Genomic DNA, 72,089 nt, shown 5'->3' with positions numbered 1-72,089 from the left:
AATTCTATTTAATACTAATGGAACTTGCCTTGTTTAAAAATTTGTACCTGGCATATCTCACTAAAACTTTTACTTTTAACTTTTTATATAACATTTTATAGCTGTGACTTTTTATTACTTAAGCTCCTCCCCCCTCCTCCACATATACATAAAAGAGACACTTATTCTTAAATGGGAGGGATCTATTTTATTTACATTAAATTGTAATAATCTTATTTTTTTTACATTTGCCATTTTTAATATCTTTGTTCTTTTTATGTTCCCTTTTTGGTATTTTACTATTTAGTAAATAATTATCCTGCTTTTGTCTTTGAGATTCAATAAATTATTATAATTCCTCTTATAAATAACATTTAAAAATTTTTTAAATTTTTATTTATTTTTGTTCAAAATATTACAGATGTCCCTTTTTCTCCCCAATGACCCGTTCCACCCCCTCCCTTCACCCTTCCCAGTCCCTCTCCCCACCATTGTCCATGTCCTTGGGTTGTGCATATATGCATATAAGTTCTTTGGTAAATCTCTCCCTCCACTCGCCCGCCTCCCTCCATCCCCCTGAGATTCGTCAGTCTGATCCATGCTTCCATGTTATTGAATCATTTCTGTTCCTCAGTTTATTAAGTTCTTTAGATTCTACATATAAGTGAGATAATGTGATGTTTGTCTTTCTCTGCCTGGCTTATTTCACTTAGCATAATATTCTCCAGGTCCATCCATACTATTCCAAAGGGTACAAGAACCTTCTTCTTTACAGCTGCGTAGTATTCCATGGTGTAAATGTCCCACAGCTTTTTTATCCACTCATCTACTGATGGGCACTTGGGCTCTTTCCAGATCTTAGCTATTGTAAATTGTGCTACTATGAACATAGGGGTGCATATATTCTTTCTGATTTTTTGAGCCCTGTAAAAGTATACATATCTTTCAATGATTCTTATTATATAAAGAAATGATGTGGATTATAATAGAATTTTTCCAGAACAGATTATTGTATCATTTAACAGATGAGAAATATGAGTTCACTATAATTTTATAGATATTTTAAAAATATGCTCTATATACCATGTAGAAAAATAGTTGGGACATTATTTGGATTTCTGCCTGAATCTGTGCTCTCTGAACTGTTTTTTGTTGTTGCTTTTAAAATCTCAAATAAATACTCAATGTCTCTCATTTTGGCTTTTTATTTTTAAGTTAATGCCACATTTCTTACCAATCTATTAGGAATCACTGACTTCACTGTATATTATTTACTACCTGTCCAATTTTCCCAACACCCTTTATTAGATAGATTATCTTTATCCCATGTATGCACCCCTATGTTCACTGCAGCATTATCTACAATAGCTGAGATCTGGAAGCAGCCCAAGTGCCCATCAGTAGGTGAGTGGATAAAAAGCTGTGGTACATTTACACCATGGAATACTATTCAGTCATAAAAAAGAAGGAAATCTTATCTTTTGTGACAGCATGGAGGGACCTGGAGAGTATTATGATAAGCGAAATAAGCCAGCCAGAGAAAGATAAGTACTATATGTGGAATCTAATGAACAAAATAAACTAACAAACAAAATAGAAACAGATTCGTAAATACAGAGAACAGACTGAGAGCTGTCACAGGGGAAGGGGGTTGGGGGCTGGGCGAAAAAGGTGAAGGGATTAAGCAAAGAAAAAAACTTATGGTTATTACACGAGGGAAAGGAGCGGGGAGGGAGGTAGAAGAGGGTAAAAGGGGATAAATGGTGATGGAAGGAGACTTGACTTGAGATGGTGAACACACAATACAATATAGATCACGTATTATAGAATTATACACCTAAAACCTATATAATTTTATTAACCAATGTCACCCCAATAAATTAAATAAATAAAAATAAAAGTTTAAAAAATGTTTTCAACTCAGAGGCACATATAAACTGTTGGTTGGCCAGATTTGGTTAATGGACTCTATAGTTTACTTACTCTGGACTTAAATAGTTATATTTTAGAGAAATTTAAAATAATAAAATAAGATTTTATTTTACCTTCATTTATTCCATTTTGAAATTTTATTTTTTTTCTGTAGTTTCAATGGTCTAACCTGTATTACATTACTTCAGCCTGAAATACTTTCTAAAACATTTCTCAGTAGGAAATAAATTCTTTCAGTTTTTGTCTTAGTCTTTCTCCTTGATATTTTCACTGGACACAGTATTCTTGATCTTTAGTTGTTGTTTTTTCTTTTAGCAGTTTGAAATGTTACTCTATTGTTTTCTTGCTTGTCTGGTGTCTGAGAAGTCTTTTTAAATTCTTATTCTTCCCATCCTTATCACTTCTATTACTTCTCTGGCTGTCTTCATGATTTTCTCATTGTCTTTGGTTTTAAGTAGTTTGAATGTGATATTCCCATAGTGGTAATTTTTGTATTTATCCTTGTTGGTGTTCTCTGAACTCTGTGGATCTGTGGTTTGGTGTCTGCCACTAATGTTGAATTATTTTTAGTCATTATGTTTTCAAACTTTCCTGATGCCCCAATTGACTCTTTTCTCTCCTTCTATGATTCCAATTTGACATATGTTGTACTATTTGATATTGTACCACAGTTATTGGATGTTCTGCTCTCTCTTTTTATAATGTTTCATTTGGCCTTGACCGGGTAGCTCAGTTGGTTAGAGCATCTGGATACACCAAAGCTGTGGGTGAGATCCCTCATGAAGGTACATACAAGAATCAACCAATGAATACATAAAAAAAATGGAACAACAAACTAATGTTTCTCTCTCTCTCTCCCTTTTCTTTCTCTCTAAAATCAACAAATAAGAATTTAAAAAAGTTTCATTTGTTTGCATCTCATTTAGGATAATTAATATTGATTTATCTTCATGCTTATTAATTCTCAATTTTGGGGACCTGTGTAAAACTTACTAATGAGAATATCAAAGGCATCATTCATCAAAGTTATTATGTTGTTGATGTCTAGCATTTCCATTTTTTATAGTTCCTATCTTTATGCTGAAATTAAATTTATTATTTCATCTGATATAATCAGTCATAATAGAGTATTATAAGTCTATTATTTCCATTACAGACATTGATGTATTAATTGTAGTTATTTGAAATTCTTTAGCAGTAAGTTCCAGTAGGTTGAAAAATAGTGAAAAAGAGTTCTCTAAGAAGTCAGTGCTACCCATACTGCTAATCTTTTCTAGAACCATGGAAGAATTATCAAGAATAAAAAATTAAACAATATCTTCACTATACTTTATGGCTAAAGACAAAAGGATCATACTTAATTGATGTAATCTAGTAAGAAAAAGTGTTTTTCACAATTTTATTTTTAATTCAAAGTATTTTATTCATACTCTTTATTATTGTGAAGATCTAAACATGCTTAATAGTTTTTGACTGATGCTTTATTTGGTAATAAATGATAAATTTGGCAAATATGAGGGAACAGTTAGTGAACTTTTCTACTTGACTTTTTAAAAATATTTTTTTTATTGCTTTCAGGGAGAGGAAGGAAGAGGGAGAGAGAGAGAGAAACATCAATGATGAGAGAGAGTCATTGATCAGCTGCTTCCTGCATGCCCTCTACTGGAGATCGAACCCGCAACCTGGGCATGTGCCCTGACTAGGAATCAAACCACCACCTCAACCTCTGAGCCACACCAGCCGGGCTAGTTGTTGACTTTTTATTTACTTTCAGAGAAAGTTATCTGTATGCTATATATTTCCAATTATGATGATTCTAACTCAAATGTCTAATTTACAATAATTTGTTTTGTAATTATTCCTCATATACTAAAGAAAAACTATGTTTTATTTTGGGAATATGGACATACATATATATTATAAATGTGTGTATTTATATATGTTCTTGCCTGTGCCTATTATATCAAGCTTGTTAATTGAACTTCTTTACATTTTTCTGATTTCCTGTGTGCTTTATTTTTTAATATTTAGGTGAGATGTGACGATTTACTATGATGGTGGACTTGGTAATTTGTTTCTATAATATGCTTCCTATATATTGAAGCTATTTTATTAGTTAAGTACAATTTGAGAATGATTTTATTTTGCCTGAATATAATTTCCATCAAACTACTAGGCCATAAAAAGGAAGAAAATTTAACCCTTTGTGACAGCATGGATGGACCTGGAGAACATTATGCTAAATGAAATAATCCAGTCAGAGAAAGACAAGTACCATATGATTTCACTCATAACTAGAATTTAATGAAAAAACTGAACTAACAAGCAAAATAGAGAGAAGCTATAGATAGCAGGCAGACAGCTCTGGTGGGGGGTGGAGTGTTGGGGTAGGTTGAGGGATTGAGAAAAAAAAAAAGAGAAAAAACTCAAGGACATGGACAACAATGTGATGATTGTTGGGGGGAGAGAGGTGGGAGGAAGTGGAGGAAGGTATAGGGGGGATAAATGGTGATGGAAAAAATTAAAAATAAATTTAAAATATAGAATATTTATATTGTAAACATGTTTTTATAAAGTTGGTGTCTTTATATATACATTTTAACTAAATAAGAAGTTAACAAAATGTCTTATACAGCCACTACAGGTAGGAGAATTCCAATAGCTCTTCATCCTTGCCAATATTTGTCTTATTAATATTTAACAATCTAATCTATGTAAAGTGGTATTACATAGTGATTTTAGTTTCCATACTAATAATGTCAAGTAGTACATTTACACAAATTTATTGGCCATTAGTACTCAAATAATTTTTTTTACCCACTTTTAATGGTGATGTGTTTGTCTTTTCATTATTAAGTTATAGGAATTCTTATATATTCAGGATAAAAGTATTTTGTAAAGAAACCTGAATTGTGGACATTTTCTCTGAATCCATTTTTTTGCCTTTTCATATAAAAAATTATATTGTACATATTTTAAATTTTGATAAAGTCAAGTTTATCATATTTTCTTTTATGGTTAGTGCTTTCTGTGTCATTTCAAAGGAGAAGTAACTGGGATGAGACTGTAGATTTCAGTAAGTGTATATTTAACTTTAATGATACTGTAAATTGGTTTCCAAAGAAGCTGAACATTTTGCATTACCACCAACATTGTGTGAAAGTTCAAGTTGCTCCAAATCCTTATCTACACTTGGTATCCTCAGCGTTTTTCATTTTAATCATTTTAGTGGGTGTGTTTTATCTCACTGTGATTTGATAAAATTTTCCCTGATGCTTTTCCCTGAAGAATCTATTGTTTGATTACTTAACATTCATATATCTTGTCTGGTAATCTTTCTGTAAAATTTTTGCCTATTGGGTGGTTTTTGTGTGTGTGTGTGTTTTTGCCTTTTAATTGTTGAGCAGTAAACATTTTTTATATGCCACAGATAACTGTCTTTTTTTTAAAGCTAGATAAAGTGGGTTTTATTTAAACAGAAGAGGCAATCATAGGGTTCACTTTTCTTCTGTAGCTTCTAAATTAGCTTTGAAGGCTTTTGCAAAGGAAAGTTCCCTAAATATTATCTAACTATGATGGCTTCACAAAAATCATCTCTAGAGGAGACTAATTTGAAAGACAATATCTTTTTTTTTTAATTTTTAAAAAATATATCTTTAAAAAAAAAAATTATCTTTATTGTTGGGAGTATTACAGGTGTCCCATTTTTCCCCCCCAATTGACCCCCTCCACTTCACTCCCACCCCCTCCCCAGGCCTTCACCCCGTTATTGACTGTGTCCATGGGTTATGCATATATGCATAGAACTTCTTTGGTTAATTTCTTCCCACCCTCCACCCCCTTCCCTCTTTCCTCCGAAATATGATTGTCTGTTGCATGCGCCAGTGTCTCTGGATCTATTTAGTTCATCAGATTCTTTTGTTCATTAGCTTCTTCTTAAAGAAGACCCTTCAACTTTTCCTGTAGTGCTGGTCTGGTGGTGATGAACTCCTGTAGCTTTTCCTTGTCTGAGAAGCTCTTTATCTGCCCTTCAGTTCTAAATGATAGCTTTGCTGGGTAGAGCAATCTTGGCTGTAGTTCCATGTTTTTCATCACTTTGAATATTTCTTGCCACTCCCTTCTGGCCTGCAAAGTTTCTGTTGAGAAATCAGCTGACAGTCCTATGGGTGCTCCCTTGTAGGTAACTAATTGCTTTTCTCTTGCTGCTTTTAAGATTCTCTCTTGGTCTTAAACTTTGGCATTTTATTGATGATGTGTCTTGCTGTGGGCCTCTTTGGGTTCCTCTTGTTTGGGACCCTCTGTGCTTCCTGGACTTGTAAGTCAATTTCTTTCCCCGGGTAGGGGAAGTTTTCTGTAATTATTTTTTCAAATAGGTTTTCAATTCCTTGCTCTCTTTCTTCCCCTTCTGGCACCCCAATGATATAAGTGTTGGGCCTCTTGAAGTTGTCCCAGAGGCTCCTTATACTATTTTCATATTTCTGGATTCTTTTTTCTCTTTGCTCTTCTGGTTGGGTGTTTTTTGTTTCCTCATGTTCCAAATTGCTGATTTGATTCTCAGGTCCTCTACTCTACTGTTGATTCCATGTAAATTATTCTTCATTTTAGTTCATGTAGCCTTTATTTCAAATTGGTGCTTTATTATGTTATTGATTTTCTCAGTTATTTCCCTAATAGTCTGCTTAAACTCCTTATAAACAAAATTCTGAACTCTGTATCTGTTAGATTGCTTGGATCTATTTCATTTAGTTCCTCTTCTAGAGATTTCTTCTGTTCTGTCCTTTGTGACACGTTTCTATGCCTCCACATTTTGGCCGCTTCCAGGTGTTTGTTTCTATGTATTAGGCAGAGCTGCTATGTCTCCTGGGATTTGTAGAGTGGCTTTGTGTAGTAGGTGTCCTGTAGGGTCCAGTGGCTCAGCCTCCCCAGTCACCTGAGCTGGGCCTTCTAGATGCTCCCCTGTGTGGGCTGTGTGCACTGTCCTGCTGTAGTTGAGCCTTGGTTGCTGTTGGCGTCCCTGGGAGGAATTGATCCCCAGGCCAATCAGCTGTGAGGACCAGCTGCAACTATGGCCAGAGAGCTGCTATGCTGGAGACACCCCTATGGAGCAGGATTTACTTCAGTGGAGCTTTGGTGTTCACACCAAGTGTGCCCCTTGGGTGTCACTCATGGATTTGGTAGGGTTATAATCCAGTGTGGTTGAGTCTGACCACCAGTTGCACTGTCTCTGGGGCCTCCCGGGAGGTGCAAAGTCAGCCTCTGCTATTACCTTGCCCAGGGCCACCCAGCATGAGCTACACAGCAAACCGTAGTTGGCTGCTACTTGTGCTGGGCTTGGAGGTGTCCAGGAGAGGCCAAGTATGAGCCAATGCAGGCTGCCGCTAGTGCCAGGCCTGGGGCCACTTATCAAGCCGTATGGGGCAGCTGCTGCTTGTTTGAGAGATTTTAGGAAAGTCCTAAGCAGGAGGCTCCAGAGGCCACTTGCATAGAAAAGCCCCTGGAAATGGCCTGGATGAGCCTGCAGGTGGGGAGGGGCGGGGCCTCCAGGAATCACGGGGCGGGGCCAAAGGTGAGAGTCAGGTGCTGGCGATTCAAATATGGCGCCTGCCTGCCGGATATGTGTGGGGACTCGCCACAGGAGCCATGGCCTCCGCCAGCCCTTCTGCCTGGGAAGAAGCCGCCTCTCCACCTCTCACCCGGATTCCAGGCAGGTTAGTTCCTCCCCGAGTGTCCCGGGTCCTTTCAGGCTGCTGCCCGGCGCTGGGCTCAGAGGGAGCGTCCGGGTGAGTCCGTGCCGGGCCCTTTAGAGGAGCTGCTGGGGCTCCCACAGCCTCCATGACCCTCAGCGACAGTCCTCGCTGGTTTCACAGCCCAGAGTTGTGGGGACGGCTCTTCCTGGCCCTGGAGCCCTGGGCTGGGGGCCTGTTGTGGGGCTGGGACCCCTCACTCCTCCGGGAAACCCCCACTGCGGAGATTCCCTCCGGGGTTTAAACCGCGGCACCGGGTGTGGGCCTGCGGCCGCGTCTCTGCGTTTCAGCCCGGATCCGCCCGCGTCTCCGCCCCTCCTCCCGGTCTCGGTGTTTCTTCAGGTCCCTGGTTGTGGGGCTTCTGTTCAGCCAGGTTTCAGGAGGCTCTGAGTGATGGTGGTTCTGTATTTTAGTTGTAATTTTGATGTGGTTGCGGGAGGCGGCGGGTGCGGCTGTTACCTACGCCGCCATCTTGTTTCTCCTGAAAGACAATATCTATTTGAATATCGAACTGGTAGGATTGCTAATGATGTATCATTTAAAAAAATAGTAAAATGGATTCTAATGGCTTTTGATACAAAGCAATGATTGGTGACATAACTAAGTTAGCTGTGTTTGAAAAAGAATGAAATGCTTCAAGTTAGAAGTCACCAGGAAACTGTCTGAATAATCAGTGTCAGGATCATATGAAATTTTCTCTAATCTTTGTCTCTTAAATTTTGCCCAGAACATTGTCAGTGGTGGATTAATAACAGGTTTTTTTTTGCATATATAATTATTCTTAATCTTATTCCAAACATTATTTGAGGAAACTAACAATAAAAGATATAGTAGTATAACATTAATAAAGATCAATATATTAGGATAGGATAGGATAGGATAGGATAGGATAGGATAGGATAGGATAGGACAATAGGCCAAAATATAAATTGAAGCAAAGTGAAAATAAAGATAGAAGAGTAAAATGAATACAATACAAAGATAATAACCAAAAGAGTATATGAAAATGCTCTGGAAAATGTCAACTAAAGGTCAAAATTTCAATTTTTAGTTACCAAAGCAGAGAGGAAATTACCTGTTACAAGAATATATATGTGTGTATTTTCATTTTCTCTGTCTCTGTGTGTATGTGTGTAAGGAGAAGCAGTGGAGCTGGTTAATATAACTAAGTGAAAATCTAAGTCTGACTTTGCTGTTAACATAATTTCTCTGTGCTGCAGTAAATATGGGGATTTAAAATTTCTCTTTTCAGAATGTAGATTCTGACCTACTTCCAGTTTATGTCATTGAGAAAATAGAAACAGCTATCTTATTCGCAGGAGAGTCGAATGAAATAAAGGAGTACCACCTATGTCCCATTCACTTCATACATGCTGTGTCATTTAATTCATACACCTCTTATGAAGGAAGATTCCAGTTTTACAAATGAGGACTCTGGGTTCAAGGTTTACTTAAACAGAGGTAGCATTTTAACTGTGTCTGCTTAACCTAAAAACCAGAGTATATTTTCCACTGATGACACTGCTTATTAACCCTCTTGAAGACTTTACTGAAAAACTGCCATAAGTAGAATAATGAAAAAGCTTTTTAGTTTGATGTAGTCCCATTTGTTTATTTTTTCCTTTGTTACCCTTGCACCAAGAGATATACTGACAAAAATATTGCTATGAGAGATGTCTGAAATTTTACTGTCTATGTTTTCGTCTAGGATTTTTATGGTTTCATGTCTTACATTTAAGTCTTTTATCCATTTTGAATTTATTATTGTGTAAAGTGTAAGTTGGTGGTCTAGTTTTATTTTTTTCTTATGGTGCTGTCCAATTTTCCCAGCACCATTTATTGAAGACACTGTCTTTACCCCATTGTATGTTCTTGCCTCTTTTGTAAAATATTAATTGACCATAAGGGTGTGAGTTTATTTCTGGCCTCTCCATTCTGTTCTGTTGATTTATATGCCTGTGCTTATGCCAGTACCAGGCTGTTTTGATTACAATAGCTTTGTAGTATAGTTTGATATCAGTGAGGCAACAAGACAAATGGGGCTTTATCAAACTTAAAGGCTTTTGCACAGCAAAAGAAACCATCAACAAAATGAAAAGGGAATCCACTGAATGGGAGAACAGATTTTCCAGTGATACATCTGATAAGGGGTTAATCTCCAAAATATATAAAGAACTTATACAACTCAACACCAAAAAACCCAACAAGCCAATTAAAGAATGGGCAAAGGACCTGAATAAACAATTCTCCAAAGAGGGCATACAGATGGCCAGTAGATATATGAAAAAATGTTAAATGTCACTAATCATCAGAGAAATGCAAATTAAAACCACAATGAGATATCACCTCACACCTATTAGAATGGTTACGATCAATAAATCAACAAACAAGTGCTGGAGAGGATGTGGAGAAAAGGGAACCCTCATGCACTGTTGGTGGTAATTCAGACTAGTGGCAGCCTCTGTGGAAAACAGTTTGAAGTTTCCTAACAAAATTTAAAAATGAAACTGTCTTTTGACCCAGTAATCCCACTTCTGGTAATATATATTAAGAAACCCAAAACACTAATTCAAAAGAATATATGCACCCCTATGTTCATTACAGCCTTATTTAAAATAGCTAAAATCTGGAAACAGCCCAAGTGCCCATCAGTAGATGAGTGGATGAAAAAGATGTGGTACTTTTACACAACAGAATACACGGCCCTAAAAAAAGAAAATCTCACCTATTGCAACAACATGGATGGACTTGGAGATTATTATGTTGAGTATGAAATATTTATGATTTTCTACATAAAAATTCATGCCAACCATAATTGAAGATAATTTTTCCTCTCCTTTTCCAGTTTGGATGTCTTCAACCCCCCCCCCCCAAATTTCTCTTTCTAAGATTTTAGTACTATGTTGAATGGAACTGGCAAAAGTGGGCATTCTTGTCTTACTCCTGATCTTAAAGGAAAAGAGTTCAGTCTTTCTCTTCTTTAAGTAAAATTTCATCATTAAGCATGCTTGTTTTTCATATATTGCCTTTGTTATGATAAGATACTTTGCTTTTACTCATAGTTTATTGAGTGTTTTTTTTTTTTATCATGGGAGATATTAAATTTTGTCAAATGCTTATTCTGCATCAATTGAGATGATCATACTTTTCTCCCCTTTATTCTTTTAATATTGAGTGTTGCATTGATCCACTTTCATATGTAGAACCATCCTTGCATTCCAAGAATAAATCACACTTGATCATGGTATATAATCCTTTTAATATGCAGCTGAATTCCATTTGCTTGTCTCTCGTTGAGGATTTTTGCATCTATTTCTTTTTGAGCAAACTTGGGAGGTTTTTGTCTTTTAAGGAATTTAAAAATTTTATTTATGTCATTGAATTTTTGGCACGAATCTCTTCATAATATTCCTTAATAATTCTTAATATCTGTGAATTTGTACTGATGCCCTCTTATTCTTGATATTGGTTAATTTGTGTCCAATTTTTTCATTTAAAATTGGCTAGAGTTTTATTAATTTTTATTCATGTTTTCACATAAACACTTTTGTAGATACTATTTCTCCTTTGCTTTTTTCCTCTTTTTCTTTTAAATCACAGTGCTTTCTCCTCTTATCTTTATTATTTCCTTCCTACTGTTTATTTTGCATATTGGTTTTTCTTATTTTCCTAGTTTCTTAAGGTAGAATCTTAAATAATTGTTTCAGACTTTTTGTTATCTTATTCATACATTCATCACTATATGTTTTCCTTTAAGCCTTGCTTTAGCTTCATGTCAGTAATTTTGATTTTTTTTCACAACCATTCAGGGTAAGATTTACTCAGCTAGAATTTCTTTCTTTCTTTCTTTCTTTTTTTATTCTTGCTTTGACCTTGCTTTTAAAGATATTATTTAATTCCAGCTATTTGTGAATTTTCTAGATGCTTTATTATTATTTTCAATTTCTAATTAAATTATTATTTCCCTATTATGGATTGAAGAAGAAATAGTGTAAAGAAGAAAAACATGGTAATTTTTGAAGGCATACAATGATGACTTGTGTTGGACAGGCAGGATTGTAAAGTTAGTATATTAAAGATATTGAGAAATTTCATTTTAGATGTTTGTTTTATTTTTCTAAAATATGATAGTACTTGGTCTTTTGAGTTGAATGTGGCTCAGCCTGGGCAATAGAACACGAAATGGAGTATACATAAATTTGCATGTATTTAAAAATTTGGTCTTTAAAATATCTGTAGTATAAGACTGGCATTCTTAAGAATTTTAAAGGAGAAATCCCCCAAACATAAAATGATAGCCTATGTGCACACTTCTTATTGATACCAATTCACCACTAGAATCCAACTCTCCTTATTGCAAATTTCATATTTTTCACAATACTTCACCCATGTTTATATTAGATAAGAGAAAATTATATATTTTTGTATAATTGATGAGAATTTGTATAATTGATGAGGAAATTTTCTGATTAACTATTTCTTTGAGAAGCATAAAATTTTAATTATGTAAGAAGACAAAATCCCTTTAAGGTATCCTTTACATCTAAAGCATTTAATATGACTTCTGGAGTTTATAATCAAAAGAAATTTACATCTTTAATGCAGTAAACCCTGGGGAACCAATCAGAAACTCACATAGCACTCCTCTATTGCCACTAATCATCTTTTCCTTGGAGAATATTTATACAAATATTTTTAATTAAAAATGAAGTCATCCTCAGGGTAGCATGTTTGGAGCCAGTTCTATTCTGACAGTTTCCAAATAGCATGATTCCCACTGGATGCCTACAATAATACTTTGTTTTCAGAGTTAAGTGTGCCAGTTAAGGAGATACCCAAGAGAGATAAAATCATGCCTTTGATGAAGTTAATGAGAAGATGGGACCACATTGGTCTCAAGGTACAATTGGAATGTAGGGCAGCTAATTTCTTACACTTCCTTATAAAAATTGATCTGGTTTTGCCATAATTAGCTATAGGTTACACCAGGGCAACCAGGCAATTCCCACTGGTGGAATGAAACTTTTGTATCCTGCTGTGAATTATCTTAAAACCGTGTAAAATAACTCACAGCTTTAATCAGTTTCATTGGGCCCTATTAAAAAGTGAATTTAGTCAAAGAACAAAATTAGAAAGAACCTTAAGAAATCCCTGAATAGGAGATTATAGGGCAACTCAAGCTTGAAATAGTTTTAAATAGTACATTAATTGTAAAAAAATACAGATTCAGACGCAAATGTTTCCTTAAGGTTTCATACTTGTCCTATAAACACAGACACACAAGTATGCATTCACAAGAATCTCTAGGGTGAATGTCAACATTATTAGAGTGGTTTCCAGGGTCCATAAGTTAAAAGTAACTTTAATGTATATGCAAACACTATTCTCTGACTCCTTCAATGAGGAATTATATCTGTTTTTGACCACATCTTTTAAAAAAAATAAAAAAATCTATTTGAAAGAGTAACTTATAGCTTCCAGTTTAAATCTTATATTCCTTAAACACTGGAAGTTAGTTTAAATTTTATTTACATTTATTATTACTTCAGTAGAAATAGTGATCTTATATTATTAATGAGGTTTAATAAACATAACCTAGGATACAAGAAAAAAATGAAGAGCTCTTTTTCTAAACAGTTTCCCTCATGCACACACAAATTTCAACCAGTTTCTCTTACTTCTAGTACACACATGAAAAATGATATTTTATCCAACTTATTGGAATTTTAAGTATATATATATTTTAAAATTAGTTTGGATGGCAAAATACAATTAAACAATTTATTTGAGATGCTCCAAATTTTTATTGGGAGATCTGAAAGAATATATTTCCATTAGTCAATCAGATAAATATGTTACAATCTTTACTTCACCCAATTAATATACTCATCACTTGTATTCCTTTTAAGACTCTCTCTCTTTCTCTCTCATATATGCATATATATGTATATATTTATATGTATATTTATACACACACAAACACACACACCTATAACCTCAAGGCTATTGTTTAGATTGAATAGTTGTTTTGAACTATATTAGAAACTATGTTGTATGATACACTATTCTTAGCCAGTCTTTTAACAACAATAGCCACACAATATATTAATGATTTAACTTCATCATTAATGCTCCTAGGACTGATATCAATTAAATATAAAAATCATATCACAAGGAAACTGTAATAACAATGAAGTATACACAGAATTTGAGTAATGGCTACCAAAAAACCCAAAAAAATCCTTGTCCAAGTCTTCCCAAAGACATCTATTATACTCAGTTATCTTTAAAGAGTTTTCCTCTTTTCACCCACCAAGAGTTAGGAATAGATCTGGGAAGATAATTTGGAGAGAAATTCTCTGATTGTGATGACTAAGATTGGTAAATATGAAAGAAGAGAGTGAAATGGTGAGAATAATGAATGTCTGTAAGCTACCTAAAACAATGCAATAGAGTCTTTATACGTATATCTTCAAAAAAGGAAAACTAGGCACTATGTGAGCTCTTGATCAAAAATATATCATTGTACACCTTCTAATTGAGGCTAATTCCAGACATGAAATAATTAAAATGTTTCTTTTACATTTTCCAGAATCTCATATCATTAGACATGGGAGATTTCTTATTTTAAGTAAGAGAGGTAGTGTTTTAAAATTTAAGGATTTTCCCTAAAGTAGATAGATATTCTTGTTAATAAGAGAATTTTAGTTTTGATGATAGTTTGATGACTATGAGACAGAAATTATTCTTAAAGAAATGTTCAATTTTAGTTGTGTATCTTATATTATTCATGCATATGAATAATCCCTTAAAGATTGAAAATGTTCTACCTAAAGATAGAAGGTGGGAATAGGAAGGAGGAAGACAATGGAGATTTAATTAGTAGATACCTTCTTTTAGTGTTTAATACTTTCACATGCAAAATATATTTTTATTTATGTCATAAATGTCTTAAATAATTTAATGCAAGAAATAATTCAAAGTGAATCCTATCTATATACTTCTTTAATCAATAACCAGTTAGGATACACTTAAATAGTTTCATTGATTGATAATTTCATGTTTTTGAAAGCAATCCATTTTATTCTCAAAAAGCTCTGCTTCTTCTAGAGGTTTTCTTCATACTGAACAGGAAAGTGCTTTGCTGTAACTTCCTCCCATTGTTTTAGTTCTACCCTTTTCATCTTTGAGAACAAACCTCTTTTATAAGTCCTTTTAATATGTAATGATAATAACTTCAATATCCTTGCACAATATTCATCTTCCCTAATGACTAACCCTAAGTGTCATGGCCAAACATAGCAATCTTATCCGCCCTTATGAACTTGCTCTACTGTTTTAAACCTGGAAACACTTAGAACTGAGAAAATGACTCATTCATTTGTTTATTTAAAAATATTTATTTAGTGCTATCTAGATCCTCTTTGAAGGATGGAGATACAGTTTGTGGACCTCTTGGATTGAATATTATGGAAATTATTGATGCATGACATCAATGTAGAGTGGAAAGTAGCCATCTCACCCTAGCCAGCTTGGCTCAGAGGTAGAGCATCAGCCTGAGGACTGAAGGCTCCTAGGTTGGATTCTGGCCAAGGCACATTCCTAGGTTGCAGGCTCAATCCCCAGCTGGAGGGATTGAGCTGGAGGCAACCAATCAATGTGTCTTTCTTGCATTGATGTTTCTCTCTCTCTTCCTTCCACTCTCTCTGAAAAGCAAAGGAAAGAATATTCTCAGGGGAGGATTTTTTTAAAAAAGTGGCCATCTCTCCTTCCAAGCAGCTTATAAATTATTGTGGAAAGATATTCCAGGAGTTATAAATGCTATAGAGAATAATAGAATTAGGTGGCAAAAATCAGTCGTGTGTGACATGTTCTTCATTTGGTGTACACATAAAACAGAGTGAAAGAACAATGGAGGGGATGATTCTGTTTCTTTGGGTAAATTTTAAGTAACTTTAATAAATGTAATAACGTTAATGAAATTGCATATATCACATTATCTTGAAAGCTAAAAAGCCTCAGATATTTTTTCCTTTTCCTTTTTATTGAATTTATTGAGGTCACATAGGTCAATAAAATTATATAGGCTTCTGGTGTGCAATTCCGTAATCATTATCTGTATATTGTATTGTGTGTTCACCACCCCAAGTCAAGTCTCCTTCCATCACCATTTATTTTCTCTATACTCTCTCCCACCTACCCCCACCCCCTTTTCCCTCTGGTAATCCCCATACTGTTTTGGGGCTGGATGAAAAGGGTGAAGAGATAAAGCAAACAAAACAAAACAATACAAAACAAAAAACAGAAACAAAAAGAAAAAAAGCCTCGTAGACTCATATTTTTTTTAAAAGGTAAAAATGTCCAAATAAGACATTCACATACAATCACTACAAATTCTGTCCACCAGATGGCACTGCTATGGAGCATTTCAAATAGCCAGTCAACATCCATTCTAACTCTATACAGTAAAATAAACAGCCTCAGAATAAATTTCTTTAACTGGTAGGATATGAATATAGTATATGTGACTGCCTTTCTTATAAGGCTTTTAATCAGCCATTAGTAACTTGAGTTGACTGTATTGTTTATATTGAAAACATGCATAATTTGGTAAAAACTTATAAATATACAAAATTCTATTCTGGGTTATTATCTTTGTTGCCAGATTAATCAATGTTGCTAGATAAATCAATAATTATTAACAAATATTTAGCATCTACTTTCCCCTAGTAACAATTGTATATAGCAACTGAGAAAACATTATTTTTTGTTTTATTTAAACATTATTTTTTAAAAATTCAAATATTAAAACATAATGATAGTGCATGTATGTCTTTCTTGAAAGGAGTCTGGAGACTAACCATATACTTTGGCTCATGTATTTGGGAAACTTCTCTTGAGTCAGGTGATCTGGTTACAAAGATTATTTTGCATTGCATAATTTGTCCAGGCCCTTCCTTTTGAGGACAATAGAAAAACCTCATAATATTAAAATCCTTGGGAATCCTGTCAAACAAATGAATCACTCTCAATTATTTTATAATATAAGAATAATATTTGTTGAAATTTATTCTTGAACTGCTCTTAAAGGATACATATGTACTAGATTTATTTGATTAAATATGGCATTGTCAAAATCTATTTGAATCTATGAAATATAGAGGGAAAAACCACTGAACATATAAACCATGTAAGGATTTGTCAGACTAAAAGAAGAATCTATGGCAATAACTAATCTTTTCCAGAAGAGAAGCCATGTCTAAATCTCTAGAACTTCAGTTAAAATGGCTTTTGAATTATTGAGGATTTTTCCATTACTGGTAGGGAGCACCTCATGTCAGGATGATGTAAGAAAATGATAGAAGGGGGAAGGCATTATCATCTCATGCAATAGAAAATCACAGTGTATTACTGGATTCATCAGCCTATATGTCATCATGACTCAAGATTTATGCAGCTCTAGGTAATGTTTTCCTCCCATTGACTTTATATTTAATTCACTCATTCTTCGTGATATAGCCCTCAGGAGCTCCAGAGTTACATATCCCCAAGTTCAAATTTAATGGAAAAGATGTCACCTTTTTCTTGTTTGCTTAAGGGAAAATACAAGAGTTAGTTTGATTGGGCTTTACTGAGTCATGTATCAAACTTTGAGCCAATCTTTTCTGTGAGGCCTTGATCACATGCCCACCCATGTTCTATGATGCTAACGCAAAGTTTGAGATTTGGGAAGGTGTGTTTCTACAACAAGAAACAAAGCAAAGAGATAATAGTTGCTGAGATCAAAATTTAGAAAATGTCTCTCACACATTAGGATTACTAGAATGTAGAAACAAAAACACAGTAAAATGTATTTAGAATAGATTTCTCTCCTCTAACCCATGGTTGGCAGAGTGTCAAGAAAATGTATAATTTGCGTATTTTATATATTTCTAATTCCCTATCAAATTTCTGAGAATAAAAATACAAATTAATTAATTGGTTTTGGGATTGGGGTGTGGTTCAGTGGAATAATACCAAGCGCCTGAATGAATATTCCATAAATGCGTTTTATCTTTACTCTCTTCTTCTATTTTCTTCTCTGTGCCTTGGTTTTCTCATTTTTATAGTGGAGTTAATAGCATTCTCCCTGCAGTCCTGTTGTGAGATATAAAGAAGATAGACTTTGTAAAGCATTCAGGACAGTGTCTGGCATATAGTAGGTACCAAACAAACCTTTGACTTATTCTTGTCCACTTTCATGTAAGGGCAGGTAGCTTGAGGTGAAGATCTAGCCTATATGCTCACAGTGGTTGAGTTGTCTAACAACATTAAAAGAGATCTGAAAAGTACAAGATCTGTGGGGTAATAATAGCAAGCAGTTTGAAGAAGAAATATAATTGAATACCTCAAATGAGCTAAAATCTTAAAAAATAACTGTCATTTATTCTTTTACTTATTAATATTTTCACAATTAATTAAATACCTATCCTTATCAGGCTCTGAATTAAGTTCTGGGGGATAGTAATAAATAGGCATGTTCTTACCTTCAGGAATCTACAATTATTGAAAAGACATATATTAATGAAAAATAATTAAATGCACAATTCAGGCACTGTGCATATGGAGAGGAAATTTAAGACCCAAGGAAAATTAGACAATGTCACAAAATATGTAATAGGAAGAAAAGACATAGTTATAGAGATAGAAGAAAGCTTTTATAAATAGGCAATTACTGAGTTGAGATTTGAAGGAAGAATGTGGATTAATTAGATGAAAAGGGATATTTGTTGGAGAGGGAGATTTTTAAGGAGAAGAAATAGTCAATTTAAAACATATTTTAATATCTTTTGGTTTTATCATTTTGAAGGTCTGAGTGCTGGAGATTTCTGGTACTTAAAATCAGTTTGGGCTGTGGAAGTGATGTCAAGTAGTGTTAAATAGGGGATCTGAGCACTGGGCAAGTCTTAGAGAAGTAGGCATGTGCTGGAAAGCATCTCATTGGTGCTCATAACTATTTATTATTTAAACTCAAAATCTATACACATCCCTTTCCTTCCATAAATTTTACAATAGGGCTTTTTTTGAGGTTGCTTTTTGGAACCTGTCCTCATTCTTTTAAACCAACAATATTGATTTGCCTCTTGTGATATGTATGGAAAATGTTCTTTAAACTTTTAATTTGGGAAATAACTGCTTTGAAGCTCAAGCAATAAAACAACATATAAGTTTGGTAAAGAGATTTATTTCAGCTTTTTTTTTTTTTTCCCCTGGGAATTCAGCATCATCCTGGAATCCTGGCGAACTGAAGGTTGAGAACATCCAGAAATTCTATTTCTGGTGCAAGCACAGATTTTTTAATAGTTTGGTAATGTCACAACAGCAAAGCTTCTCTAAGTGGTTTTGCAGAGCAGTGAATATTTTAAAATGAGAGCAAAACAATGTAGAAGATCAGAAACTCTGTGATGACAGGCAGCTATTGGACTCGTGTGTGTGTGTGTGTGTGTGTGTGTGCTCGCGCATGTGCCCACATGCTTGCATATGAAGCATTTGTTATGTGTGTCAGAGACAACTAAGAGACAGCTTTGGAAGGGGTGAAGCGCTGCTATTACATAGGTATTGCCTACAGAGTCTTCAGTTATTCTACTCTTATGAGGCTTCTCATCTAAGGTTATCACAGTATCTCATGTACAATCATAAACACTCACTTCTTCCCAATAGGAGAGAACACACATTCATATTGTTTAGTCACAAGAAATGAATATATTTGTTCAGCTTCCATTTGCAATGATGTTTGGTCTCTGAGTTTAAAATCCCCAGGTATGTCCTTTACAGTTGTAATTCTATTGACAAAAATTCCAGATTCTGACCATTGCTATTCTGAAAAACTTAGGACTGGGTGATGATTTAAGAAGAATGATAATTTGAACAAAGCAATATACTATGTATTCAATACAGAGGAAGGCAGGAAAATAATCATAATTTTAAAATTCAATAGAAACTTGTGCGACTGTCATATTTTTGTCATTGGCCTAGCAAAAAATATATATATACATACCATATATATACCTAATATATATATTATATAAATAATCAGGGTCCCTCACTGGATTTACAAGTTAAATAGTTAGAGCTGTGTTGCAGTGTTACAGTATACATCACTCATCAGTATTTATTAACATTGATTATTTCAGATGCATGATTATTAAGATGTATAGAGACCAGAGTAATTAAAAGCATGTATTCCACTTAAGAACTTAAATCTAACAGCCTATATTTGACACCAAAAATGTATTAATTACTTTCTATTAAATTTTAGTTTTTTCCACAAGAAAAACATTTCATTCTCCTTAGTAAAATGGTGCGAAACATACTAACCTTAATCCCGTTACCATTGTAGAAGAAAAAACTGAATGGTGTCCAGGACACAGGAAATGCTCAGTAATTATGTTGATTGAATATTATTAATTGGATAAATGATAAACTATTTAATAGTCCTACTGCATAGTTACTTTTTGATTAAACATATTTGGTGGGGAGAAGGGGGTCGATGGGGAACAAAAGAGGACATCTGTAATACTTTCAACAATAAAGTTAAATAGAAATGAAAAGAAAAATGTAGAACAGATCCAACTGTTTCCTGCTTGCTATGCTATAAATACTTTAATGATAATATGTATCAGTAGAGGGATCATAAAACCTTGGCTAACCTCTCGGTATAATAGTGTAAGTTTCTTCTACTATGGCTGGTTTAGGCCACTTGTCTAAGAGAGTTCCTTCGTGTTAGCCTTCGAAAGACTTCCTTCACTTCCTTGTTGCTCAGGGTATAGATAACGGGATTCAGAGCCGGTGTGACCACTGTGTACCTGAGTACAGTTGCTTTGGCTGTTTCTGGAGTGCGTGCAGTCTTAGGTTGGAGATAAGTGAACAAGGCGGTGCCTTAGAAGAGAGAAACAACCAGGATATGAGAAGAACAGGTGGAGAAAGCTTTGTGTCTGCCAGCTGCTGAAGGGATTCTCAAGATGGTCACAAAAATGCACACAGAGGAGCACAGAATGAGGAAACAGGGACTCATGATGAAGAGCATGGAGACAGCAAACGCCACAATCTCATTATGGGAGGTATCCACACAAGCCAGTTTCACTACAGGCATGATGTCACAAAAAAAGTGCTGAATCTATCTTTCCTGTTCCACAGAAGGGCAGAGTGAAGATCCAGGTAGTCTGGACTGACTCCACCACCACCCCAGTGGTCCAAGATGCTGCAGCCAATTTCAAACACACCTGAGGGCCCGTTAGGAGAGCATAACGCAGTGGGTAACAGATAGTCATAAGCCATGGCTGCTAGAAGGCACCATTCTGTCAGTCCCAAGATGGTAAACATGTATATCTGAGCTGCACAGCCTCCTCCACGCATGGCCTTGACCTCCATAAGCAGGTGTACCAGCATCTGAGGCATCACACTGGTGACACAGCACATCTCCAGGAAGGAGAGGTTAACCAGGAAGAAATACACGGGAGTGTGCAGGGAAGGGGTGACCCAGATCAGGCCGATGATGATGAGGTTTCCACCCACAGTAAACAAGTAAATGATTGAGAACACAACAAAGAGCACAGGCTGTAACTGCTAGAGAGGAAAAAGCCACAAATGTGAATCTGGTGCAGGGGGATTGGTTTCCACTCATAGGCTCAGAGCCAGACATCTGTGGAGATAACAGAGAGGTAAGATACTACCTAAAGGAATCCAGTCATCTAGCATAGGTCTCAATTTCCCCTTAGAAAAAGGAGCTTTCCTAGGATCAATGGTCTGCCATGAGACCCTGCATACTAGACTCCTTTTGCTAAGACATTCTAAATAACTGCCCAATTAAAACGAATGCAGTATTTCTTCCTGATTTTGAATTCTGAATCTTATGATTTTGTTTTACCTTTTTGATATTCTTATATACATAGGCTGTTATGTAAATAACATATAAAGGCATGTAAAGGAGTCACATAAAACCTAAGTGTATAGACATGCTATATTCTGGTCTTCCAAATTTCACAGCCTTCCTTAAGCGATTGGAAGGGAGTGTATTTCCAGTCATTTATGTATTAATTTTCATACATATTTTTATGCATTTTGATTTGAAAAGAGTAAACCAATGAATAAACAGTTAAAAACTAGGTTAACTCAAGCTAATGGAATCTTCTTTCCACAGCCTCAATGTAATTTTCCAGGAATTTATGATAGGAAAACATACCTAGAACCACAGGTAAATTTTCTTTTCCTTGTTGGGTGTCTAGATTTACCTCGACTCCAAATTATGATATGGTGATGGAATCAGCAGTATTTCTAGTCTGACTATAGACCAGAGATTACATCCACCTTATGGCTTAATTATATTTGTCTCAAGAGAAATTTGTTCAGAAACATCAGTGAGCGTTCAATGTACAATTGGGTTTTCATTTTTTAAATACATTTTCCAGAGATAATCTATTGTTGTTAGTTACATCACTTAAGCTTTGATATTCAAAACTAAAAGTTTCTAAGGGACTTTCATTATGCTATTATGCTAATTATTGAACTTTATGGATATTTGGCATAATAATCTTCTTTAAGCTCCTCATATGGACAGTGACTGCTCAGGACTTTGTGGTATCAATAGGCACAGTCCAGGACACACAGCAGGCCCCATACATTCACTTTATTCATTATCTATGATTAAATTGTTAGCTGTGTAAATAAATAGGCTTGATGAGAGAAATTCTAAATTTCCAATGGAATTAATTAAAATAATTGATAAAAAATATAAAAGTTATTTTTGTCAGTCTTCAAAAAATAAAAAATTCTTGTTCTTTTTCAAGGCTCTCCATTGCAAGCAGAATGCAGTTTCTTTTTCTTTTCTTTTTATTCTTTTAAAAAAATCTTTATTGTTGAGAGTATTACAGATGTCCCCCATTTTTCTCCCCAGTGCCCCCTTCACCAGATCCTGCCCCGCCCCAGGCTGTCACCACCCCGTTGTCTGTGTCCGTGGGTAGTGTGTGTACCTGTAGGTTCTTTGGTCTATCTCTTCTCTCCCTCTCCTCCCCCCCCCCCACTTCCCTCCGAGATTCCTCAGTCTCCTCCATGTTTCCATGCCTCCGGTTCTATTTTATTCATCAGTTTCTTCATTAGATTTTTTGTCCGTTTATTTTGGTTTTTAGATTCAATTGTTGATAGATTTTGCTGTTTTATTGTTCATATTTTTAATCCCTCCTCCTTCTCCCCCTCCCCCTCCTCCTCCTCCTTCTCCCTCTTCCTCTTCCTCTTTTTCCTCCTCCTCCTCTTCTTCTTCCTCTTCCTCTTTGTCCTCTTCCTCCTCCTCTTCTTCTCCCTCTTCCTCTTCTTCTTTTTCCTCTTTCTCCTCCTCCTCTTCTTCTTCTTCCTCTTTTTCCTCTTTCTCCTCCTCTTCTTCTTCTTCCTCTTTCTCTTTTTCCTCTTTCTCCTCCTCTTCTTCTTCCTCTTCCTCTTTTTCCTCTTCCTCCTCTTCTTCTTCTTCCTCTTCCTCTTTCTCTTTTTCCTCCTCCTCCTCCTCCCCTTCTTCTTCTTCTTCTTCCTCTTCTTCTTCTTCTTCTTCCTCTTCTTCTTCTTCTTCTTCTTCTTCTTCTTCTTCTTCTTCTTCTTCTTCTTCTTCTTCTTCTTCTCTTCCTCCTCCTCCTCCTCCTCCTCCTCCTCCTCCTCTTCTTAAAGAAGACACTTCAACTTTTCCTGCAGTGCTGGTCTGGTGGTGATGAACTCCTTCAGCTTTCTCTTGTCTGGGAAGCTCCTTATCTGACCTTCAGTTCTAACTGACAGAGAGCTGCTGTGCAGGCGGTGCCCCCATGGAGCAGGAATTGCTTCAGTGGGGCCCTGGTGCCCTCTGAGTCTGCCCTTTGTGTTGCTCTTGGAGGTGGCAGGGTTGTGATCCCGCGTGGTCTGAAGCTGACCACCGGGTGCTCTGGCTCTGGGGTCTTCCCTGAGGTGCAAAGTCAGCTACTGCCTGTGCCCTGCCTGGGCCGCTCAGCAAGAGCTGCAGAGAGATCTGCAGATGGCTGCTGCTTGTGTTGGGCCTGGAGGTCCTGGGGAGAAATCAAGCCGTGAACCTTGGCGAGCTGCTGCTAGTGCTGGGCCTGGGGCCACTTCTTGAGAAGTACAGGGAATGCTGGGGCCAGCTGCTGGTTGAGAGACTAGTCAAGTCTGAAGCCTGAGCTAGGACAGGCCATTCATAGGGAAAAGCCACTGCAAACAGCTTGGGTAGGACTGCAAATTGGGCAGGGTGGGGTCCGAGGGAGCAACCAGGGCCTGGCAAACTGTGTGGGCCAGGTTGATGGAGACTGAGATATGGCGACTGCCAGTTGGCACTGTGGCGGGGAGGTCTTAGCAAAGGAACAATGACCTCTGCTAGCACTTTTGTCTGGGGGAAAGCTGTCTCCCAGCTCTTGCCCTGATGCCGGACAATTTAGTTCCTCCCCGTATGTCCCCGGATCCTTTCAAGCTGCTGCCCAGCACTGGAGCTCAGAGGGAATGAGTCTGAATAAGTCTGTGTGCCAGCCCTTTAAGAGGAGCTGCCTGGGGCTCCAGCAGCCTCTGTGTCACTCAACCACAATCCCCGCTTGCTTTTACAGCCCGAAGTTGTGAGGACTTCTCATCTGGTGTGGGTGCTGGGACCACTTGCTCCTCACAAAGGCCTCTATTACTAAATTAAAATAGCTTTAGAAATTCCAAGGATAAAAAATCCCAGGGCACACAATGCAATATACCAATCACGTATCATAGAAATGTACATTTGAAACTTATATAATCTTATTAATCAACGTCACCCCTATAAGTTTGATTTAAAAAATAATTAATTATAAAAATATTCCAAGGATTTAAAAAGGAAGAAAATTACTTACTTTTTATAATATTAATCATGCTAGGTAATATGAAGTACTGCTTCCATGGAACTGTTGCAATGTTCTCATAGTAAAATAAACCAATAGCCAAACTATTTAAAGTAAAAGACAATAATAAAATACATGCAATTACCAACTTAGCTTGTTGTGTTTAATAATTTTAAAAATATTATTCTTAAAAAATATATTTTAAAATAATAAAATTTTAAAAATTAGTTAAAAATGGAATTCAAAATCACATGTCTTAAGGGCATGGTACAAATTTCTCATCAATTCTGGATAAAAATATATCTCACAAAAAATACAAATCTCTTATAAAGAAAATGAAAACCTATGTTCCTCATATAGTTTTCACATGTTAATAGTTGTAATCCCAAGGGACTTGATCATTGTGTCCAATAGACCTACCATAAAATATCTGTTATTGAGAAACACATATTGAATTATAGTCATTATGACTTGAAGAAAATATAGACATCCATTAAAATTCTGTATTCTTCCTTATGAAATAAAAAAAGTTGTTTAATTAACAGTAGTCCCTTCTAATGTCCCAGGGATCATTTCCCCAAGGCCAGTAACACTTTTATTATTACTAAAATATAGCAACCATTTAGTGCCAAGGCAAAGCAGATTAGTTTGCCTAAAGCATTTGTTTAATTCTGAAGGTTTGAGATAATCTATAGATCAATGAACAATTCTTACAAAATATTACTTGTCTTTAAAAAATCATTAAGCTTCTAATTAAAGAAGAAATATGGGGTTTTATTTGGTAAGATATATTCATATATTTCTTTACAATTTATTTTTTCCTCAGTTTTTTAAAAAACTAGTTTTATCTGTGCATCGTGTATAACAAGAACAACTTAAGAAAAATCAATATAAAAACTTGTTTAATTATTAAAAAGGAACAACTTTATGCTTTATTAAAATTAAAATAAATAATGAGGACCTTGTTCTCTCTAGAAAGCATTAGATTACAGAAGAAAAGAATATCAGAAAACAATTACCTGTGATTTAAGAAGTGCTTTGGATTATAACCATATAAGGTATTTCAATTCAGATATTGGGGTTCTTTGCTCTCCAATTTTTATTAATTTATATTTATTGTTATTATTGTGCTATTTCAGTTAGAGAAACAGTGATGATCTTAGCTTCACATTCTATTCTAAATACTGTTGATGTAATTGGATTGATCCATAAGTATTTAATGAGAAAACACATACTTGCAAGCGAGCTGGCTCAAATGAGAGCTAAAGGCTATTTTCTCAGAAAATGTTGAAGCTGGCCTCTTTAATGGGAAGGGAAAAAACTCTTTGGCCTCATTAGGACATAGCCAACTAAATTAGGACTTAAGTAAATATCATTAAATTATTAAAATTCCATGCAACATGTTAATTAAAAAGACATCAGTATAAATCTGTGGTAGTTATTGCAACACCATTGCTGAGGAATCTCCCTTTTTAGAGGATATATGCAAAGTAATCAGTTTTTTTAGGATTTTAGAAAGACCGAGAAGGATATTTGGAGGTTAATTTGTGACACTAAAAACCTCTAGTTTTACAAAATTTTACTAAATTAAATGTACTCAGGCAAGGTAGAAATGTACAACACTATAAAAAAATAAAGAAACTGACAATTTTCTTGGATAGCCTTATTATATTTCACATTGAAGGCCATGGATGGTACTATAGACCTTGATCACTCAAGGAAGGACCAGCCATTGCTTTATGCCACATCAGTATCAGAACTCTGAGAAGCAGTGGTGGTTGAGGCATTTTAGGGATACACTAAACATTGTTAGCCTGCAATATGTTCTCGATACCTTTATCAACTCTAATATTCTTTTTATTTCTCAAGACAAATGATGGAGTATTTTTAGAGCCATAACAAGTTTAGAATTGCTGTAAAAGGCTGGTGAGCATGATAATGCATATGAAGCATTTTATAAGTTTTGCTAAATATATCAGGAATAATAATGTTGTTGCTATTACTGATGATAAGAATGGTACTGAAGCAGGTTTTGCAATTGTGGTGAGAGGGTAATGGCCATAATCACTAGAACATCTGTTACCTAATATATTTTGAGACTTCTAAAGGCATGATAGTTTGGGCTCACCAGAGTTCCTTTCATTTGCTATTGAGGACATTGGTTTGAGAACTTCCAATAAACAAAATAAATAGGTGAGATCTTACCAAAGTACATATTTTTAAGAGTAAGATTAAAATACGGATCACTTGTTTCAGTATAGATCTATAAGCTATGAGTTTTTAGTTTTTTATTTTCAGAGGGTAAATCTATTATAAATATAATTTTGACTATAAAGTTTCCGAATTAAATTTGAAAAATGTGTTATAAAATAACTGAGCCAATATTTACCTAACCTCAACATTTAAAAAAAGGAGACATCATTCATCTCAGGTACAATGTAGCATTATGAATAATTATTTTTTCAACATAGCTTTCTGTGATTGCTAATGTTTGATATGCTATTGCTAAGTAAGACCTGTACAGAAAATATTTGTATAATTCTACTTTTAGTTAAAAATAATTTACTCTAAATAAGGTATAGTTTTGAGCTCGTAATAGTTGAATTAGTGCTTTATGATTGGATTTTTACTGGGCACACAATAAAAAATGACTAGCTTCCACTTCTAACCATGCAGTTTGGAGATAATTGACTGTTGAGAGTTCAGCTAACCACTGCATAATAATGCTGACTTTGCATCTATTTTGTGTAGCCAAGTGGCCTGCAGGGAAGGGAGTGGGACTCACTTGCACTGACATTAGCCCCTCCCTTGAATGTATATATTAGATAACAGCCTGCAAAGTCATTAGTCAATGTTAAGTTTCTGACAAGACTTCCTCAACTGCCTTTGTGCTAAACAGTCTTTCCTACTTCCCAGGGTCTTCCCCTTGCATACCCCTTAGATAAAACCCCTGGGGGGCATACCAAAACCCCACTTTTTTTGGTTAGAATTGACCAATCCAGCTTTAGTCAGGGAGCTCCAAAGTACTTTACCCTCGGACCTTAATAAATGCATGTGCCCCAAGTACTGTCCCGCACCCTGCCTTTACTTCCCCATTTGGCCCCTTGAGGTATTCCATGTAGCTCCTTTAGGACCTGTGATTAATCAATTCTATTTCACTTTCTCTTGTGATCTTTTGTTGAACCCTGGCTTACCATCCTACACCTCTGGGCTCTATCTAATAAATGTTAATTTAACAAAGTCACACACAGTGGGAAACATCTATTTTGATGGATGGGAATTGAAATCAGTGTTAGAAGGAGGACTTCTCTTTTGCAAGTCTTATTTGTTCAGAGTTTGTTTTTTTAAAGCCCAACTCAAATGATATGACTATATGTATAATAAGAAACGGGGGCTTAGTAAAGTCAAATTATGGCTCAAGGAACAATATAAAAAATCACATAAATTAGCAGTCCAATTAAGACAAAATGAGCACCCAAATCATTACATATGTTTATTTGTTTACTTTATTTACTGTTTCTCTCATGTGTACATATATGTGTGTGCATGCATATGTATATATGTATGTATATAGTGGATGATGGTATTAAACACATCCCATTCAGTAGAAACTTTTAACTTATATAATCAAGCATTAGAAATGTCAAACCAGCCCTTAATTTATCTTTTTGCAACCTGGATTTATTTTCAATATAATAGTTTAAAATAAAATAATATAATAATAAAGTTAGTAGATGATTCTATTTTAATTATTTTCTATCTAACTCTTTCTATTTAATTCTGAAAACTAGCATGTCTCTGATGAAGAATATGAACTGCAGACTGTGACCACTGTTGAAAGAAAAACTCACTTAGGTGATAAGCAATTAGTTATTGTAAACATTCTCTCCACTTCAGAGAAATAGAATGGTAAGACAACTGAAAACAGAGATGTATGTATGGATTTTATTGATATTTTTGAGATTATATTTATCTTTTAAGAATATCCTTTGATGTACATACTTTGATTCTTAGAGAGAAACTAGTCTAAGATATGACTTGTGAAAATCATACCAGAGTCACTGAATTTATTCTTCTTGGTTTTACAAACAACCTTGAGATGCAAGTTTCTCTCTTCGTTTTGTTCCTCATCATTTACACTGTCACTTTGTTGGGCAACTTCCTTATTGTCACTGTTACCAGTGTGGATCCTGCGCTTCAAACACCCATGTACTTCTTTCTCCGGAACCTATCACTCCTTGAAGTCTGTTTCACCTTGGTCATGGTGCCCAAGATGCTGGTAGACCTGGTGTCCCCAAGGAAAATCATCTCTTTTGTAGGCTGTGGTGCCCAGATGTACTTCTTCTTCTTCTTTGGCAGCTCTGAATGTTTCCTCCTCTCTATGATGGCTTATGATCGCTTTGTGGCCATCTGTAACCCTCTTCGTTACACAGTCATAATGAATAGGTCTTTATGCTTGTGGATGGCTGTAGGCTCTTGGATGTCAGGTGTTCCTGTCTCTATGCTACAGACAGCTTGGATGATGGCCCTTCCTTTCTGTGGGCCAAACACTGTAGACCACTTTTTTTGTGATGGTCCCCCAGTGTTAAAACTAGTCACTCAGGATACAACCGTGTATGAAATGCAAGCACTTGCTTCCACACTGCTATTTATTATGTTTCCCTTTTCCCTCATTTTGGTCTCCTACACCCGTATTATCACAACCATCCTGAGGATGCCCTCAGCTACTGGTCGCCAGAAGGCATTCTCCACTTGTTCATCACATCTCATTGTGATTTCCCTTTTCTATGGAACAGCCAGCTTGACCTACCTACGGCCCAAATCTAACCAGTCTCCAGAGAGCAAGAAATTAGTGTCATTGTCTTATACTGTCATCACTCCCATGTTAAACCCCATCATCTACAGCCTAAGGAACAATGAAGTGAAGGGAGCAGTCAAGAGGACATTCACTAGAAAAGTCTTGCAGAAGTTAGATGTGTTTTGAGCTCTATTATTGTGTAGCATGTTTCTAAACAAAGTAGGGGCAGCAGAACCCACAAACAAAAGCTTAAAAGGAAGGGAATATTTGCTCTTATTTTGTCAATGTCACTGTGACGGGTGTCCAGTTAGAGTACTAGCAAGAAACAGATGGTAGTCTCAAGTTGGGATAAATGAGAGAATCCTTATGAGGGGACTAGTTAAAAATTGGGAGGCAGATTTAGATAACTGTCACACAATTCAAATGATGGAAATTCTATCTCTTGACCTGAAGGGGCAAGGAGAAGGAGTTTTAAGTGGAACCTGGAGAATGCTAAAACTATAAGAAAAAGCCATCCACCAGGAGCTCCATTCTTTAGTAGAGGAAGACCGTCATGCCAGCCTTATTCTACTTTCTCTTAAATCTACTGTGGGTGCTTGTTCTTGATCAAACCAAATCTGAGATAGAAGGCAAGAATGTCTGAAATAGAAGACTTCTGGGGCACAGATCAGGATGAAAAAGTTATGTAGCTAATATGGTGCAAAGGTCAATTATGTGATGTGCTTTAAGTGAGTTTTAGAAGATATATTGAAAGGTGGAGCTTTGTATTTGCCAAGAATTCATGGTGCAAATTCTTTATATGGTTGCTGGTTTAAATGAGGTTATTTAATAAAATTGCCTTAGTATTAATGTTTGGTGACAAGATTCTAGACTTTTTTGATCATTGGCTAAATCAGCTATTAGTTTTTATTCATCAGCTATTTCCTCTTAGAATTTAAACAACAAACATTTGCTTGACACTGCAGTGAAAGCAAAAGAGTAATGATAACGACCAACATGATTTATTGAGGCATTGCCTTTAAAAAATGCCTTTGTAACGACTCAAAAGATAGATCCTATTATAAATTTGTTTTTCATAAAAGACAAATTAGGATCAGAATGTTTGAGTAACTTGACAGGGCAAAGAGTTATTAAAAGGTGACCATGTGAATTTGAATCCAGACCACAATGAACTTGAAATCCAATATGTTAACCTCTTAAAAATATCTAGTTGTATGTTCATCATGGTAAAGCCCCACTTATATGGGAATTTGGTCTTCAAGGCCAAGTGAGATTGAGTCAAGTTTAATTTTGGAAAATCTTATTTTCACTAGCATAAGGATATATTGGTTTGAATATTCAATTTACATATAATATCTGTTGTTTTAAGTCTTCATTAGCCAATGTTTATCTTAATTGAACAGATTTTATTTAAACAATAACCACCCTCCATTATTTTTTGTCAATTTTCAGGAAAATTTAAATATATCTTTATTGATTTCAGAGAGAGGAAAGGAGAGGGAGAGAGAGAGAGAAACATGAATGACGAGAGTCATTGATTGGCTGCCTCCTATATCTCTTATTAGGGATTGAGCCCGCAACCTGGGCATGTACCTTGACCTGGAATCGAACCCCGATTGCCTGGATCCTAGGTTGACGCTCAACCGCTGAGCCATGCCCAGCCAGGCTGGAAAATTTAAAAATAATCAGAAATTTGCAATTTGTGATGACTATTTTAATTTAATTGTGATTTCCTGAGGTTTGTATCCATTGATTATATTGAGAATTTTGGATTAGAACTATCAGTTCTTTTAAATCTTTCTACTTATGGCCATTTAAAAAATTATAATTAATCAATTAAATATTAAACTTATTGAGGTGACATTGGTTAACAAGGTCATACAGGTTTTATGTGTATATATCTATGATACATGATCTGCATATTTCATTGTGTGCCCACCACCCAAAGTCAAATCATCTTCTGTCACCATATATTTATCCCCCTTTACCCTTTACTACCCTTCATCCTCTTCCCTCTGATAATCACCACACTGTTGTTTGTGTCTATAGGTTTCAGTTTTTCATCCCACATATGAGTGAGATCATATGGTTCTTATCTTTTTCTGACTAACTTATTCCACTTGGCATAATATTCTCAAGGTCTATCTGTGGTGTCACAAATGGCAGTATTTCATTTTTTCTTATGGCTGAGTATTATTCCATAATATATATGTATGTATCTCTATCCAATCCTTTATTTGAAGGGGCCATTTTATTTTTAGCTTAAATCATATATATTTTAAATTAATGTTACTAAATTCAGTGACCATCTGACAAGACTTTATTGCAATGGTTTTCTATTAGTTGTATGTGACTCATGGGTAGATGTGAGATTGTAAAATCAATTTAGTAGTGCATGTGTATGTGTTTAATAAACTAACATAATAACACATAGGATGGAATAAAAAATCAATATATGAAAAGAGAGCTATGGGAGCACCTTATATATAGTAAACACCATCTGAATGTTTGATAGTATTATTTTTAGAATTACAGAAAACATTGAGTGGATCTTATATGTTAACAGGTATGTTTTAGTTATGCATATATCATGTTCTGATTAAAATGTAAAATTAATTTCTTCCTATAAGATATAAACAAAAAATGTTTATAAGTCATTCACCTACTGCCTCTCCTGTATGATCTATAATCCATGGCTTCCTGAGGGGAGTTTATAATATAATTAATATGTTTCAAATAGTTTTATTAAAATTGATGTAAGTCAGAAGATCTTCATGGAGACTTAAAACATTTTTCTTTCAGCCTCAATTTACAAGCTAATTTTTTCTTTAAGTTTAACAAGCTAATTAATAGAGTCATTATTATACTTAGAGAGAAGACTGAGAGGATTGATTTGGTGAATTTTTTTTCAAACAAGTGCTACCTAACAGTAACTTTGTAATTAACAGTAATTCCAGATTTTTCTTTGGGCAAATATTTTCATCATTGCTTTTATGGTGATATGAGTGACTTTTTGATTGTAGTAAAAGACATTTTGCAAGGAGTCCTTCCTAAGTTTACAATGCCATATACTATTTTCCTACATATGCCCCCATATTGTTATTTACAAGAAATTCTAAAAATATCTCCTTTAACTATCCTTAAGTTTGAATGTCAGAGGATGTCCTCATAGGCCAAACATGGTATACCTAAAATAAAAATTGCCTAGATTAGTTAGTTTACATATTATCCAATTTTGTTACATACAGAGTGTCTCAAAAAATGTATACATACTTTAACAGCTGATAGCTCAGTTTTGAAAATGAAATCTATTTTAATAAACACTACCTTTATAATTATTCAAAGCGTGTGTGTAAATTTTTGGGGACATCCTATATATGGGAGCTGAGGTAAAAAGAAAAAGCAATTGATGTGGTTGATATTTCAATGTAGCTTTTAAAAAGTCTATATTTGGTTAATTTCAATGGCATTCAAGTCAAATTAGTGAATCCAATCCAATGTATATAGCATTGTTTTTTATTTATATCTTAACATGCAATAAATAACAATGCAATATTCAGATCATAGATCATAGAAATGTACACTGGAAATCTATATAATCTTATTAACCAATGCCACCCCAATAAATTTAATAAAAAATATAAATAAAAATTGCCTTAAAGGAGTTTTATTTTATTTTTAGAATTTTGTGGCATTTAATTTAATTTTGTGGTACATAATGAAAAGACTATGACTCCATATTTACTGTTAAGTTTAGAAGCTTTGGCTGTTCGATGGAGTTCATTTACATTGGCCCACTCACTCTCCCTGTTGCCTCCTTACTCTCCCCAATAATCTTTAGCAATACATTGTCTTCTAACGGATTCATTTGATCAGAAAGCATTAAGTTGTATCTCCCCTTATCAGCTAAACTCTTATAGTTATAGTTCTAAAACTTGAACGGAGGGGCCAGAAGGTTGGGAAGCCAGTGGTGAATTGTGGTGCATCTTCCTAGTGGATTGAGTTAACTCAACTATTTAGGGAAATGTAATTTTTAAATAATTTAGAACATAAATTTATATTAAACAGAGAAAAATTATGGGGTAGAGTAATCAAAAATATATCTTGATGTTACAGGGAGTATTTTTGGTTATGACTATCCTTCTTACCTCAACTGCGGGGTCAATGACTTATTCCTGGCTATGGTACTTTGGTAAAAAATGGCTGAGTTGCACTAACTTAATACATATATTAAAACTCTAAAGTAATAATAAGAGAAAACTGAGATCCAAGATGGCAGTGAGGTAGCTGAGTGTTACATACACCTCCTTCCAAGATCAAACTGGAGTTACAACTAAAATATAGAAAAATCACCCTAAATAACCAACTAAAGACTGGTGGTTGAAAAGAAGTCTTACAACCAAGGGTTTATAGAATAAGCCACATCAAGACTGGTAGGAAGGACAGAGACTCAAAAAGGGCTGGCCCCGTTCCCATGGACAGCAGCTGAGATTCTGGAGGGATATCTCAGCTGCAAAGGTTCCCCCTGAGAAGCATGGGGCCTAAACCTCAGTCTGGTTCCCCAGCCCAGAGCACCAGAGTCGGGAATAAGCACCCATATAACATGACAATGAAAACCAGCAGTGATTCTCTTCACAAGGGAGAGATAAAAGTCTGCTAGAGACACAGGTGCCCTCTTAATGAGCCAATGCACAAAATCTTATTTGGGTGCCAGTGGAGGAAGGGCGGAGCAAATTAGAGTCACATGAGGAGAGATTGGGGATTATGGCTCTTGAGAGAGAGCTGAAGGGACAGCTGCCAGGAACCCAGAGCTGAGTTTTTCTTCCACACCACAGACACCATATTTCTTGGGTAGAGCACTCCCCTCCATATGGTGACAGTCTGGGGGAATGCAATAATCCCACCCACTGAACTGGATGTTGCCTCATGCAGCAAAGCTTGCACCCTGCTGAGGAATCAGCTGCCTGGACCGGGGTATAGAGGTCTGGGCAGACTCAAGGGTGTCAGTGACTGGGTTGTGTGGCTGTGGGGTGGGGGCCATTCCACCCACTTTCCCATAAAACTGATGCCTTCCCGTCACAGGAGATCCACTAGCCCCACTCTCTGGGCTCTGGAGGGCCCCACCCACCTGATTCCTGGTGGCTCTACCTTGCCAAGGTCTTGGCAAGATACCTGAAAGACTGACTTGTGTGGCTCTAGGATGAGGAACTTTTTTCTCACATGCACAACCAGGGCAGAACCCTCCCTTCACATGGCCAAATCTTGGTCTGTTTGGACCTGATAAACTCTGTGGCCTCACCCTGACAACTCCCTGAGACCCCATCCTACCACGAAGGTGTCCAAGCACCGAGCAGGTGGCAGCTAGACTTGGTGTACTCTTGGACAGTTGTTGAGTGGCCTCAGGTCCAGCACAGGCACCAAGTTTGAACCTGTACCAATCTGGTAAACACCTCTTGCCCCTACCTGGTGACTCACTGAGAAGATATGTCATGCACTCAAGTACTGCCAGAAGCTCTTTCAGTGCTAGAAGCAGTCAGAAGCATAACTTAGGGTGCCTTGGGACTTTTGCTGACCTGCTCCCAGGCCCAGTACAGGTAAAAGCCAGCCTTGGTGTGCAGGTTGGTCTTTCCCAGGCCCGCACACCTAGGCCCAGCAAAGGCAGCCACAAACAGTTGATCACTTTGTAGCTCCCAACAGGTTGCCCATGGCCAGTCACAGGCACTGACTGATATATTGGCCTGCACAAGAAGTCCCAGAACCAACATACCCAGAAGTCAGCTTTAGACAACATCAGAGCATGATCCAATTTTATTCTGCTATTTGTGGAGCTCCCTGGATTTTGCTCTGATGCTGTTGACTCTGGTCCCTTGGTGTGTCTAACCTGGGCCTCCCAGGAGCTTCTCTGGTGCAGGCCAATGTGAGTCACTGTCCCTTCCTGGCCCTAGACAACCTGACTAAGGCGGGATAGGTTGGAGCCCCAAGTAGTCCAGCACACAGGACCTCCTTAGCACAGAGACTGGGTCTGCCTCTGGTCTTACACCTTGAATGTCCCTGTTCTGAGCCGTTCTGCCTCCTCCCATGGAGCTGGGCTTTGTGGGGATATCCGGGTCTTGGCGAGGATGGTTTGATCAGACTCGTGCGGGTTGCTTCTAGGAGGGTGGCTGGGCACTCCCTCACCTTCCAATGCCTCAGCTCTGTCAGTTTGCTGCAAAGCGGTTCAGAAGCAAGAATTCTGCTGGTAGGAGAGAGGGCACCTCCTCTGCATTCTGGGTGGACAGGGCTGATCCTCCTTTCTGGTTTTACTGTCCAGCCCCCTTTCTGCTCACCAGCATGAGTTCCTCCAAGACATAAAGGTTCCCCCAGATTCAGTGATGGGTGTCCTTCAGATCCCTTCATTGGAGGCAGGCCGTGAGCTCCACTGCATGGCCCTTCCCACTGACACAGATCAGGGCAAACATCCAGGCTGGACGATGGCAGGGTGCTAGCACTACTCCATCCAGGGACTTCAGCCCCAGGCTTCCACTGCTGCACCCACTCTGCAGTCTCCACAGTCAGCACCCTCTGGCCACCTCTCTCTGTCCCAGGCACTCCCATCTCACCCACAGATCCGCAGCCTCTTCAGTCTCCGTTGATCCTCAGTTCCAGTAGGCCCAGGAGGGGGCCTGTAGCCTCCCCAGCCCTTTAACTCAGTTTATCACCATCGACCACTGGTGAGGGCCTGCGCAGCACGATGGCAGCGGTGGTGGCACGATGGCAGCGGTGATGGTGGTGGTAAGTCCAGGGCGGGGCCAAGCACAAGTCCAGGCGGGTCCGTGGCCGGCGTGCAGGCTGCTGGCCAGGCAGGCGCTCGGTGAGCTCGGGACCCGGGCTGGGAACACGGCGAGTGGGGGTGTGAGGCTGGGCGCCGAGCAGCCTCCAGAGGAGAACCTTGTAAATCTTCCAGGATGGGGCCGCCTCCGAGCCCCCCAAGCCCCCCAAGCCCGAGCTGTGAGAAGCGCCGGCAGAGTGGCTGTGGCCGCAGCAGGTCCCTGCAGGGGCCGCCTGACTCTCACCCCCGGTCGGCACACTCGCCGCTCCCTCGCTCAGGTCCTGCCCACAGGCATGTTTTCCCCCCCTCATTTCTTTTTTAAATCCTTGCCCAAGGATACATTTCCTTGAAATTGATCTTAGAGAGAGGAAGGGAAAGAGAGAGGGGGAGGAACATTGATCGGCTGCCTGCTTAAGGTGCCCTGACCAGGACTAAACTTGCCGGCTCTCGGTGCCTGCTGGGGATCCGAGCCTGCGGGCTTTTGGTGCACAGGAGGAGGCCCCAGCAACTGGGCCACCCCCCAGGGCTTCAACTCATTCCTTTTTTTTTTTTAATTTTTATTTATCTTTATTGTTGAAAGTATTACAGATATCCCCCCTTTTTCCCCCATTGATCCCCTCCACCCCGCATCCGCGCCCCCCCCCACTGTGTCCTGGGTTATGCATGTATGCACCTAAATTCTTTGATTAATCTCTCCCCACCCATTCCCCCGCCCCCGCCTTCCCAGAGTGGTCGTGAATATTTAAATCTTAAAGAGTTTTCAGGAGTTTGGTGGAAGTATTGGATTCCCCCTTTGTATGGACTAGAGATGTTTATGTCAAGCTTGTTATTTTAAAGGGTAGAGAGCGCTCAGCTGAAATCTGATTTACAGAATAATAAAGTCTTTCATAAAGAGTAATAAAAAGAGAAAGAGATAGTTTCATCAAAGAAGAATGAGTTACCATATGGTGTAAAATAATTTCATGTAAACTAAACAAATTTTTTAAAATTACAAATACAGGATATTGATATTAAAATATAGTTTTTCTGTTTTTTCTTTGTTTCTATTTCTGTATGACTTTATCAGTGTAATATGCTATCCTTTTGAAAAGTCTGGATTAAAAGAAAACAAATTCAATCAGTTTGGTTGAGTTAGTGATATTTTGAGTAAAAATTAATGAGTGAACTTTTATAGGCTGTTACTGATGACTAGCAGAATATTTGGTGTGGGTAACAATGGACCTCATGATAATAGGTATCTCATACAACTTTTCCCTCCTTAATTCTCATTTCTTAAATGTTTTTAATCAGTTAATGCTCTTGAGACAAGTAGCACTGTGTATAAAAAGGATTACACTTCTTGTAATCTTAAGAACTACACAACAGCAATTAGGCTTCTTATTGTAGGTTAGAAACACCTCAAAATAAAGAATTAGTCTGAAATCTCTTATCTCTCATTTCTAAGCTTTTAAAAAAGATAAATATAATTATTTTGTATCTAATCCTGAAAAGTATGCTCTAAATTAAATATTACATAAATTGGAGAACATTGACTTTTAAAAATAATGAGAATAAAACTAGATAAGTTTTTTTGTCATGTTAAAAATTCTTTGAGCTTTACACACCCTCAGTGTGTGTTGCTAGAGCTAATGTGTTTTTAGATGAGAATGAAAGATAAAAGTATGGGTTAACGCAAAAATAAAAATAAAAAGTGATGGCATGGAAACCTTCAGAAATTGCCTCTGTTCTGGGACTCACATTAAAAGAAGAGAATTGGGAATGAAATTGCTACTAAACACATTAAGGTTTGGAAAAATTTGTGGTTTTGTTTTAATCATAATGACTTTTTCATGAAGTTTTAAAAAAATTGATTCTTATTGAATCCACTGAAATAGTATGGCATGAAGTTAGAACTAATGTGTTACAAAGCTATTTTGATAGTTCTACTGAAATAATCAATTGTACTATCTTAATAAGAAACCTTCAAACCTTTCATTTTGTTGGAATCAGGCTTTAATAGATATCTTTCATAGTACCCAACAGAATCAAAGAAATGCTCTTTATTAAATGAATGTGTTGTTTTCTCTAGATGATTATAGCAGCATATAAATTTAGTATACATGGCCATTGTGAATATTGTGAATTATGCTATGAAAACATGGATAACTCCTAAACTTGGGAAATTATTTTTTTAAATATTTATCAAGTAATCACATTGAATTCAACAGAAATTAAACATTTCATATCATAAAGGAATCTCTTATATCTTACCTATAAATTTCTAAAGCATTTACAGAAAACCTGGGACTATAAAAGTGGTTAAAAATAATGACTATTTTACTTTTATCCAGCAAGAACTTATGGTATTAGGAAGAAAAGTAATCTTAAACAGTTTATAATATTTATTTATTTAGGATATTGTAATTTAAATTTAGGCTAAACAGTGCCCATATATGAATTTACTTCTGACTTTACAATCTGGAGTTGTATATAACACATCATTGTTTGTTGATGTTTTCCTATGCTTTTCACCTTTAAAACAGATTAACCTTGGATTTCAAAATTCTCAACTATGACTTTTACTCATATGGCCAGAATATTCACATTTTAAGAAAAATGATTCATTGAAGAGACTGGAAAAGTAACATAGGAATGAAGTAAACGAGAGAAGGAAAAAAATAGTTGTAATTATTTATAATTTAGAGGAGGAAAATTTTCCTCTACCCTTCTTGGTTCTTTTGGCTGTTCTAATAATTAAAATGATATGAGACAGATTAACAGGAGAAAAACAAAATATAATTTCATGTGTACAGGGCTCCGTAGGAATATGAGGCCCATAGGCAGTCAAGCAACTGAGGCTTATCGGCTGTCTGTCCTTCACCAAGGAGAAGGGGGTCGGATTCTGAGACTTCAAAGGGAAGGTAGACAATTCATAGAAAGATGGGAAGAGAAAATGTTTAGTAAACAAAAGTTTGCTATGTCATGTGGAGACAGAGATAGAGAGAGGAATGTGAACAAACAGGTCTTGCTAAATTCCCCCTAGTGCACAACACTCAGCTCATCCTCTTCGTAGTTATCTTCTGGTAATAACTTTCTTCCTAGTATAGGTCCTTTATCTGAATTCCTTTTAGGTCGTTAAGGGGGAGGTAAAAAGAAAAACTTCCTAAGTCTTCTGTTTCTTAAAATTAATCAGCCTAAAACAATCCTCATGCCAAAGAGACATATTTTAGGGTAGTGAATTTTGCTCCCTTACAATAATCATTGGAAATACATGTACATTGTTATGACAGCTGAACTGGAATATATGAAATGCAATAAGATTAAAATACAATTTAATATGACACAATATTTTTTAAGGAAAGTATTGTCATTCTTTAGAAAAATTTGGTGATAAACTTTTGAGGTGATGACTGCAAGCGCATAGTCTGGTCTGGAAGAAGACAGGAAAGCAAGAAAAAATGAGAAGTTTCCCATAATTTTGAATTGTCATGTGCTGTACCAGAAAGAGAAGAGAGACTGGACATGAAAAATAGAGAAGAAGCTACTGTGGCTTCTTCTCTAACAGGGGAAACAATGAACTAATCTAACTACCAGGCATGTCTAGCTAACAGTTTTTTAAAAATAGTTAATTTTCTAGAACACTCCTCTGTCACTGAAGATATTCAATAAAACATGCTATTTAAACAATACAAATATCATACATGAGGATACACTTTATATCTGCTTGGGTATATATCAGAGAAAAGAAACAACCAGGGTAAGTGAGATGAAAGTAAATTCAAGCCTCAGGAAAAAGGGGGAAAACAAAACTAAAAGTGGTCATGAGGATTTAAGTCTTACATTTTCAAAAGTTTGGCTAAACTATTGAATTTCCACTGCATATGGGCTAGAGATGTTTAGGTCAGGTTTACGTTCATTTTAAGAGGCAGAGATTCCTTAGCTGTAATTGACTTACAGTATTACAAAGTTTCCCATACAGAGTAGTAAACACAGAAAAAAAAAAAAAAGACGTTTGGCAAAGAAGAATGAGTGTCATTTCTCTGTATGATGATGATGAAATATTACTTCCTTCAAAGCAACTGGCTTTTCTGAAGATCTCTTGAGGTTCTGTGTAACTTTAAGATCTATGATCCAAGTAGATAGTTTTATACCTTGTATTTTTATCAATAAAAACACGAATGATTCTTTTAATTAAAATAAACAGAAGAATGGGTCATAGGTTGGTGTAAAATAATGTAATGTAAACTAAATAGATTGGAAAAATTTGCAAATACAGACAATAATAGTTAAAATATAGTTTTTTGTTCTTTGTTTTTATTTCTATATGACATCAATGTAATATGTTATCTTTTTTAAAAAATATATATATGTGTCTTTATTAATTTCAGAGAGAGGAAAGAAGAGGGAGAGAGAGATAGAAACATCAATGATGAGAGAGTCATTGATCGGCTGCCTCGAGCCCGCAGCCCGGGCCTGTGCCCTGACCGGGAATCGAACCCCGATCGCCTGGATCCTAGGTCGACGCTCAACCGCTGAGCCACGCCAGGCCGGGCTAATATATTATCTTTTTGAAATGCCTGGATTTATGACCCTTTAAAAAAGAAAACAGAGTTCCATTTAGTCAATAAAATTTTCAATAAAAAGCATATGAGTGAATTTTTATAGGCTGTTACTGCTGACTAGCAGAATAGAGGTTGAATATGGGAAGCAATGTGTTTATGGAGGATCTCATGCAACCTCTTCTCCTTTAATTTTATTTCTTCCTCTTTTTCTTTTTAAAATAGAATTCAGCTATGAGAAACCACACAACAGTGACAACCTTTATTCTTCTTGGACTGACTGATGATCCACAATTACAGGTCGTCATCTTTCTTCTCCTGTTTTTCACCTACATGTTGAGTGTCACCGGGAACCTGACCATCATCATTCTCACCCTCCTGGATTCACACCTAAAGACTCCCATGTATTTCTTCCTACGAAATTTTTCATTTTTAGAAATCTCGTTCACAACTGCCTGCATCCCCAAATTTCTTGTCAGTATGGCAACAGGTGATAAGTCCATTTCTTACAACAGCTGTGCAGCACAGATGTTTTTTACTATTCTCTTGGGTGCAGCTGAGTTTTTTCTTCTGGCGACCATGTCCTATGACCGCTATGTGGCCATCTGCAGACCCCTGCATTACACCACCATCATGAACAGCAGGGCCTGCAACTTGTTGGTCTTTGCTTCATGGTTGGCTGGTTTCATGATAATTTTTCCACCACTTCTTGTAGGTCTCCAGCTAGATTTCTGTGCAGCCAACACTGTAGATAATTTCTTCTGTGATGTTTCTCCAATATTGCAGCTCTCTTGCACAGACACAGATATAATAGAATTAATGATGCTTCTCTCAGCCACTTTGACTCTCCTGGTTACACTAGCGTTAGTGATTATCTCCTACACAAACATCATCAGGACTATTCTGAAGATACCTTCTTCTCAAAAGAGGAAGAGAGCCTTTTCTACGTGTTCTTCTCACATGGTGGTTGTGTCCATTTCTTATGGCAGCTGCATCTTCCTATATCTGAAACCCTCTGCAAAGGACAGAGTATCTTTAAATAAAGGGATAGCTCTGCTCAGTACTTCTGTTGCCCCCATGTTGAATCCCTTCATTTACACCCTGAGAAACAAACAAGTGAAAGATGCTTTTAAGCACATGATCAAAAGGATAGAATTTTTCTCAATGAAGTGAACCACTTCAGTGATATTACTGAGGTTATGAATAAAATAAAACGAGAAGGGTGGGGGTGTGCAGAGAGGTCTTCAATGTTTGTATTCAAAACATTACCTACCTTTGACTTAAAATTCTCATGGCTTGTCTAACCTCCAAGGTCTAAACTTCACTGCTGGATTTCTTCTTCATGCTGAGAGCACATATTAAATATATTTCTTGTTTATAGTCAAATTCATTTGCCATTTTATTTTGTGTCTCTAGATTTCCTTTCAAAATTCTCTCATAGAAAGGTAAAGTGGGACTTAATATTTTCTATGTTTCTTTTCACTGTTCTGGAATTTGGAGATCTAATTTGGCATATATTCTATATATAATTTAATACATTACCTAGATTTGATCAGCTAATTTGGTTTTTATTGGTGGATTATGAATTTGAGGTCTGATTTCTTAGTGTGTTTAATAGAACCATGGAGCAAATTAATATAATGGCATTTCTTACATTACATATTTTGGTAGTTTCAAATTTTTGATGGCTTTGTATTGTTGACAAAGTAATGTTCAAACTCCTCAAGTGTTTTTATTATCTGCCCTTTTCTGTTTCATTTCTTATTTCTTCCAAGTAGGGACCCTATGCCTTGCTCACAATGGATAACAAAATGTGTTGCAAAAATCATATGCTCTCACATTCAGGGTGGGCAAAAGTAGGTTTACAGTTGTGAGTATGCAAAACAGTTTATTCTTGTATTAGTATTTATTAATTATTGTATTATTTTCCATACGAACAGCTGCAAGCTACTTTTGCCCCACCTTTACGTATATAGAATGCATGTTCATTGCCCAAACCTTCTCTGTTAGTGTGTAAAGTATCAAGCATCAGTTAGAGTTGATTAACATGAAATTTCCTATGGAAGATTCTCATCAACAAGGCTGTGGTAGTCACCCCATACTCAAGGTTTCATAGTGTTTATAGTCAACTGTCAATAGCGCTGTTATAACACATAAAATTGATTGTATTTGTTTTCTGCAGTGGACTCTAGTTTCTCATGAGCAGAGTCTACATCTTACATATTTCTACATTCTTGTCATTTAAACCACTGCCTAGAAAGGAATAAATAATTTAATGAAGCAATGAATGACAAGAGATAAGAACAGAGTTAATATGTTCACTAATAAAGTAAAATTAAAATGTGACACTTGATAGAGATTAATATAATTCAACCGATGTTGCTAATTAATAAACAGCAAGATCAGAGCCTCTGTTTTCAGAAACAACTGACATGAGGCTATGAGATAAATTTATTTGGGGCAGTATGGAAATGTCATGGTTTGCTGTGACAATGTGATGGTTCTTAGCTTAGTTATCTCAAGCTAAGAATTTAAAGCCACAAGCTTGTCATTTTCTTTCTGTAGATCCTTAGTGTGGTTAGAAATAGACTTCCTGCCTGGTAGCTAGCACTTGTAGTGATTGTATTTTAGATGCTTGTTATATGGCTTTGTATCACCTATATTCAGTTGAGAAAGGTCAGCCTTTAATGCCATGTTCTTTACAAGTGATGATTTAAGTAAGTCTGTCAATACGTGAAGCCATAGACTTCTAATACTCTCATCTTCTTATGGTCTCAATATTGCCTTCAGACACGGAAGGTCAGATAACTAATTTCAAAATCCCCTCTTTAAGGGTATATTTTATATAACTACCAGGGCAGGAATGATACTTTCTAGCATATTTCTATATATCTTGTTTTAGCTCTTGTTTTAGATTATTTTTACAAAGATATTTTTATATTATTTAGTCTTAGAAGATAGAGCAAACTGCAGATTTCTCTCTTGACCCATTGCTAGTGGGAGTGAGATTCTTGGGTTTCTGTGACAGGCAGCTCTCACAGACACCAGAGAGGTGTTATCAGATAGACCCCTGAGTCAATGGGAGAGGGCTGCTCCCAACCTCGATTCTTATCTTCTCATATAAATGATTTTATAAGAGAGACCTTGATTGTTGTGATAAAATGAATTTATTAAAACATTAAAGCAAGTGAATTAAAAAGATTAAAGCATACAAATTTATCAATGAAGCAAGGTTAGCAAATCTATACATCTGGCTTATGAAGCACAGATGAGCTATCAGCTAATCTGAAGAGCAAGTGGGATGGGGGGTTTCTGCCTTATATACCCACTTGTCTATAAGTTTTTAAAAATTCCTCTGCTAGATATCTTAGTACAGGTTAACTCTTTGTTGTGGTTTTCCCACAATTTATGAGAAGTACCTGGTAACTTTATTTTGACAAACCCAAAACCACTGACTACACTGTTTAAACAATGGGCACTCTTCTCTTCTTCTCCTCCCTGATGTTTTAACAGCTTCAGGATGATTCATACTAAGTAGCCTCTCTGATTAGTTTGAATTAAGATTCCTCCTCTCCTCCTTCCTTGCCCCTTCCTCTCCTGCATTCTTTTTTTTGAGGAGAGGTTTTAATCATTTGTTCTCAAGATAAGGTCCTGCCACAAGCAGCTTGCCAAGCTTTTAGGCTTTGTTTCTTTTTTCTGCCTCAGTTTCCCTATTCCTCCTGCCTTTAAACTTTCTTGGCCTCTTACTATACTATAACAGTACTACTGGAAGAAGCATTTCTGGAGGCCCCCATGGGAGGATGAGATATGGTAGAAAGCTTTATTTTCATGGAATAATACCCTTGAGTTTCCAAAGTCCCATTTCCCTTAGTCCAGTCATAGAAGAAATACAGCTGGAGTTTCAATAAAGCAAAAATCAGAGTCAGTGTCCAGAGCTTCCCTTCTGTGTTGGAGCTGGGTTCAGTTCAGCATCAGGCTAGTTGCGGTCCACTAGCCCATTGTGTGTGGGGTCCGCATGGCTGAGGGCCATGTGGGCCAATGCAAGGAAGCAGGAGCAAAAGAGCCCCACAAGCCCAGAGTCACGTGTCCCAAAAGAGTCAAGAGAGTGGTTATGTATCCCAAATCTTCACTCTTGCCATGGCCACACCCCTTCTGGCCAACCATTTTTGTTCCCAGGTGTGACTGACAGCAAACACCTTCTCCATGTCACTCCAACTTTACTGGGCATGCATCCATCTTCCCTTTATTCAGTCCCCTTCCCCCAATGTTTTGCAGGTAACGTGCTTATAATGTCTGGCTTTCCCTTTGCTCCTTTCCTATTATTAATAACTACCTAATTACAACAGTATCACTCTGACTTCCTCACACATTTCCACCATACCAACAGAGGATCCAGTATAATAATAGTGAATTATAGTTGAAAGACTCAGGCTTACTCCAGAGGAGGAGTTCTTACAAAAACACAAAGTCAAAAGGGAAAAGAAAATAACAATAGAGGAAATTGAAGCCTCTGGCACCTATAGCTACAGGAAACATTAAACACAGTTCAAGTTCTAGAGATATTAACATAAATCCTTACATTAAAGGCTTATTTATCTCCATTACTATTGTGACACAATATGTCCAGCTTTTTAAAAAAACTACATGCATGACACAATGAAGGAAAAGTAGTTTGAAGAGAGAAAACAGTCATTAAAACTAGACTCAGAAAGGACACAGATATTGGTATTATTAGGTAGGGAATTTGAAATAACTATGGGTGTTACGTTAAGAGTTCTAATTGAAAACATAGACAATATTCAAGAACAGATAGATAATGTAACAGAGAGATGGAAACTATAAAAAGAGTCAAAAGGTAATGCTAGAAAAAAAAATTATTCTCTTAGAAATAAAGAATGCCATTGATGGGGCCACCATCAAGCAGCTGGAAATGGCTGATGAAAGAACCAGTGCTCTTGCATACAGGGCAACAAATCTTCTCAAACCAAAACAATGAATGCAAAAATTTTTTAAAAAGTGTTAGCAAGGATGTAAAGGCGAGGAAACGTTTGTGCACTGTTCATGCAATTGTAAATTGGTACAGCCATTATGGAAAACAATATGGAGTTTCCTCAAAATATAAAAAATCAAACTAACATATGAACCAGTAATTCCACTTCAGGGTTTTTATCCGAAGAAATAAAACATTAATTTGAAAAGATATATGCACCCCATGTTCATTGCAGCATTATTTATGATAGCCAAGATATGGAAGCAACTTAGGTTTCCATCAATAGATGAATGGATCAAGAAAACATAGTGTGTTCCACACACAATGGAATATTGCTCAGCAACAAAAAAGAATTTAATCTTGCTATTTGCAACAACATGGATGGAGCTTGAGGGCATTATCTACATTAAATAAGTCAGACAGAGAAAGACAGATATTGCATGATTTAACTAAGAATGGAATCTTACCTTTTGTGACAGCATGGATGGACCTGGAATGTACTATACTAAGTGAAATAAGCCAGTCAGAGAAAGACAAGTACCATATGATTTCACTTATATGTGGAACCTAATGAACAAAATAAACTTAGCCTGGCCAGTGTGGCTCAGTGGTTGAGTGTCAACCCATGAACCAGGCAATCATGGTTCAATTCCCGGTCAGGGCACATGCCCAGGTTCTGGGCTTGATCCCCAGTAGGGGGCGTGCAGGAGGAGCTGATCAATCTCTCTTTCTCATCACTGATGTTTCTATCTCTCTTTTCCTCTCCCTTCCTCTCTCTGAAATCAATAAAAACATTAAAAAAAAAAATTAACTAAGTGAAGACAGACTCATGGATACAGAGAACAGACTGACGCTGACAGAGGGTTGGGGGCTGGGTGAAAAGGGTGAAGGGATTAAGCAAAGAGAAAAAAAGAAAGACTCAAGGACAGAGACAACAATATGGTAATTGCCAGAGGGAAGGAGGTATGGGGGAGGTAGAAGAGGGTAAAGGGTATAAATAGTGATGGAGACTTGACTTGGGGTGATGAACACACAATACAATATCCAGATGAAGTATTACTGAAACCTATATAATTTTATTAACCAATGTCACCCCAATAAATTCAATTAAATATTAAAAAAATAAAAATCAGTTTAAAAAAAGGAATGTTTTATAGCAAACAGTTTTGACAACTTTTTTTCTTTCTTTCAGACCATTATATTAAAAACACTGTCTTCTAGTTTGGAAAAACTGGGGAGATTTTTTTTTTTCCTTTAAAAAGCTGAATTCACAAACCTTGCGGCTCCTCAGCTCTAAACACAGGCACATTATGTACAAACAACATCCAGTAGCCATCCTCTCTCTACAATTTAAGGGAAAAGAGAACTGATGAGAACATGCCGCTCTGCTTCCTGTTATATGGTGAATAATAAAGTTCTCTGGCGCAGACCAGGGTGCTTATCGCCTGTCAGTGTGTATGAAATGGTGGTGAGCTAACCTGGGCGGCTCTAAGTTCAGGCCCTCCTCATATTTTGATAACATAGATTTGGTAGAGTTTGAAAAAGATAAATACCTTAGCGATTTACAGAAAATATGTTTATTTTTCTCATTTAAATGTTCAGCTGCTGCATTAAAACTCTTCTGTACGTTCCTTGGGTTCCTTTGCCGGTGTCACCTGTAGTGGAGCCAGGAGCCGGCAGTGCCCCCCTCGCTGCCCTGCCATTCCTAGTGCAATGGCTCCCACTCAGGGCTCCGAATGGCCTGTCATCCCGCCTGCCTTACAGCAGTGAGAGGGAGTGAGAGGAAGAGGGGGGCAAACACCTTTTATCAAAGACTGCGCCCTGGAAATTGCATAAATTATCTCCATTTACATCCTTGGGGCAGAATTTATTCTCATATCTGCAAGTTGCGAGAAAGGCAAGCTGTAGACATAGATGACTATTCCATTAACATAAAAGAGGTGGAGAATGCTTAGTTATAAAATAATCAGTTTAAGATCCTTCACACAATATCACAAAGACTATTTGGAGGAAACACAGATTTCAGAATAGAAACAAAATGGCATGTAAAAATAAAACGTTAGGTGTGTCTAAAGAATTATAAAATAATGGTGCATTTAGCCTGAGGTACAATATTTTCTGCCAGGCTAAATTGTCCACCTCATATTCTCACATTTTATTATCAACTAAAATAAACTTTTATTTTCAAATTTTACCTATGTATCTGGGATTTCAAAACACAAGTGTGTGGGAGGTCACATATCTATTAGGGAGATGTATACTGAATTCTCTGGAGATATAGTAAAAACTAGTTTTTTAAAAATATGTATTTTTATTTTTAAAATAACTTAGCATCTGGGGAGAACACTTGTATAACATATAAATTGGTTTGCTTTGGGAAATGGTGTTCATGAATCTTATATCCACATGAGAATTCCTCATAATCTAGATAATTTTCCTTTGGAGCACAGAAAGCACAAATACTCCATGGGATCAAGTGTTGATTACTCTTGTGCGATGCAGTGTGTAATACTTAGAATGTTCAATACATAATGGGAAAATTTAACTCACTAGCTTAAAAATCTGCAATAAAACAGCTAATCAAACTCTTTCCAAAGTAGGTAATAAAAAACAATCATAGACTGTAGAATAGAGTGAAATCCATTCAAAAAAGAATGGAACGTTGGTGTGCGGTGTTCAGCATCATGATAAGAGACCTAAATATTGAAGCAGAGATGATTTTGTCTGGATAAATCTGTGTGTATATCTTATTTTAAAAGGTGCTGGAGTTTTAAAGTGTTTTCGGTAGACTCAAAAAGATGAAAACCACCAATATTTTAAAATGTAATGACAATGTTTCCTGTTAGATATATTTTATGTCATATTTGTCTATTTTTACCTTTAACCTTATTTTCCCCAACCTTTAACATTTTAACTTAAGGAAAATGGTGAAAAAGACAAATGAGATATAATGAATGTTTAGTATTGAAATCCATTTCCTTTTTAAAAATCTATCTAGTATTGACAGTATCTAAGACAACTAAACATAATTGCGTTCAGAGGCCTCACTTCTAATGGTTTCATTTTGCAAATTTTGTTGTTTATTTTACAGTGTGTGTTGGGGGGTGGTTGGTGTGTACAGTTGTTGAAGTTGGACAAAGAAATAATTTGATATAATAAAATTTTTATTTGGGTGATTTAAATATATGCTTTCCTACATGTCATTATGGTAAGTTGTGTAAATGAGGAAACTTTTATAATAGGTTGCTTCACTATTACCTGAATGTGAAAGGAATGTCAGGGGAAGTGTTTTCCCTTATAAATGTCTATATATTAAATATACATGATTTTGACACTAAAACTCTGATCATTAGCATTAATGAAATCATGCATGTACTCTTCACTTTATCTGTGTTCAGGCTGTTTCCTCTCTAAGGACTACTTTCTCTTATTTTTTATATTCTAAGACCTATCTTTGAATCCAACTGTCCTCCTGTAAACTCTAGATATTACTGGAACCAACTTTTGTTTGTCCTTATAAGTTTATTTTTATTTCTAAATATGCATTTTTAATGGTAACGCACATGTTAGAGGTTAGAAATAATTATTTTGCTATCCTCAAGCCAGAAAACATGGTTTTATGTAGTACCTGGCAAGACCTTAATCATTTTATGTGTTTGATGATGAAGATACCGAGGAAAGATTTTTTTCTTAGAGATATTGTTAAACATTTTTATTTTAAAGAGAAATAAACTATAATCTGGTCCATAATATTTTGTACAAAATGTTGTACTTTTAAGAAGATAATTTTGGAAAATACACTCTGTCTACCTTACTAGCTGTGCAAATCCAAACAATCTGTCTCAATATATGCCTCATGTTGAGAATAGTTATCTATAGATATTTCTTTAATTGCCTGTTAGCCAGACATTTGAATATTTTTATGATAAAAAATATATACCTCTTAAAATTTGTGTCACACTATTCTGTGATTTATTATGTGTTTGAAATTTACCAAATAATTCTCCTCTCTTTTAGACTGCTGATCTCAAAATTGTTTGTTTTCAGTCTGTATTTTAGACAAAGAACAAAAAGGTAAATATAAGAAATGCAACAGATGGAGAGAAGTTTTGTTGGTAAATATTTCCTCTTTATAATTCTTACTTATTAATTTACATATTTTTAATCTTCTTTTTACTCTTTCCCTTAAACTCACTATCCTAGCTCTCAAAAACCCCTCTTACCTCTCTAGGCTTCCAGAAAGCTTTACCTTTGTCTTTACTTTCTCTTTACTTCTTTCATCTCATGCAATTTCATGAATCCATATTTATATATTTCTCTCTACTTTTTTAAAAGAAATTTTTAAAAATTGATTTTAGAGAGAGACACAGGAAGGGAGAGAGAGAGAGAAATATAGATTTATTGTTCCACTTACCTATGCATTCATTGGTTGCCTTTTGTGTGTGACCTGACTGGGGATCAATCCCACAACCTTGGCATATCGGGACGACACTCTAACCAACTGACCTACCCAGCCAGGGCGATTTTTCCTCTACCTTTATATTCTTTACTCTCACTTTTCAATTTATTCTACCTGGTCCATTCTCAGAATCATAACTTACAGAAAACAAAACTGCAGTTTCTTGTTACAGGGATCAACATTACCAGACTATTCTTGCTGATTTTGTCTTGGGGTACAAAGTGGTAAGTGCTGGGTTGCAACAGAGATTGAGGAGATGGAAATACTATTGAGAACAGAAAGTAAAATTTTCCCAGTGCCTCCTGATCACTTACCTGAAATTGGATCACGTTAACCATGAAAGTAAACAAGACAAGAAGCAGGCATTTGAATTTGCTTAGTTGAATAAAATAGTAAAACCTACTAGCCCTGTTTATTGCTAATGGCTAGGTTTGTGGTGTGTATGTAGGGCAAAACATGAGCTTGTAATGACATCACTTTGGTTCTAGCACGAAAACTTTATTTGGACAGGAAATGGCATGCCACCCCAAATCTTGCATATTAACAAGAGAGAAAAAGCATTATTCTATGCTTTGAAAGTCTCTCTAATCCCTCTAATTTACCCACATAAAAACATTTAACAATTGCTATTACTATATAGGTATTCTCCAGTAAAATTGCCAACTAATGTTTCAACTATTACTTTCCTGCCAAACAAAGCCATTTTTAAAACATAAAAGAGCAATGTATTATTCTATCTGAATCATTGTTTTGCTAACTTTACTTTCAACACTAGTTATCATGGTTATTTTTCCATTGGGATCATTGTTTTCTTTCTTTTTTCCTATTCAGACATAACAAATGTCAGAGAACAGTGATGGGAAATCACACAAGAGTGACAGTGTTTATCCTGGCAGGTTTGACTGATGACCCGCAGTTGAAAGTTGTGCTATTTATTTTCCTCCTTCTCATTTACTTGCTAAGCATCACCGGCAATCTGACCATCATCACACTCACCCTGGTGGATATTCACCTCAAGACCCCCATGTATTTTTTTCTTCGGAATTTTTCCTTTTTAGAAATTTCCTATACTACTACATGCATTCCTAAATTGTTGGTTACTATGGCAACAGGGGACAAAACCATTTCCTATAATTGTTGTGTCACTCAAGTGTTTTTTGCCTTCCTTTTTGGAGCATCTGAATTTTACTTGCTGGCAGCTATGTCCTATGACCGCTATGTTGCCATCTGTAAGCCCCTGCATTACACGGTCATCATGAACAATAAAATCTGCACACAGCTTGTCCTTAGTTGTTGGCTTGCTGGATTTTTTGTCATCTTTCCACCACTGATCTTAGGCCTGGACCTTGACTTCTGTGCCTCCAATATTGTTGAGCATTTCTACTGTGACACTCATCCTCTTATGCAGATCTCTTGCACAGACACTTGGATTCTTGAGATGATGGGATTCATCTCAGCTTTGGTGACCCTTGTGGTCACACTGATAATGGTGATAGTATCATATACCTATATTGCCTTGACCATTTTAAAAATCCCTTCAACCAGTGAGAGGAAGAAAGCTTTTTCGACATGTTCTTCCCACATGATTGTGATATCCCTTTCTTATGGCAGCTGCATTTGCATGTATGTTAATCCATCAATCAAACAAAGGTTATCTTTCTCCAAGGGAATTGCTGTGCTCAACACCTCGGTTGCACCACTTTTGAATCCTTTCATCTACACTTTACGGAACCAACAAGTGAAAAAAGCCTTCATCATTATGATGCATAGGGTTATTTTTTTCTCAAAGAAATGAATATCCTACTGCACTATCTACATAAAGGAAATGAACAAAGGAGTCCCTAATAATAACAGTGTATCCAATAGTATCTTTCAGTACATAGTTTCTCCTTTCCCCCTTTCATTTCTATGATATTTACCTTTATTTCTTTCGAGCTTTATTTTCACAGAAATCATTGTTCTACAGACATTAATTTTCTTTATTTTCTTCAATAGAGACTTTTTTCTGATCTTATTTTCTTTTCCTCTGGATATGTGAAAGAAATTGAGCTAAATTTTTAATCTGTTTCTTTTGTTTTTCAATTCTAGTTAGTCAAGACTATAAAATATTATTTAATTTGAATTATATTTAATGCAGCATACAATGCAAAGTTTATTACTATACTTTATCTGTGATTATTTATAACCTACTTAAAACTAATATTCATTTATATTTTTTGTAATACCGATTTATTGGTGCACATTCTATTTAAAATAAAAGGAAATTGTAATAGTGTTGCAATAGTGTTGATGCTCATGTTTATTAAAAATATGATTAGTCTTTTAAAGTACATTTTATAAAAACTAGTTATTTATAAGAAATTATATTTGAAATAATAAAGAAGTAAAATAAAAGATAGGCAGGAAGAAAACTACATACAGTATGCAATTGACTAGACAGTTATGTAGATTTATGTAGCATTTGTCAAATGAACAGGATCTTAAAATATATTTGGGCATGAATATGATTTCAGGAAGAATGGTTATTTAAACAAGTCATTGTATTTTTTTCTTGATAATTTTGGTATAATTTTTTTATCCATTTTGAGAAAGTAGATTTAATAATTCTAAAACATTATCTAACTTTCAGAAATTTTAAGGGCAAGGAAATGAGGAAAAATGTATGTACGTATAATTTACAAATATTTACATATATTAGGCAATCTAATAAAAATAAAACCTAACGTTCTCTTAATATTCTGATTAATTTTGATTCTGTTATATGCCAATCAGGATGAGTTTGCTTAAAATATTTGTCTAAGTTGAACCACTAATTTGTCATTGAGCTATTCGGAAATGCTTCACTTATATATATTTAAAGGTCTGTCACCTACTAGTTATTTACCTTAGAGGATATTTCATGACTTTTAATAAGGATCGACAATATTTTATTAAGTAGGAAAATTACTTAAGGTGAAATCACTGTCATTAACCTGTGATTAGAGTCTCTAATACATACAGACAATTCTCCCGTAAGTGTGAGCTCTAGGCAGAAAAGGGGTTCATTCCTGAGTGTCTCAAGTGGAAATTCCTAAAGTTTAGAACATGTTTCTTGTCTTTAGTGCTCTTTTTCCCCATGTGGCATAATTACTATAATCAAATCGTCTAAAAAATCTCTACTTTTTGATTAGTTGCTCATAACTTGAAATTTTTAGTTACACATGTCCTTTTTTCTTATTTAATTTACTAGAATTTTTATTATTCATGACGTTATTTACTAAGCATTGAATTTGGTTTTCCACTATGATTAAAATACTTTAAATAGTCTATTCCTAATAAATACATTTTCTTTCTTGTTTTGGAATCTGCACTTGAACAGTGTCAGCCTTGCCTATGTTTAGCTATTACGGCCATTGCCACCTTTTACGTCACATTCTCTTCTCAACCCTCTTTTACTGGTTTATAAGCCACCAATTCAGTAACCTTCTCTTTAGTCGTCTTTCACACTAATGTCACAGTGCTGAATACCAGCAGTACTTAGAGCAATGATCACTGCCTTATAGTTAATACAGTTTATTTGTTTGGGTTAAAGGAGATATTTATTGTGTGGTTTTCTGTAACTATATGGAAGGTTTTTTTCTCATTTTTTTTACTAGTTCCTTCTGTGACTGATTCCTAAATATTAGAATCCCCAGTGCTCTAAGGCTCTTCCCTTTATTATCTTTGCACTCCACTCACTTTCCCTAATGATGGATCACATCTAATTCCAATTGTGTGTGTGTGTGTGTGTGTGTGTGTAAAATGGCTGAAAATCTTCCAAAAGTATTGCAAATGCCAAAACATAGATTGAAGAAGCTCAGAGAACACAAGAAGGGGGAAAACAACTAGGCTCATCAATTTAAAACTGATAAAATAACAAGGCAAAAATAAAATCTTGAAGGCATTCAAGGGGAAAAAATTATTTCCTACATATAAACATGAATAACAGTTAGTCCTGACTTCTCATCACGAGCAAAAAAGCTATGTAATCACAACCTAGAATTCTACATACAAAAATGAAAGAGAAATAAAAACTTTCTCAGACGAAAACCGAAGGAATGCACTGTTGACAAACCTACCTTACAATAAATGTTAAAAGATTTCCTATAGACAGAAACAAGATAGTATAAATAAATAAAAAAATTTTTCACAATGAAATGTAGAGCTTCAAAAATGGAATAATGGGAAGTAAAATATCTCTTTTCTCATTTTAACTGCTCTCAAATAAAAGTGACTGAGGCAATGATAGTAATAATGTATCAGGTGTTTATTGTAAAGTGAAATGTATGGCAAAATGGCATATGGATGAGAGGGATGGATTAGAAATATGTGGTCATAACTTCCTTGCACTTTATGTGAAGTGGTATAATAGTTTTTGAAGTAGACAATATTATTTTTGAAATTTGTGTTCTAAAACACTGGGCAAAAAAAGGTTTGAAAATTATTCAAATAATTTAAAATTAGAAATACTTTAAACTATATTATTAGGGAGGAAGTCTGAAGGAAATTTAAAATTTATTCACATGAGTCCACAGTGATATAAATAAATGTGGGAGAAGGAACAAATTTTCTTTATGGAACAAATTTCCTTTATATTCCAAAAAATATATAAAGATATTCTTCTCAGGAAGTGGAGGTTATTTATCCCTCTCCCCTCCTTAGATGTGGGTTATCTTAGTAGGTTACTTCTGAGAAGAAATTATAACAGGAAAATTATAATATTTTTTACTTGAAAAGTTTACTTTAACAGCTTATCAAGGAATATATTAACAATTATAAATCATGTTATCATTTATCCCCGAATATGATGTGATGAGGTGCTTCAACATTCTTGTATTCTTCCCCAAAATAGATAACCTTAATCTATTCCTTTAAAAAAAGAGAGAGAGCCCAGCTGGGCGTGGCTCAGTGGTTGAGCATCGACCTACGATCCAGGAGATCAGGGTTCGATTCCCGGTCTGGGCACATGCCCGGGTTGTGGGCTGCAGCCGATCAATGACTCTCTCATCATTGATGTTTCTATCTCTCTCTCTCCCTCTCCCTTCCTCTCTCTGAAGTCAATAAAGATATATTTTTTTAAAAATAAAAAATAAAAATAAAAAAAGAGAGAGATAAATCCAAATTAAGGAATGCTTTACAAAATGCTTGGCAAGTATTTCTCCACACTGACAAGTACATAAAAAACAAGAAAAGACAGAGAGCCTGGCCGGGTGTGGCTCAGCGGTTGAGCATCGACCTAGGATCCAGGCCATCGGGGTTCGATTCCCGGTCAGGGCACATGCCCAGGTTGTGGGCTCGATCAATGACTCTCTCATCATTGATGTTTCTGTCTTTCTCCCTCCCTCTCCTTTCCTCCCTCTGAAATCAATAAAGATATATTTTAAAAAAAGAAAAGACAGAGAAATAATCAAGACCAGAGGAGACTAAGGAGACTTCATGAATAAATACATAGTAATATACTGGATTAGATCTTATAAATGAAAAAAGAAATCAGTGAGAAAACTAATGAAATACAAATAAACTGAGGACTTTAGTTGTTAGTAACCCACCAATACTTGTTTTTTGGGTTTTTTTTAGTTTGTCATTTTACTTTTGACAATAGTATAGTGATAACACAAGGTATTTATATCAGCAGAAACTGGGTAAATTTATTCTTTAAAAGACTTATTGAAAAACAACCTGCCACAAAAACATTAACAAAAACTACTTGATATCATTAGAGAGAAAAATAACAACTAGGATATGAAGATCCAGTTTTGGAAAGATGGTAACTTACAAGGAGGGACCATAGTCTCCACCACTTTTCTCTTAGAGCCTCTTGTTCTCTCTTATGTAGTGCACTGCAAATACCCCTGCAGAGAAGGGTAGGCAGGCCATTGCTTTCTTTTCTCTCATGGAGCCAGGGAGATACAAACTGGAACCCACATCTATCAGTGCAACCAAGATTTTTCTTGAACGGAAAAAACCCTGTATGAAAGGGAATCAGAGATGAACAGGCCTGCCATTTTGCAGAGTTTGATTTTCCCCAAACACATTTGATAAGTCCAAGTATCAAGCAATGAAAGCCTGAGACCACAGTACAAAGCAGAAGCTAACTGATGAGGGATCTAAGAAGAAATTCTTGCAATCTCCTAGTATCTGAAGGCAAAAATTTGACAATTCAGATTTGCCTAAGTGAAAGAGCCTGAGTAAATACCAAGGCTTTTAGTTGAGACCACTGAAATTGTGTACCATAAGAATATACATGGTGAATTCATCAATTCTAAAAATAAATAAATAAATAAATAAATAAATAAATAAATAAATAAATAAGTGAAAATAGACTTAAATAATCTTATTTCTTGTTTTGTTCAAGGATTTCTGCCTTTATTTGTGTGCCAGATTAAATTAAATCCTATTTGTAGGAATAAACCATCATCCAGAGCCTTTAATATCTGCATACAGTTTTGAGTATACAGTAAAAAATTCACAAGTGTACCACAGGAGTTTCAAATGACCAAAAATCATGAAAATAACAGAAATAAAAGGAGATCCAAGGAGATCTACATATTTACCATATAGCATGTAAAAACTATTAGAACTAATATTTTCATTAAAGAGGTAAAATTAATTATCTAAAATAATTGGTATTGAGAATTTAAGAAATATTTATATAATAACTGAGAACAGAATAGGGGATTATGTACTGGAAAATTGGTTAGGAGAAATATCCAGAATTATTTTTATAAAGAGTGCACAAAATACATATTCTTTACTATGGGGCTTAGTAAAATAATACAACAACATGAAATCAGTCCTAGGAAACAAAGGACAGAGAAACATGAGCCAAAAGCATCCATTGAAAAGATAATGGTTAAGAATTTTTAAACTTATTAAATATATTAGAATGTGTACATAACACTCAACAAAAAAAATCTCAAATTCAATATTCAAATAAAATATTTGTAATAAAATTAAGTAAAATAAAGATGTGTAGCTAAAAAGTGTGTTGTAAACAGTTCTGTCATTAAAGAAAAATATCAGTTACAAGGCAACACAGAGAAGGGCAACTGTAATAATTAGATAAACTAAATAAATATTGACTTAATAATAATTGTGTAAAAAAATGACAGATTCAGGAAGAGCTTGAGATATGTAGAATTGAAATGCTCAACAACAATAACAATAAAATAAGAAGAGGTAACTTTAAATTAAGCTAAAATATTCTAAGGTGTTAATCATCAGAAAACTAATTAAGGTAAGAATGCATGCTGCCATCTCTAGGGTAATGTCTGAAAGTAATTAAATATAACAAAGCTATCAATAAAGGTAAAATGGAATAATAAAATAAAAGTTTATTATCTCAAATAAAGGCATGTAAAAGGAATACAAGGAACAAAAACAGGTCAGTCAAATGGAGAAAAAGTAATAAAAGGGTAGATATCAGTAATTATATTAAATTTACATGGATAAAGGAAATATTTTTCAAACTAATTTTGATTTGAATTATAAAATTATATGCTGATTAAGTTGGTATGTTTTTAATAGAAAGCAACAGAATTAAAAATTATATAACATGAACATATTAACCATAAAACATAAGTTCTAGTTAGACTAATGGCAGATACACTAGGCTGTACTGAAAGAGGCATTGGTATTAATAAAATGGGATATTTCATAAACAGAGCCAATTCATAAGAAAATATCACTATCCAAAATATGTATATGCTGCTTGTATTAATCAGGGTGACCCAGAGAACCAGACCAATATGAGATTTATTCTAAGGAATTGTCTCACTTGATGATGGAGGCTAAGAAACCCCTCACTCTGCTATGCAAGCTGGAGACCCAAGGAAACCATTGATATAGTTCTGTAACAGGATAGTAAGAAGCTAGGAAAATTCCTGGGCAAGAGGAATAGGAAAACTGAGACAATAAAATTAAACAAGGCCAAACAGTTTGGGCCTCTTGCAGCCAGTTTGCAGAAAGACCTTATCTTCCCCAACCAAAGACACTTTGGAGCAAATGGTTAATGCCTCTCCTCCCTAACCAGAGAATACATAGTTTAAATCACCCTGGGACTGCTAAGACAGGAGGGGAGGAGGGGGAAGGAAAGAAGAGAGTTTTATCTCACCCACTAAACAAAGAAGTCAGCTGTCTTGGGGTAGGGGTAGAGAACAGGGAGTTTTATCTCACTCACTGAACAGAGAAGCCAGCAGTCTCAGAGCTTCTCAAGATAAAATCACCAGATGTTTTTCATAAATTCTGGGAAAGCCATAACAAAGTAAAGGGAGACCTTGAGATCTAGTTTGTACCAACATATCTGGCAGAGGAATTTTGAAACCTGTAGATAAGAAAGTATAAAATTCTAAACCTTCACCAGGTGGGATGCTCAGATTAGCTGGGTACCCACCTGTGATTTATGCCAGGTGTATTTCGATAAAGTTACTAGCCTTGCTTCTTTAATAAGTCTGCTTGCTCTGCTTCTTTAATAAATTTGCTTACTACAATGCTGCTGTCCAGTGTCACTCATTTGAAATCTTTCCTACAAGACTGACAAGAGCCAAGGAGGGAATAGCCCACTCCCTCCAACTAAGAGGGCTGTCCAAAAACACCTTTTCTGGTTCCAATAACAGTTCTGAGAACCAGGGAACTGATGGTTTAAGTCACAGTTGAGGGGAGAACGAGAGAGAAAATTTGCCCCCTTCCTCTGCATTTTTGTTCTATTTAGGTTTTTAAGGGATTGGATGATACCCAGCAACACTGAGGTGGGGGCAATCTGATTTACTTAGGTACAAGATCAAATGCTAATCTCATCTGGAAACACACTCACAGAAATAATGTATAATTTGCATCCCTTATGTGATTTGTTGATTTTTTGGTATTCATATACTATAATGCCTTTCTCTTCTTTTTTTGTAACTACTGTAGGTATTTTATTTCTGGGTACCATGAATATATATACAATATCTTACAATTATAATAACCCATGTTAAGTGAATAACAACTTAACTTCAATCACATAGAAAATCACAGTTTTATGTCTCTCCATTTACACTTTGTGTTATTGAGTTCATATTTTACATATTTTTATATTGTGTATTCATTAACAAAATTTATTTATATTTACTATTAATACTTTTATCTTTTAGTTCTTGTATTAGAGCTAAAGCTGTTTTACATACCACCACTACATCATTACTGTATGCTGAATTTGTTTATAGCTTTACTTTGAACAGTTTTTATTCTCATATGCTTTTGTGTTGCAATTTAGTGTCCTTTTATTTTAATTTTGAATAGGCTTTAGGATTCATCTTTTTTGAATCCTTTGAGCTTAATAGGTCAGCATATCCTCTTTCCTCTCCAGATTTGGAGAGTTTTCAGCTATTATTGCTTTACATAAGCTCTCTGCCCTTTCTCCCTCTCTCTCTTTTAGGGATTCTCATAACATGTGCAATTACTTGCTAGATGATGTCCCATAAGTCCCTTAGACTTTCTTTACTCTTTTTCATTACTTTTCTATTTACTGCTCTGAAAAGATAATTTCAAATGACTTGTCTTTGACTTCAAAAATTATTTCTTCTGCTTAATCAGATATGCTGTTAAATCCTTCTGTTGAAGTATTGAATTATTTGAATTGAATTACTTAGCTCTAGAATTTGTTTTGTTCTTTATATTTTCTATCTCTTCCTTGATATCCTCACTTTGTTCATGTATTAGTTTTCTGTTTTAATTTAGTTCTCTGTATTCTTTTTTGTCTCACTGAGCTTCCTTAAGACTATTATTTTGAATTTTTTCAGGCAATTAATACATCTCCATTTGTTTAGAGTTGGTTTACTGGATAAATATTTTCTTCTTTTATTGTGTCATGTTTTCCTCATTTTTTAATGTTTCTTGTAGCTTTGCATAGTGCCTGCCCATTTAAAGAAGCATCTCCATCTCCCAGTCTTTACAGACTTGGTTTGACCAGGAATGACTTTTTAACAATCATCCTGGCTAGAGACTCATAATCTTTGTTCTTGTCTGTCCCAGACATTGAGTCTTTTTTTTTTTTTCCAAAGAGACCATAATCTCTTGTCTGACTATGTAAAATCCATCACCTCTACATGTGAAGTGATATAGAAATCAACCCCTTGGTCTACTCACAGAAAGGCAAGGGCTGTTGGGAAGTTTCACTCTTTCTCCTCTATCCTACAGGAGAAGCCTCATTTATGCTTCTTATTCTAATCTTGCACAGCCATGCCAGCTGCAGCTTCCCCACACGTTCAGATTATGTCGGGTTCTTTAGCACTCTATGTGAAGCAGGGCAGAAACTAGCCCTTTGAGAGACATACTTAAAGGTCAGGATAAGGGAGCTATGCTCCATTCCTCTCTCCCTCTGGAGAAGAAGTGTGAGATCTGTGCCTTTTTAAAGCCATGGATAACTATGCCTTAAAACTCAGGCAGGTACCCATCTCACTAGCTTCCCCCAGTTCTTTCAGTGCTCTATGTGAGGCCAGACTAATGTCAGCCCCTCAGGGAGCATACTGAAAGGCTGAGGATTTCAATGTTAGCCTCACTATCTCCTGTGCCCATCCAAGTCCAGGAAAGAGTTGTTATCTCTTTGCACTCATCTATGGCAGCTTTATGGAGGCACTAATATGGGTAAGATGAAATTGCTCTTTTTACCCATTTCACTGTGGTTGATCTCAATTTTGTGGTCAGCTGGGTAATTCAGTCTTTTCACTGATTTCTGGATTTCTTACAAAGGGTTTTTCCCCTTCTTATTTTGTTATTTCATCTGTTTTTCTGTGAGGAAAGAAGGGCTAAGATTTCTTATCCCTTCACCTTGCTTAGTCACTCTTCTATTACTGAGTTTTGAGAGTTCTTTATATATTGTAATTATAAGCTACAGTTATCAATGCAGTGTGGCATTATCCTCAAGTAGATAAACTGATCAATAGAATAGAATAGAGTCCAGAAATAGAACACACACACAGACACACACACACATATTTGATCTGATGTGTTTGTTGTAAAAGAGCAGTGTTTGAGCTGCCATTCAACTCTGTGAATTCTGATAGTAGACCTGAAGTTTTCTTAAGATATTTTCTTAATATTGTGGTAACTTTGCACAGTGGCAGATGATAATTAGAATTAGTAAGACAAACATATTGCAAAGTATAAAAATATCAAATCACTATATTGTACAACTAAAACTAATATAGCTAATATAATATTGGACACTATACTTAAACATTTTTAACTTTAAAAAATTGTTTTAAATAAATTTTCTTTATATTTAAACACCAATAGCATGTCTTTTTTACTTATTTTGATCATTTTTTTTTATCATGACAAAATCATAGGAAACTGTTTAATAATAATTTATGGCTTCTTCTCTCATATAATATATGTCACCAATCCATTTTACTCATTTTGAGTAGACTCATATATCAATACAGTTCAAATGTTTCAGATATTTGAGTTCTCCCGAATAGGCCCTCATGTCATAAACTAAATGTTTTACCATAGGCTTCCCCCAGGCCCCATAATTTAAAAAAACACCCACCCACACTCTCTTAAAATTAAAAACAGCAAATTCAGACAACATTCTAGTAATATATAATTAAAAACCTTATTTTAAAATTGGTGTGGTTGTTACTATAGGTAAAGGGGGATGAGGGAGTAGCAAAGGGTAAAGGAGATCAAATATGTAGTGAGAGAAGGAGATTTGACTTTGGGTGAAAAATATACAATGCAAAATACAGGTGATATAGAATTGTATACTTGAAACCTATATAATTTTATTAAGCAATGCCACCCCAATAAATTTAATTAAAAAATAATAAAGCTAACATTAAAAAAAAACATGGATTTAAAAAAGAGGGAAAGAAATAAAGCCATTTGGAAGTGTTAAAATAATTGAATCTATTTGCAGCAATATTAAAGTCTGCTTTGTGTCTATTATTATTTCTGTAATAGGAAAAGAAAGTTTTCTTTTGGCGAAAGCTAGATCAGAAGTTTTTTTATATTGCCTTAGAACTACAAGACAGTTGATGTTTTTGTTGCATATTTCCCATTTTAAAAGGGAAAAGCTGGGTGGAATTTTTTAAATTTTTTATTAGCACATAACTAGTACTTTCTGAATACCAGTCTCTAGGGAAATATTTTACCTATTTTTGTTTGCTGATTTCAACAGATTCTCTTGTGTCCCTATTGAGTCAAAAGATAAAATTTAGTTAGAATCATGAAATATGTTAAATTTCTGTACTAAATTGTTGTATTTCTTCTTAGATTTTAATATACTATATAACACTTCCAGTTAAAGATTAAAGAAAACTTTCTGAACATTTAACCAAACTGGAAGGGATGATAGAGGTGCATCAATGTTCTTTAGTATCTGAATACTGAGTTATGTAGTGAATGTGAACTTAAGTGAAAAATAGGAAAGATTTTGAAAAATAAACACATTTCACATTGTATTTGAATCCTTTCTTTAAAAAAACCATTATTTTGACAACTTTTTAATAACTGAATAAAGTCCTAAAATAATTATCATCACTCTTAATGTAGTGAGTTCATATATACTATTGAATACCATAACAGAAAAGAAATCCCCATGTGCCCGTGCAAGGTAAGTCAAATATTAAGTTTAACTTGTTTTGTTTTTGTGAGTCGAAAGTTAGGTAGATATTTTGGAAGTACAAAGAATTAAATTTGTTTTTAAATTGTCTCACTGACTTATTTCTTTTGATGGAGAAGTAAAAATTCCTATATACTTTATTATGAAAATTTAAAAATATAATAACATGCAATTTTTCATATATTAATGCCATTCATTTTATCTATCTAACTCTATAAACTTTAACTGCATTGAAGAAAAAATTAGAGAGCAGAATTTTTTGTTGAGATTTTTGCCCACACTTAGCTGTGATCTTTTTTTACATTATTACTGTTATTATTATTTTGTTAATCCTCACCTGAGGATATTTTTCCATTGATTTGTTAGGGAGTGTGGAAGGGAGGGGGAGAGACACAGAGAGAAACATCAATGTGAGAAAGAAACATTGATCAGCTGCATCCCGCATGCAACCCAACTGGGGATCGAACCTGCAACCCTGGTATGTACCTTGACTGGAATTGACCAAGAGACCTTTTGACCTTTTGGTTCATGGGGGATGACGCTCAACCAACTGAACCACACTGGCAGGGCTTACTTTATTTGTATTGTTGACACTATTACAGATGTCCCATTTTACCCCCCTTTGCCCACCACCACCCAGCCTCCACCCACTCTTCCTTCTGGCCATCGCCACACTGTTTTCTGGGCCTATGAATTATGCACGTATGTTCTTGGGCTAATCCCTTCACCTTCTTTTATTCAGCCCTCCCCTTCCTTTCCCCTCCAACAGCTGTCGGTCTCTTCCACGTATCTTGAGGAAATCTAACATAACATTTACACTCAGTTCAAAGTTAAAGCAATTAGTGTGTTTAACAAAACTCAGAACCTTATGAAAAATAGGAAACAATGATGAAATAATGTCTCTACTAGTTATATTTAGTCTACCAAGTCATAAAATTCCACAGATAATGAAGTAGAAATGTAGATTTATATTTTAATGGAAGGAAAGTGATTAATGGAACAACTTAAGGGACAATCAAAAAGAAATATTTATGTTGGAATGCAAGGACTAATATTATTCCTAAACATTAGGTTAAAGTTGGTGACAAGCATTCAAATATGATTAACCCAAAAATTCTAGGGATTCAATACGTTTAAAAAATGTGTGAATAAAATGATATCAAGTCACCTAGAAAAGTAGGCAAATATATTTGAATAAACTTAATTTAAAAGAAAAGGAAAATACTTATGTAGCTTATATTAAAAAAATTTTTTTTTCATGCTTAGAAAGTGTATTTACTTAAGAAGAACGTAAGATTTTGACAGTATATTTTTTTCCTGACTTCAAGATTGAGGTTATTTTTCTTCTACATAAACAGCAACAAAGTAACCACTGATATCTGTCAAAGTAATAAAACTAATTCTAAAAGAAAATGTAATTATTCCTGAACAGACCCCTAAATGTTTATAAACTTCAAAATATATACTTGTAGCCTGGCCCAAGTGACTCAGTTGGTTGAGTGTTGTTCTGTGCACCAAAAGGTTGCCAGTTCAATTCCCAGTCAGGGCACATACCTGGGTTGCGGGTTTGATCCCTGTTCAGGGAGCCTACTGAAGGAAACAGATGGATGTTTCTCTTTGCGTTGATGTTTCTCTCTCTCTCTCTCTCTCATCATGACCTAAGGTGAGGATTTTAAAAACATATATTTTGTGTATGTATATATACATAGTAAAGGCTTAGCTGTGCCCAATACCTCTGTTGCTCTGTTACTATACACACACACACACACACACACACACACATATATGTGTATATACATGTATATATATATATATTTGTTGAAGCAGTAATATTTTTACCTTCAATAACCCCCCAGTTCCTGCCTAGAGAAATTCATTGCACATAGGAAGAACTAAGTAAATATTTATCAAATGAATGAAAGACTGAGAGTCACTATAGCTTATATTTTAAAACAGGGGTAAAAAAGAAAGCTATTGAATATCACCTGGCAATTCTGAAAATTGGCTAAGAGTCTTGTTGTACTTCAAAAATATAATTAACAAAAAACAAATTAAAATTAATAACTATGAAATATTGCTGTAGCAGTAGTCAGTGGAAAGAACTGTGACTGTGCTTAAAATCATTTTATACTCAAACAAAAAGATATAGCTTCTTAATATAATCTTAATATAATCTGCACAGCCATAAAGAAGGTAATATGAGACTATTATAAATTGACTAAAGTAAAAAAAAATATCTATCTATCTATCATCTATCTATCTATCTATCTATCTATCTATCTATCTATCTATCTATCTATCTATCATCTATCATCTATGAAGACCAATTTCAGTTTTTCTGTTTGTTTTATTTCCTATGTCATTTGGATTAGGGTCATTGTTAATGACTTATCAGTAATTTTCTAAGTGTTGAATCTAAAGGCTGTTGATAAAATACATGAATTAGGCAAGCAGATGGAGTTTAAAAAAACTGAAATAAAATTATTTTAAAAATGTAAGAAAGAATATACGAAACTGAACTTGGTGGTGAATAAAAGGAATAGGATTACTTGAAATATTTGTTAACTTCAGAAAATAGAAAATATAAACTATTTACATAGTCTGTTAGGGTAAAGTCTTTGCAAGATAGATCAACACTAAATTGTGGAGCTAAATTTTGAATGATAAGCCACCTATGAAGTGGTAAGACTTATTTCAATCTAGTCAATAGAAAATACTCAGCAGTTTTACAAATATGACGGACTTTAGAGGACATGTTCATTTTGATGAACACAAAGCAGATTGGTGAAAATGCGTGCACATTGATAAGTTTCTGAATATGGACCATTCTATGGCTGAAAATAAAGAAAACAATTTTCTCACTTGTGATTTGCATTTTGTTTTCTCTGGGTTAATAGGAAACATCAAGAAATGAACCAATCAACGGAAATAGAGTTCATTTTACTTGGACTGACAGATGACCCTCTGTTGCAAATTTTGATTTTCCTGTTTCTATTTTTCAACTACATCCTGAGCTTGACAGGGAACTTAATTATCATCTTCCTCACCATGCTGGATCCCCGTCTCAAGACTCCAATGTACTTCTTCCTCCGAAATTTCTCCTTCTTAGAGATTTCATTCACAACCATCTGCATTCCACGATTCTTAATAAGCATTCTGACTGGAGACAAAACAATTTCCTACAATGGTTGTGTAACTCAATTATTCTTTTATCTTTTATTAGGAGTTACAGAATTTTACCTTCTGGCTGCCATGGCCTTTGACCGCTATGTTGCTATCTGCAAACCGCTGCATTACCCCATCACTATGAACAGCAAAGTGTGCTCTCAGCTTGTAGTCAGCTCTTGGATATCTGGACTTCTAATCATATTTCCCCCTTTCATCTTGGGACTCAAGCTAGATTTCTGTGCTTCCAAGACTATTGATCACTTCTTCTGTGACACTTCTCCTATGCTGCAGATCTCTTGCACAGATACACGCTTCATAGAATTGATGGCCTTTGTCTTAGCTGTGGTGACACTTGTAATCACTTTGTTGTTAGTGGTCCTCTCCTATACTTACATCATCAAAACCATTCTAAAATTCCCTTCTGTTCAACAAAGAGCAAAGGCCTTTTCCACCTGCTCCTCACACATGGTTGTTGTCTCTATCACGTATGGGAGTTGCATCTTTGTGTATATGAAACCTTCAGCAAAGGAAAGGGTGACTTTAACTAAAAGTGTAGCTGTGCTCTATACCTCTGTTGCTCCGTTACTAAACCCCTTAATTTACACTCTAAGGAACCAGCAGGTGAAAGAAGCTCTCAAGAATATGCTTCAAAGGTTTTTTTATTTTGAAAACAATAAGACAGAATTGGGATGTAAGTAATATGTTGTTGAAACATGGGAAAATTGAAAACAATGTTTAGTTCATTAGTTCATAGCTATGCCATTTCTCCCCTCAATGATTTATATCATCTAGGCTTACTAAGTCTTTCAGATCTCTGCACTTCTATTTTTACTCTTCAGTGGTACACTGCCTTCTTCAATCTGTAATATTAAATTTCATCTTTGACTAGAAATATCTCCTCCCATGAATGATACTTTCATGTATTGAATGCTTTCAAAAAATAAACCTTGCTAGACATATGTGTGTGCTAATTGCTAAGCATTGCACATGCTATTAAGTATTTTCTCTGCTAAAACTGTGAGAAAAAACTCAAAATCTGATCATTATTTTGACAGTTAATAATTGCTATTGAGATTAAAAAGAGAAAAATTAAATAATTTTAAAGATCAAAGTAGCCTTTCAAGAAATATTATCATTTATGCTGAAGCTTGAAAGATGAATAAAGAAATAAAAGGTTCAAGGGTTCTGTAATCAGAGGCATAAAATGTGAAAAGGAACTGCGATTCTACCAAATAAGTTTCAACTGGAGAATTACAGTGATTAAGCATATCATATTTGTAACATTATTAGTTATTGTTTAGTGTAGAAATAATTGAACTCCAGGCTTTGAATAAAATTGCTTATATTGAATTACAGTTTTAGGCTTACAGAATGATAGTAACCCAAGAAAGAAATATACATATAATTTATTTGTATATGGGATTGGGAAACTTTCTATATATTTTAAACTATTTGTAAATTTAAAATGTCTTATCTGTCACTAATCATCAGAGAGATGCAAATTTAAACCACAATGAGGTATCACTTTACACCTGTCAGAATGGCTCCATCAACAAATCAACAAACGACATGTGCTGGCGAGGGTGTGGAGAAAGGGGAACCCTAGTACACTGCTGGTGGGAATGCAGAGTGGTGCAGCCACTATGGAAAACAGTATGGAGGTTCCTCAAAAAATTAAAAATGGAGCTGCCTTTTGACCCAGTGATTCCACTTCTATGAATATATTCTAAGAATTCTGAAAAACTAATCAGGAAGAATATATGCACCCCTATGTTCATAGCAGCACAGTTTACAATAGCTAAGATCTGGAAACAGCCCAAGTGCCCATCAGTAGATGAGTGGATAAAAAAGCTGTAGGACATTTACACCATGGAATACTACACAGCTGTAAAGAAGAAGAATCTCATACCCGTTGGGATAGTATGGATGGACCTGGAGAATATTATGCTAAGTGAAATAATCCAGGCAGAGAAAGACAAATATCACAAATCTCACTTATATGTGGAATCTAAAGAACATAATAAACTGATGAACAAAATGGATTCAGTGACACTGAAGCATGGAAAAGACTGATGAATTTCAGAGGGAAAGTGGAGATGGGTGGGGAGATGGGAAGAAATTAACCAAAGAATTTATATGCATATATGAATAACCCTTGGACTCAGGCAATAGTGTGGTGAAGGCCTTGGGTGAGGGAGGTGCGGGGTAGAAGGGCTCAATGGGGAAAAAGGGGACATCTGCAATACTTTCAACAATAAAGATTAAAAAAAAGAAAAAATGTCTGATTCATTCTGGTTGTATCAGATTAATCAAATTTAATAAATATGCCTTACATAAAAGTATATACAATTATTTTAAATGAATGGATTTGGACAAATATTGACAGTCATATAATAATAAAAATAGAGAACATTTACACTATACTAAGTATTTCCTTTTACCTCTTCTGAGTCATCTCCCCTCCCCTATGTTTGCCATTGGATCCACCCACTGATTTCCTTTCAGTCACTGTAGATTAGCTTTGCCTTTTCTGGAATTTCTTAAAAAAGAAACCACAAAGTGTGAAGTTTATGTATGGTTTAACTTCCTCAGCATAATGTTTTTTGTTTTGTTTTGTGTGTGTGTGTGTTTTTAAATTTTATTTTTGTTTAAAATATTACAGATGTCCCTTTTTCTCCCCAGTGAGCCGTTCCACCCCATCTCTTCCCCCTCCCCAGTCATTCTCCCCACCATTGTCCATGTCCTTGGGTTGTGTATATATGCATATAAATTCTTTGATTACTCTCTCCCCCTCCACTCATCATAATGTTTTTGAGGTGCATCCATACTATTGCATGCATCCTTAGTTCATTCCTTTTTGCTGATTTTATTTAGTAGAATCTCTGGTGTCCTTTAGTCATAGCTTGGTTTCTTTCCCCCGTTCCCACACCTTGGTATTCTTATTCTCTGAGAAATCTCTCCCCAAGACCGAATCACTTTACTTTGAAAAGTATGAAAGTCAGGATATACCATGTTCTGAAAGCCTGAAAGCCTCTAATCACCCCGTAATGTCCTTTGAAATAAGCTGTGTGCAGAAGGAAATACATTGAAAGGGGTTGCATGTCCATGCCTTAGTGACTCTACTCCTCACTTCCTATTCTCCAAGGCAGTTAGAGCTCCAGGAATGTCCCTAGAGGGGAAAAAAGGATACATTTGGAGGAACACCACTGACTATTCTGTTGCTCCTTTTAAAAGCCCATCTCAGTTCAAAATTGAATTTTTTTTTTAATACAACAGGCTCAAAAACTCAACCTGCTCTTGAAGAGCTAGGGGAACCATGCTTGACCACTTGATAGAATATTGAGGAAACTAATATCAAAGATCTCAGGTTGAAGCCCTGTGGAGACTGTTTTGGAGAACTTGTGGGAAATGTCAGTGGCTCTCAGTAACTTTCAAGAAAGTATTTATCAATAGCCTCAAGAGTAACGTAGGTAGTTTTCACGTACTGAAAAACCACTATGGATCTCATCTCTACTCACCAGTCTGACTACAAACACTTCTGAAGAATAATAGCCTCTGCTTCTCTTCCAACTCCCAAATTTTGCAAAGTCCTTTGAGTGACAAACTGTAAATTTGAACAGTACAGGGAAGAGAATGCTGAGAAATGGTAAGCTGATTTCCGCTGCACTTAGAGAACAACTAAGAAAGTCATGTGTAATGGGTTGGAAACATACACTTCAATGCAATTACTTTGAAAATAACCTAAAACATGGTCTCAGAAATTGCAAATTATTGCTTCTATCACTGGTTCTGCCCTAAGAGTGATGTCAGTGGTGGTTACCAGAGGGAAGGGGTATGGAAGGTTAGGAAAGGGTAAAGGGGATCAAATATATTGTGATTGGATAAGATCCGACTTCGGGTGGTGGGCACACAATGCAATATACAAATGATATATCATAGAATTGCACATTTGAAACCTATATATTCTTATTAATCAATGTCACACCAATAAATTTAATAAAAGGATTATTTATTTATTTTTTTCACAATAAAGTCTCACCTCAGCAAGACCGTGAGTTGCTTCTTTTATTATTTTTTTAATTTTTAAATTTTATTTCTGTTTAAAATATTACAGATGTCCCTTTTTCTCCCCACTGACCCGTTCCACCCATCCCCTTCCCCTCCCCAGTCCCTCTCCCCACCATTGTCCATGTCCTTGGGTTGTGCATATATGCATATAAATTTAAAAGAATTTTTAAAAAGTGATGTCAGCCCTGGCTGGTTTGGCTCAGTGGCTAGAGCGTCAGCTTGCAGACTGAAGGGTCCTGGGTTCGATTTTGGCCAAGGGCACGTGCCTTGGTTGCAGGTTCAATCCCTGGCTCTGGTCAGGAGGCAACCAATCAATGTGTGTCTCTCACATCGGTGTTTCTCTCTCCCTCTCCCCCTTCCACTCTCTCTGAAAAGCAATGGAAAAAATATCCTCAGGTGAAGATTTAAAAAAAAAAAAAAGAGTGACGTCAGCATTGGGGGTAAGTTAGGAGAGACGAGATTTGTTTTGCACTTTCTTGTTCAGTTTACTTCCATTTAGGACACTTTGAAGATTCTAACATTATTAATGTTCAATCCATTGTAATTACTTCAGACACCTTTGGCACATTTGTTGAAAAGTATATTTCCTATAAGGCACAGTAAATGTTGTTGTTTTTTAATCCTCAACCGAAGGTATATTTTTATCGCTTTTTAGAGAGAGGAATGGGGAGAGAAACATTGATGTGAGAGAAACACCAATTGCTTGCCTCCAGTACAAGCCCCAACCAGGGATCGAACCTGCAACCTTCTGGTACAAAAGAGGATACTCCAACCAACTGATCTACCCAGCCAGGGCAATAGATGAGCTTTATATGGAGGGAAGAATGAAAAAAAAGTAATACAAGTAGGGAAATAAAATATATTACTACTAAAGCAATTGTTATTCTCAGGAGGCTAAGCCAAGCCTAGCACACATATTTTTAATTTTTTTTTGTGGTGAGAACATTTAAGATCTACTCTCTTAGTCACTTTTAAGAATATAACACTGTATTATAACTATCGTCATCATGCTGTATATTACATCCCCATACTTATTCATTCATCTTATGACTGGAATTTTGTACCCTTTAAATAGCATCTCCCCATTTCCCTGCTTCCAGTTCCTGATAATTTTCAATTTGTATATTTGATCCAGTGATTGACATAGAATCATAAAAATGAGTTTATCAAGTATCATCTACATGTTTAATATACTATTACAAATATCATATTATCATTTACTATCAATGCAGTATAAAAATTGAGTGGTAAAGAAATTGAAGATAAATTAAGATAATATAGTATTGACATAAATGAGTATTTTCCTTCCCCCTTCAAAAATACATTAAATCAGAAAATGAATAAACAGTGATTTCATATGTCAACAGGGAATTTAAATCAGTTTTATTCATAGACTTGAATGTTTTAGAAATATGATAATGACAATGATAAAGAAGATGAAGATGGTGATAAATATGAAGGTAAGTTTGTGGTCCTGGCAATGGAAGTCTTATATCACGGACTACATGGTCTGTTCCTAAATATCTCTGACTCCATTATCTGTATCGTAAGCCCACTGTCACATTTATACACTAAGCTTCAAAATTTCTCAATAGTTTAAAGCCATGTTCCCCTCACTTGTCTCCTTGCCTCTAAACAGTCCATATTCAATATAATTTTCAAGCGTAGGCTTCCAAAAATTAAAAAAAAGTTGAATATTAAAATTTATACCTGAAATCACTTTCAAAGACTCTCTTTTTGGAAGTGTCATGTAAGGAACAGCATCTCAATATACCTGGGTATATATTAAACATTGACAGTATCCCAAACATAATGACTAAGGAATGGTAACTTGAAATTACATTTGTAAGACTACCTAGGTGATTTTTATACACAAAACCTTTCAAAATTATTTACTGTCAATTTTTTTTATTAAATTTATTGGGGTGACATTGGTTAATAAAATCATATAGGTTTCAAGTATATAATTCTATGATACATCATTGTAATAAAACATTTAAGTATTTTATCCATTTTGAGTTTATTCTCGTGCATGGTGTAAGTTGGTAGTGCAGTTTCATTTTTTTGCATGTACCTGTCCAATTTTCCCAACACTGTTTACTGAAGAGACTGTCTTTACTC

At 35.5% G+C, this 72,089-nt stretch overlaps 3 protein-coding genes and 1 pseudogene across 4 annotated transcripts; 3 read left to right on the top strand and 1 right to left on the bottom strand.

Annotated features, from left to right (window-relative positions):
* Nucleotides 1-20,385: 20,385 nt before the first annotated feature.
* On the bottom strand, nt 20,386-21,336 carry LOC308552862 (olfactory receptor 10C1-like; annotated as a pseudogene). The gene has a single exon. The product of its transcript is annotated as an olfactory receptor 10C1-like (transcript).
* Nucleotides 21,337-28,550: 7,214 nt separating this feature from the next.
* Nucleotides 28,551-66,599, top strand: OR10A7 (olfactory receptor family 10 subfamily A member 7; the record flags this gene model as incomplete). Its single annotated transcript, XM_081127778.1, has 2 exons — nt 28,551-29,494; nt 65,630-66,599. 2 exons carry the CDS (start codon nt 28,551-28,553, stop codon nt 66,597-66,599), a joined length of 1,914 nt encoding a protein of 637 aa, XP_080983904.1.
* Nucleotides 40,896-41,834, top strand: LOC308552865 (olfactory receptor 6C74; the record flags this gene model as incomplete). The annotated part of the gene is made up of 1 exon (XM_081128252.1): nt 40,896-41,834. The coding sequence occupies one exon, from the start codon at nt 40,896-40,898 to the stop codon at nt 41,832-41,834; it is 939 nt and encodes a 312-aa protein (XP_080984378.1).
* LOC308552866 (olfactory receptor 6C74-like) lies at nt 50,967-51,905 on the top strand (the record flags this gene model as incomplete). Its single annotated transcript, XM_081128253.1, has 1 exon — nt 50,967-51,905. The coding sequence occupies one exon, from the start codon at nt 50,967-50,969 to the stop codon at nt 51,903-51,905; it is 939 nt and encodes a 312-aa protein (XP_080984379.1).
* Nucleotides 66,600-72,089: the final 5,490 nt, after the last annotated feature.

Source organism: Miniopterus schreibersii (genome assembly GCF_964146895.1).
Source record: "Miniopterus schreibersii genome assembly, chromosome: 2".
NCBI lineage: Eukaryota > Metazoa > Chordata > Mammalia > Chiroptera > Miniopteridae > Miniopterus > Miniopterus schreibersii.
The sequence above is the reverse complement of the archived record's forward strand: the minus strand, read 5'-3'. Positions and strand labels throughout refer to the sequence as shown.